Source organism: Dermacentor albipictus, chromosome 9, assembly GCF_038994185.2.
Source record: "Dermacentor albipictus isolate Rhodes 1998 colony chromosome 9, USDA_Dalb.pri_finalv2, whole genome shotgun sequence".
NCBI lineage: Eukaryota > Metazoa > Arthropoda > Arachnida > Ixodida > Ixodidae > Dermacentor > Dermacentor albipictus.
In genome coordinates this window covers 67,695,928-67,768,016 of record NC_091829.1, presented here as the reverse complement: position 1 = coordinate 67,768,016, position 72,089 = coordinate 67,695,928, and the positions used below count along the sequence as shown (strand labels likewise).

The 72,089-nt window shown below is 45.6% G+C and overlaps 1 protein-coding gene across 2 annotated transcripts; it reads right to left on the bottom strand.

Moving 5' to 3' along the window:
• Nucleotides 1-23,677: 23,677 nt before the first annotated feature.
• Nucleotides 23,678-70,880, bottom strand: LOC139050113 (solute carrier family 4 member 11-like). 2 transcript variants are annotated; one of them, XM_070526327.1, is made up of 14 exons: nt 70,507-70,880; nt 64,003-64,043; nt 58,990-59,124; nt 57,795-57,864; nt 55,186-55,270; nt 51,102-51,426; nt 46,700-46,784; nt 44,034-44,156; nt 41,995-42,108; nt 36,246-36,378; nt 33,510-33,910; nt 31,928-32,419; nt 26,020-26,233; nt 23,678-24,669 (listed from the first exon to the last, which is right to left on the bottom strand). In XM_070526327.1, the coding sequence occupies exons 1-14, from the start codon at nt 70,682-70,684 to the stop codon at nt 24,603-24,605; spliced, it is 2,463 nt and encodes an 820-aa protein (XP_070382428.1). In that variant the 5' UTR covers nt 70,685-70,880; the 3' UTR covers nt 23,678-24,602. The 2 variants fall into 2 exon arrangements, with proteins under 2 accessions (XP_070382428.1, XP_070382429.1); XM_070526328.1 differs by lacking the exons at nt 64,003-64,043; nt 70,507-70,880 and having other exon boundaries at nt 58,974-58,991.
• Nucleotides 70,881-72,089: the final 1,209 nt, after the last annotated feature.

Here is a 72,089-nt window from a genome sequence, read left to right as displayed (position 1 = left end):
TTCTGGCGATAGTCCCGCTTTCCGTGTATTTTCGCAGTGAGCTGACATCTATGTTAACGTTGACACGTCCTCCCTATCGTATAGACACTTTGGAGAAACTCGAGGATGCCCTTGACAGAAACGAAGTCGCCCCTTGCGTTGTTGAGAACACGACGCAACACGCCGATCTGAACGAAGAATTTGACAACGGGACGGAACGGTCACTGATGAACAAACTTCAGTTTGCTTTTGCCAGACATGGCGATGAAGCGCTTGCAAAGCAAGGCGTCTTTGATTGTTTGCAGTGTGCGTTGAGACGTGACCGTGTCTGTCTCATCATTGCGGGAGCTGTCATTCCTTTCTTCAACCAATGTCCAAATTTTCGAGCATTTGTCGAACACATCAAAGTGCAGCTGCGGGGATATCCTGTGCTGAAGTTCCACGAACTTTATGAGCCACTGAAAAGATTATTTCTTGCTGCTCAGGAGCACAGGCTAATCGATCGGGATGCCGCAGAATATGATTACGGAAAGGCAGATAATGAATTCAGTGTTAGCGGCCTCTTCGTGCTGCTGGTGATCTTATACGCAGCAAGTTGCCTTGTTCTGCTGCTTGAAATACTAGTCGCTCGGTGTCTGCGGCATACGTGAGTGTATTTAGAGCAATGCGGGGCAACATGTCTCATAGATGTGGCCGCAGAATAATTATGCTAGAATTTTACTTTGGGCACATCTCGCCTAGTCGTTACTGGCTCTGTCTCCAAATGAGGCTCGTTTCAGCAAGGTAGATACATTGCTCTTGGCAGTCTCAATAACATACTTGATCTCTTTAATTGCCGGAGTTCAATTACGGAAAATATTATCACGCAGAGTTTTATTAGTCTTGAAGTGTCCAGCAATGTCATTGGTTCGTCTATAAGTGAACAAAAGAACTGGTATTCTGCTCGCTTCGCCAGTCTTTAACGAAACCTTTATACGATATATATTTTATATATGCATGTATTGACTTTCTGGCGTTCCACCTACATTTACGTGTCAGTCGCCTACTAACATTAAGCGCTAGTGAGCTCTGTCACATTTAACTCAAATGCACAGCCAGATGCTAAACACAGTTTGACTTTTGCACTAGCACATTGTATGTGTGTGAGTATGCGTGCGCGTTTTCTTTCTTTTTTTTAATATTATGTATCTACGTGTCAGCTGTCATCCAACATTGAGCAGTATGCCGAAGAACTATTTTTCTTACCTAACCTGACCCCAAGTACAGATTGAGCGCTGCACCACTACCTTTGATGGGAATTGGGCTGGTCATTCCTACATCCTTTGTTGCAGGGATAATGCAGATATTTACATTTTTTCGTAATGTTTATGCGGTACAGCTACACCGCTGCAGTCACAGCTTGTGAAAACTACAACGGCTACAGTTACAGCTAGAAAACCTAGCATCATCTCAAAGTCTCTGGTGTCGTTACGCAATGAAAACATTGCTTCGTGAATACTGAATTGATAAGTATTCTCGTTCTTCCTAGTAAACTACATGCGTAAAATAGTACCAGGTGCTGAAGCATTCCCTGCAAAACCACCTAACTGCATTAGCACTAAATATCACCTTAAGCTTTGCAGTTGTCGCAGCAAAATATCAGAATCATCACGAATAGCCTGACCGTTGTAGTGTACATCAGTCAGTAAACAGATATTTAATATGGTAATGTGACTCTTGGCCCGAATGGGGACTTGTAATTATGGATTGCGAGATATGAAACATCGCCATAAAGGTTTCCTGACAGTGTTCCCGTAGGCGCGCTTGAGGTTTAAGTACGGCAATCTATGTCCACGTCAACCTGTGTCCATCAACCTACGTCCAATGACGGAAGGAGGCCTCTGTCACTGATTGCATGTACAGTCGCGAGCAAAGGTTACGGACACCTGCTAGTGCGTGTCGAAAAGCATGCCAGCGCCACGCCGCTCAAGCTTTGTGACGTCATTGCACGGACAATATGAAAGGGTGAATGTCATTTCTACGGATAATATAAGAACGCCCACACACCTGAGCGCCTGTGACGTCAACTTACTTTGTTAAATGAGCCAATTAAGAGAGTGTGTCCCAATTGCGACGGCGAGCGCTTTCCTTTCCTTATCACTTTTTTAGGCCGGAACTAAAGATCACTGTTGAATACAAAGCTTCTCATACCATGGCCACACAGGTGGCGAGTTCAAAAACTGACACGTGCTGCTTCAGTACATGACGTCGACAGACCCATGTGACCGATTGAATTCTCTATGTACAGCTCCGGATCAAGCATCCTCCGTCTTCACGTTCATATCTTTCTTTCCACCTCTTAACCTTTTTTTCCTGGCAAAGAGTATCGAAGTGCGCATGCATAAGTTGACATCCCTAGCTTTCCTTTTCCTTCCTCTCTTCTCTGTTCCGCTCATTCCTACATAATGCATTGTGCGTTCTTTCTGTCTCATAATATTGTACCCACCAATATGAACGCCATTACTCTGTACGGCTTTGCAGGTATGCGAACCTTGTTTGTTATTCTCCATTTTTTCCTCCTGGTATTTTGGTACTGAATGTATTCACTGGTTATGTACCACCATCTTCAAGAATATCTGTAAACTGAACATCGTGTGTTCCGCCGTAGGTGAGCTCCAATCCAGTTTAATACGGCGGTATACTCGCTGTTCAAGAACACGCAATGCTTCTCACTTTCATAAACGCCAATATAACTGAGGGTGTCAATGCGTACCGTGAACCTTACGAAAGCATGTATGACACGTATAGACGCACTTTCTTGCCTGCGAGAAAATTTGGTTTGTCATGATGTCAATAAAGACTAGTGAGCTCGAATTGTGTGATATGGTTATGTCACTGTGTTTTCATTTGTTGTCCTTTTTGCTTATGCCTGTGTGACTGTTTTCTATGACCACAATAAACTTGCTAAAAATTATGAGGTATTACGTGCCAAAGCAATTTCTGAATATCGGGCACGCTATAGTGAGGACTCCGGAAATTCGGACCACCTGGGGTACCTTTACGTGCACCTAAATCTAACTACCACGCATGTTTTTGCATTTCGCCCCCATCTGAATCCAGCCGCCGTGGCGGCGATTCAATCCCGCGACTTCGCGCTTAGCAGCCTAACACCATAGCCACTAAGCAACCACGGCGGGTACAGTGGTCTTGTGTTTCTCTCCTGAAATGCTTCGCACTCGGATAAGCATTCTACAGATTATAGTGAGCCCACAATACAATCTGTTTGCAACCTAAAACAATAATTACATCATTTATTTCATTGTTTAGAGGTAGTACATTCCTGAGATGTTTCACAAATAACACACGATAAAAGCCATTTTTGCTTAAGAATGTTACTGAAAGAACTAGCGATGAGAAGTTCAGATTTCGCTTGCATGCGTTTGCGACGATGTACGGCTGACTTTTGCCCATCGACGGCTCTTTCACTAGGAAAATGTTGGCGAGGTTGCCTTAGATACTACATGCTTCGATGAAGACGCCGCGTTTTTACCGGAAACCTTTGGTGGCGCCATCTGATTTGCACTCGGTGAAATGCAGTAGTTTCGTCTAAGATTTAAGTATCTGTCTTTCCGTCTTTTCGAGCATTTCTTGTTTTGTTTTTGTTTGTTTTTTATGAAAGATTGTCACGCAAGAGGCTGTACACAAAGCAACAGATACCTGTGAAAAAACTATGCACGTCTTATTGGCGTAATTGAAACGCTTGCAGACTGCTCCTCTCGGAGGCCCTTATGGCACGCAACAGGCTTCAGAACAGAGATTTTGTGAACTAGTGCGAACAAAACTGCTTGCTATCACAAGCGAAAATTATTTCCTTAGTCATCAGGTATGATTATTCCCTGTACCGAAAAAGGAATTCGGGGTTTCTGTTGACCTTATAGTGTCACTATCATTCAACGACTGTGTGTAGCAGTATATCAATGGCGCGGCTTTTCTTGTTTTCTTGTGATCATCGGTATATAAAGCAGGTCTAGAGGCAAAAGAAATGGTTGTATGCACAGTGCTGTGTGTGCATACTTCATCCTCATTTCGTCTTCCTCGTATATCAAGCGCTGTTCCCCTTTGACTCTGCATATCGCTACGATCGAGATGCATGACACACATGTATGTGATAACGCATTCAAGTTTAGTCACAACGGAGCAACAAGTCCTGGATGGAGCGCTTTCCAGATCCAGCTGGTGGCGCTAACTTGAGTCTCATTCGAGAATAAGCTGGAAGTTTTCCTTGTCCAGCTATGGACATCAACTCATCTGCTTTACCTCATCCGTTTCCTTCGGATGCAATGTGCCTGCATCCCTTTTCGAAGAGTTGCGTGTTTGAAAACAGAAACCAGCACGTTGCTAACGTGCAGATACATGGGCAACAAAAAACAAAAAAAATCGAGGACACCTAAGCACTTCTTATGAGTTCTGAATACAAAAGCATTATTGTCCAATTTAGCGCCATTTAGCTGTCCTTCGAGCTTTGCAATGCGACTAATGTTTTCGTGTTTTGCTTAGGGGTTTGTTGAGTTTTGCGATTAAATTGCTGCGGGTTGTTGGTGCGGGTGAAAGCCTGCGGCGTCGCCGCGTCAGACTACGTGCTGCATACCCGAGCCAGTAAGCAGCGGCAGCCTGTGGTGCCAACGCCGCATGCCACCGACATCCTGCGCCACGAGAGGGCGAGGGAGCAGCAGTGACCACCAAGGGTGACAGGCGCGCGCAGCAGCTAAGCCTGGCGGGGGTGTGAGAGATTTAAGCCCAGACCACACGTACGCTCGCGAACGCGCGCAAGCTCGCGTCCGCGCGCCTAGCGCCTTGAGCGCCTCGCGAGTAATGGCGGTTTGCATCCACAAAGACGCGCGACAGCGCGCGCTCACTGGGCTCACTCACAGACGCCTTGGTAGGCACCGCTTCGTACTTTGTTATCGATAGTGTTTCAAAATGCTTCGATATCTATAAACTTAATTGTTATATTTTATAGCTGCTAGATCAGCGCACAAAGGAAAGAAGAACCACTTTCTTGCATGATATAAATCTGCTTCACGGAGAGTTGGACGTTCCGCGCCGTAGGTGCGTAGCCAGGCGCGCGGACGCGAGGCAACCCAAGCGCGCGATAACAGGGAGGAGCTGTTCCCCGCGCTCACGCCGCGTTTCGACGCGTACGAGCCATGTCGCACCATCTGCGCATGCGTGGGCGCGTGAACGCGAGCTTGCGCGCGTCCGCAAGCGTACGTGTGGTCCGGGCTTTAGAAATACAGAACGCGACTCGGCTTCCGAGAGAGAGAGAGTGTGTTAGAGAGAGAGAGAGACTGTGGAGTGGTATCGCCGCGATGTCCTCTCCCCTCACGCAACACCTGACCCGTTACCGAGGCAGCAGGTGTTCCGTTTCGCCCACTCTGCTTCTTCGAGGCGCGCTCGTGACATGACGTCACAGCCAATCGGAATTTAAGAGCCGTTTCGCTGCTGCAGACGCCAGTTTCTGTCGCTAAATTGGTCATTTGATGCTTTCGCATTAAAAAGAGCTGAATGCTCCCGAGCTACTTCAATCGTGCCGCATTCTTCTGCGGCATACGCAGTTTTCTTTCACGAAGGTGAAGGGCTCGGTACTGACAGAATCTCGCGATCCTGCCCGCCAGGAGTGCGATAGGTAACGGCAGGCATATATATGTACGACATTCAAAATTTTAAGCGTCTGTACGAGGCACTTTTATACACACCTAACTGCCGATCTTGTCGGAGACCGGAAGAAGCTATCGTTCCCCAGATCGATCCGATACAGATTTTTCTCGCGTTAAAAAAAAAAAAAACATCGTTTGCCGCGAAGCAATCAGGACACGGAATTTTCGCCTCGCTACTTCATGAATGCCGAGCTTCCCGATTTCAAGCGTGATATCTGCACTATTTTTGGGGGGTACGCGCACAGACAAAATGCTCTTGCACTTTGTCGATATGCCAAAGGAAAGTGCTTTTTCATCTGGCCTTGTGTTTCCCGGCACTCCACAAGGGCGTGGATTACCGTCAGTCTTTCACCACATCTACCCCGTGTAGGAGGTTCATCACCAGTCAGCAAGAAGTTGGGCGTACGGCATGTGTGCCCTATTCTTAGTCGACAGAACAGGACATCGGTTTCTCTTGATTTTATTATTGATGGGGAGGTGCTTAAGTGTGGCTTACTTAGAGGAACTTTATTCGAGGTTTGGACATCCTACAGGCGTTGCCTATAGACTCTTAATTTTTTCCAGATTGAGAGATTTCTCATCTATCGCGGGGACAGCTATGGAACAGTTGAAATCTTTCTTTGCAATGGATGTGGCGATTTCGTCAGCGAGCACGTTACCCTCGATACCTCCGAGCTCGGGCATCCAGCATATTATGAGATGTTGATTTCATGCATAAACAGCGCACAAGAGTGTGTAAAAGTCAATAATTACAGAATTTTTGCGCTTTTTTGCGATACTAAAGCTTTGAAACGTTTAGAAAGTCGGTAAACACAATTTACTTTCCTAGCTTTAATTGTTTTATGTGCGTCACAGCCGATAATATTGCATAGGCTTCAGCCGTAAAGATACTTGTTTCCGCATGCACAATGCGAGAGTCCGGGAAGGACGGACCAACAGCTGATAATACACGCGGGCTTGTGACTTTGATGCATCGGCGCAAAACTCCTGGCAGCAGTACTTCGACCAAAGTTCAAGGAAGTGCATTCGAATGTGCATCTCAGGAGCATGAGTACTGACTTCAACAAACGACAGATCACATTTCACGAGCTGCCACTGCCACTGCGCTGGCAGCTTTGCTGGAAACATTAGGAAGTGTTCTAGAAGTGCGACACATTTCTTCACTGATATTTCTAACACGCAGCGAGAAGCGCTACCTTACTGGGGGCCGACTGCTAAAAAGTAGGACACCGGACACATCGTTTACAGTTGTGTAACAAGGATGTACAGGATTCAAGTTTACTTTCAAATAATATGTGAAGCTGCAATATGACCTCTGTAGACGGAGTGACCACTTGTTTGATTCAATGTAGAGACTTTCTACAGGGCTTGTCCTGAAAGCACCAGTCGTTAGGTGGATGTCTAGGTGGTGCACACGGTCTAGGATTTCTAGGGCGCCTGACGTTGCAGAATGATAGATTATAGCGCCACAGTCATGCCAAGAGCGAACAAGGCTCCTGTACAAGTTCAGGAGGCGTTTTCGATCAATGTCTCATTCGTCCATGACAGAATCTTTAAAATCTTCATCGTCTTGAGACGTTTTGCCTTCAGATATGTCAGTTGGGGGATGAAGGTAAGCTTAGAGTCTAGAATTATTCCCCGGAATTTATGTTCACTGCTCACAGATAGTTCCTCTCGATTGAGGTGAGTTTTGGCGCTTGTGTCCTGACTCTTTGTTTGAAAAGAGTATGCACGTACTTTTCTAGACACTTACTTTAGGCACACTTGCATCCGTCTATCAAGATAATTTGTTTATTGCAAGCTGCATCTGTCATTCCCAGATCGCAAGTTACATGATTTGAAACCTTTCTGCACATCATCGACATACATAGAATAAAACATTGTGCGTGGAATGAATGTACAGAGGGAGTTCATTTTTACAACAGACATTGTGCAACTAAGGACACTTGCTCGCGGCACGCCAGTCCCCTGGGTGAATGTTCTAGATTAAGCATTGCCCACTCTTAGACGAATCGTGTGGTTGGACAAGTAGCTTTCTAATGTGTTTAACATATTTCCACGGATCCCCTTCGGGCAAAGATCCCGCAAAATTCATAAGCGCCATGTCGTATCGTATGCTTTCTCTAAATCTAGGAATACCGAAAGTAAAAACTCCTCATGTATAAACCCATGTCTTATGTTTGTCTCGATGCGAACAGGGTGGTCTCTCGTCAACCTACCTTCTCGAAACCCACACTGGAAAGGGTCAGGTATTTTGCTATTCTTCAGGAGAGAGATTAAGCACCGGTTTATCCTTTTTCATACAATTTGCACATACAGCTTGTTAGTGTTATTGGCCTGCAGCTGTTGGCTAAAGCCGAGTCTTTGCCTCGTTTAGGTATCGGGTTGAGCATGACTTCTATCTACGAGGACGGCATATACCCAGCCGCCCACATGGCATTGAAAAGAGATATGAGCTTTTTCAGTGCTTCAGGATGTAGGTAGCAATATAATTTCATACACAATGCGATAGCCACCTGGCGCCGAGTTGTTGCAACGAGTGAGAGATCCCTTAAGTTCAGCTAAGTTAAATGGGCTGGTTGAGTCGTCTGGTTAAGCAGGCGAAGGCAGCAGGCGGCCAGCACTGGAGCGCTGTACTAAGGACCCTACCCAAATTTTGTGATTTTGCCCTATTTCAATGAAAGTTTCTATCTTCATCATTGACAACAGCGATGAAATTCACCTCTTCCAGCCACATCCCACTGCTACGTCCTGACATTCTGGGACAGCCGTGGCTTACGTCCTTTGTCACGCTAGGACCATGGTAGCTTAAGGAACATGTATTGTGTCGATACCGAACAGCTAGTTCAATTGATACTGGCATTTTCTTTCCACACAACGTTTTCCATGACCGCAGACCAAAGCGCAACTTCAGTTGCTAGGGTTGGAGCCTCAAATGCGATGATCGGAAGAAACATGTTGTTAGTAAAATGCGTAAGCGCACAAGTAAGGTGACGTTTATTTGTTGTCCCCCATGTTACAGTAGGATAGGTTAGTACTTACTGAATTCACTGTTCCTTTACTACTATTTTTTAAGAATACCTGCAAGCTATCTGTTACATGTAATGATGGTCTTTGCACTGAAGCTCATATTTACTTGTCCGGATGGTGACATTTAATAAGTACGCAATGTTTATGTCACTCCACGAGTGGATGATTGCAAATTTTACGCATCAAGATGACGTGTACAGCCACTCTTTCTTTGCCGGGCGGAAAACTATTTTTTCTTCTCACGATAGAAAAATAGCAGGAAAAATATATCAGGGAAATACAGCCGGGCCAACGTATATTACCAAACGTACAAACCAGCGGGCTGTCTTGTGCGGGGATAAGGGTACAAATGAAAACAAAGAAGATTGAAGACACGAGAAATAAAGAAAAATAAAGACAAGGCATACACAAAGTGCGACGTAGCGGGCAACACACCTCAAAGTCTGTCATTCAGCCCACTTGTCCTCAAGCCTTCAGTGATGAGAACGATGTCGACTAGTGCCAGAGGATACTCGCTTCCGTAAAAGGGCGAGTGTCCATTCTTTCTCATTTGGTTGAAAGTTCTTTTGGTGCACTGTAGGGATGACATCGACACAGATGTGCAATCGTCTGTAGTCGCATGTAGGGTTGCGCGGCCATCCAGATGCGAAATTAATAGTAAAAGAAAAATCTAATGAAAAAAAATGTAGTGAGCTTGCATAAAGAAACAGAGTCATTTTCGTGTGTTTTTACATGCTTATGAGTGTTTTACCATATTTTACTCCCCCCTCTCCTCTTATTAGACAAGTGATTTTCTTGAAAAGAGCTTCGCACCTGGAGAAATTTTCTTCCTACCACGGTGAGAAAACAGTATATTTTGCTTTGAAGCTAACAGTGTTATTGCGTAATATTTACTTAGATTGTTGGGACTATCTTTGTTGCCAACGTGCTTGGATAAACACAAAAAAAGATGCTCGCTTACGACGTCAACTGAAAGACGCTCTCCCTCGCACCCGCTTGCGCTGACTTTGAGACTTGCTCACTAATCGGCGCTTCAGGTACACATTCACAAACTCGCGCTGGCAATTTGCGCACGCTGTGAAGACACAGTTTCCTGCGGCGCAGCTTTTAGGCGCCATCTAAGATAAGCACTCCATGAATTATAGCTGTTGCCTCCGAGATTCGAGTGCACATTCTTTCGCCTTTTTTCCCTTTTATTGATGTCTGCGTGTGCGTGCGTGTTTTTATTACATTCAACATTCTGAGTGCTTGAACACTCGTATCTTTAAAGCTTTCTAGATGAACCGAATCCTACTGCGCTATATATCTATAAAAAAAAAAGAAAGACCTCCAGCACCACTAACGCTCACGAAAAGCATTGTCGTTTCTATTGGACTACTCAGGTATCGCCATGTCCGTATAATATTGTCCACTAGTCTGTCCCCTGGCTAAAGTTTTAAAATAGTTTGACATGGGCGTGACTTCCAGCTGGCATTTTTTAAATACAAGAATCGTGCATGTCAGGTTATCGAATAACAGCCATTCGGAAGAGGTTTCTCAACAAACTGTTTCGAATCACGTTAAAAAAAATGTCCGTTTATTGTTTATTTTTTATTTTCTGAAACTTATTTCTTACAGTTTCCCGACAGTTATATCACGCCTATTGATTAACCGCTTGAATGCCCGTTTTTATGCCGGAATTGCAGGACGGGTTGGTGGAACTGTTTTTCCTCGAGTAGGTACGGATAGCTTTGCCAAGCATGTCTCTTGTTAACTTAGCTGACTGTAGGAGCTTGCTGTCTGTTTGCCCATCAACGTAGCCGTGGCAGAAATGTCTTCTTCATGTCGTTGCTATCGATTGTATTATCTGAATCGGTCGCCTTGGATACCGGAAGTCAACATAAAGCAGCAGGTGGGCCTAAAGACGTACGTCTTTGCGCCGTCCTTCTCAGTTGATTGTTATTGACCACGTTTTGTGGCATTCATAGCCCCTCCAGCCTGCACTGGTTTGTATATGTAGTTTTGACTGGAATATCCTGAGTATGCCACGTTTTCACGCTTTCACAGGGTGCAACTGCGTACGAATTCCCCAGCGGCTAAACTCTGTAAGGTGCTTGAATTACTCTGAGATGGCAGCGCTTTTACCAAGCCCGTAGAGGAGTTATAGGATTACAGCTGCGATTTGCCGATATAGCAGAGTAGAGCAACCAGATTCACGTTTTCTTTTGTTTTGTCTCCTCGACGAAAGTGCGACAAACAAAGTGAGTTCCTTTTTCCAGGCTGTCATCTCATCTGGGTGCACTATAACTGAAATGTAAAAGTATATCGTGGCAAGTCACACAGGTCCAAGAAGCTACTCGAGAAAGAAAACTGAGGCGGAAAAAGCTTGGGCTGTCGTGCGTCTGTTCAAGTAGACTTGGACAGCCGCGCACGGACGGGGAAATCCTGGCCAGATGTCACGTACTTGCACATGCGAGAGCCAGCAGGAGGGCCATACAAAGCATCACTTGGCCCTCCGTTTCATCAGTTTTCCTAAATAGTATTCCAAACACGTTAAGTTAAAGTAGCGGGAGCCATAACGCTTTTCCATGCAGTGTTTGATAGTTGTGTGCGGTGCGAAAGTAATGCGCTACGGCAAACCCCATAACACTCGCCTGTCAAATTCAATGAAATACTTAGTGACCTTAAATGGAAAGCTTTATCTCTGTGCTTCAATTATATTAAAACGACATCCAGTTTTTTTTTTTTTACCTAAGTATGGTGATGGCAGGAACAGTGGTGGCTGTGAAAGTGGTATCTTCATAACGCGTTTACACGTTACGAGCCTTTATTCACTCTCAAGCCCGTCCCGCTTGCGCTGCCTCGTTGCGAGTTTTTGCGGCTTTATCTAGGTGACTGGTTATGCGTTCTTTTATGCTACTTACCATATATGCATGCGCTCGTAATCAGTACAGTCAGCAGGGAAACGTGACCCTGTCTAGGCAGCATGGTGGACGCGGCGATGCGTACCCTGACTGGTTTTCTCGTATAACATCTGCTGAGCCGTGTGCAATTCCACGCGATCGTCTGCCTTCTGGAACATTGCACGACTCGTACAATGTACACGGGGAAAGCTGAAGATGTAAATTCGAGGCGATAAGCAAACCGAGAACAAGACGAAAGCCGGAGCCAACGTTTCGATAGCTGGACTTGTCCACTTGTCGAAACGCCTTGAAGGAGGCAAGTTCACTTGTCGAAACGCCTTGAAAGAAACTTGTCCACTTGTAGAAACGCCTTGAAGGAGACTTGTCCACTTGTCGAAACGCCTTGAAAGAGACTTGTCCGCTTGTCGAAATGCCTTGAAAGAGACTTGTCCACTTATCGAAGCGCCTTGACAGAGACTTGTGCACTTGTCGAAACGCCTTGAAAGAGACTTGTCCACTTGTTGAAATGCCTTGAAAGAGACTTGTCCACATATCGAAACGCCTCGACAGAGACTTGTCCACTTGTCGAAACGCCTTGAAAGAGGCTTGTCCACTTATCCAAACGCCTTGACAGAGACTTGTCCACTTGTCGAAACGCCTTGAAAGAGACTTGTTCACTTGTCGAAATGCCTTGAAAGAGACAAGTCCACTTGTGGAAACACCTTGAAAGAGACTTGTCCACTTGTCAAAAACGCATTCAAAGAGACTTGTCCACTTGTCGAAATGCCTTGAAAGGGACAAGTCCACTTGTCGAAACACCTTGAAAGGGAATTGTCCAGTTGTCAAAACATTGGCTCCAGCTTTCAGTTTGTTCTCGGTTTGCTCATCGTCTTATACAGTGTACGACACTTGTACGACGCTTAACAGCCCAGCAGAACGAATCGGCGCTTTGTGCGAGTTTGAAGACGTGTTTCGTAATTGCGAGTTGACAGCCCGTATCACTGCTGACTGCGATCGTATTGACGCCCCACGCAGAATTCAGGCGTCACGGCGAGTGTAAAATTTTGAGGGAGCCTATTGTGAGCTGGCACGCTTACTTTTTTCCTTGTCACGCTTCTGTTCCGTGAATCGGTGAGGTGTGCCATCCATATTCAAACGACATTACTTTTGCGAAACGTTTCAATGTGCTATCAACTACTTTGCAAATGCCAAAAATCTTCAAAATATGAGTACATTTCAGCAAATACCTGCATGCGCTTTGAGAGGCAGACATTGTTCAAGTATTCGGTGTGAAGGCAAGCCGCGAGGTTCAGCTTGACCTAGTTTGTTTTAGATGTATTTTTCTATTGTGAAATCTGGGTATTGTACAAAGTTCAAAACATCTCACTTTTGTTTTGTAGGTTGTCCCTTCATTGGTGCAGGTGTCTCCCGCAGGTTTGTTATCAGTGACATTACATTTTTTATGGCTACATATTTGTGTCAAGTTGATCATTTCGTTGAGGTTAAGATCGCATCACACCAACCACATTTTTTGCTAAGATGGTGATACGCTCAAGTTATGTGTTCGTTTTATTACTGATCAGGTGCTACCATCAAGAGCAAGCCCTGCTGTACAGGAAGAAGTTATATTATTAAGAAACCCGTTGACTGTAGTAAAATGGCCAGTGTGCTAAACATTATTTCATTATTCGTCTTCATTAGGCAGGAAGGATATGTTCTAGGCGTTACTTCAAACGTAGTTTGTTGTAGGTGCTCAGAATCCGGTGTGGTTTGCTCTCTGCAATGAGGGTAAGTCTGCCACTAAATTTTACTACATTGAAATAAGTTTTGTAAAATAAAAGCAAGATATCTCTCGCCATAGACAATGAGCTGGAACTAAGGAATGACTGAGTGTTGCTCACGTTCACCCAATTACCGCGCTCTTGCAAGGGTCGATCGCAGTATGCGCAGCTTTGTATAACCGACAATGCTTCCTTTGGTGATCTTAGTGAGGTGCCATATTCATCAGACATATTTGCAAGAGCTGAGCAGTAAACGCATTCCTATTGAACCATTGAAGCCGAAGTGACTGTAGTCATTGGACCTTCGTTATTTAGTTCCAGCAGGGGCTGGTGGTATAAACGTTATTTTTTATTCAGACTGAGATACTGGCCTCCGGGTCGGGGCTGGTGTTTAGTTCGGACACCGGTGAATCTAAATCAGTCTATGATATAGGAACCCTCCCTCATTGTGGTGTAGCCAACCAGAATCCTCTCTTTTGTATAGCCTCCATGGTCATCTTGAGCGACGACTTCGCCGGAATGTCAAGAAGACCCAGCGCGTCAACCACGCCGGGACCGCACGAATAGCGACATTCATTCAAGACATTACGGACACATATGATCTGCTACTTTTTATGAGCTCTGTTTATTTCCTTGTAAAGGGTCATCTCCGCATAAACGTTGATGTTCAGAACAGACAGAAGAACTGTGCAACCCCTTCAGAACTCATTGCCTGACGATATAAAATGAAAGTGCGAAAGGCGAGCACTCTTGTAGTTTTGAAGCACTTGTCATACCCGGACGATGGAAAGGTAACCGTACCAGTATGGCTTGTAATTAAGCGATGGCAGTGAAGAATGCACATTGTTCGTAATGATCTTTCTCATTGTAAAGCGGAGTGGTCCTTCATATTGCTCTGTGGGGCTTCGGCGACGAGCAGAAACCAATATACGTATCAGTACGGAGAAGTATGCAGCTTTTGTTTTATCTTGTGTCGTGCTGCCTCAGCTTCAACAGGCGGTTAACGTTTGTTTGCAGAAGCGCTTACGACACTTCTGGTCTATAATTACAGTGGTAAAAATAGTGGACTACAAGAGCAGCAGCTGCAGCTAAGTTCAGCGAGTGTCCGCTCTGCTTCAGTCAGATATAGACTAATAAGCGCAGTACTGATGTCGCAGACTACTAGTAGACCAGTAAACTTTTTATTCAAGTTAAGTTTTAGAAAGCTTAGCCTCTTTTTTGTTACACTCTAAAGCATGTGGCGACTTAATTTACTGGCAAGGTGTTTTGAAGTCGCGTAGAACGGCAGTGTATAGGTAGCATTATTGCGAAGCTGAGGAAAGGTGTCGTAACCTAATTTCTTGGCAACGTCTTTCAGGTGCGCATACCGAGGCCTAACTTCTGTTGCAACTGGTTTCAGCCTCAAATGTGATACACCAAGGATCTCTCAGGTTAGCAAAGTGCGTGAACGCTCAGGTAAGTTAATACGTGTTGTGGCATTCCTTGTTCGACTGCTCCTCGTCGTTTCGTTTCCATCTTCCTTTGCACTTCTCTCCTGTTTGAAAGATAGTTAAGGTGACGTGTACGCCGGCAAATATAAGGACACAAGACGGTTCTTTGTTTTTCAGCTTGCACACCACTGATATGACCTGCATGAGCTGGTGCCTCGCAACATCGGTGACGGTGACGCTGGCGTTATTTATTCTCAACGGGGTGACTACCTCTCAGTCCCCGCCCGGAGGAGACGAACCAGCTAGTGTGTCCTCGCTCTCAACAAATATTGCTGACGTCATACTGGTGTCCTTCGAGAAGCCGTGGAACGAAGCGCACGCATCGTTTGCGCGGCTGCTCGGTGGACCGATAACCACGTGGCATGTGATGGACGAAGGACTGCATTCTTATTCGCTAAGAAGCGTCGCGCGCGGCAGAAAACCGGTATTTGTCGCCGCAGATCCTGGAGAGCCTTTCGAAACAATGGAGATGCTACGGCGCGGTGACCGGTTCGCTTGCTTCCCCTGGCTGTTCGTTCGACACCACTCACAACTCCACGTTTACGTAAATACGAGCTCGTGGCCGGCTCTGTCGATGTGTGACGTGGCTGGAGTTCTCGGAATTAACTCCACCGCCGTACAGAGCATTTTCTGGCCTCTCGAATCTTCTGTGGATCTTAACCCTGGATCTTTGCGAATGTTGGGGAAGCTGCGAATTCTACAACGCTCGAGCGCAAAGAGCCTTTCCGGACAGCAGTTGGTGGTGGCGTGCCGGAAAGGCATGTTTAAAAGGAACAATGTCAGTTCCTGTGAAAACGTGAGGGCTAGAAAGATGTTTGCGTTACTAAAAGCGAAAAACGTTACTGTTAAGCGACTGGAGATTTCCGACCGCGCGATCATGGCGCAAGGGATATACGCTAACAGATGGAATATGGTGCTTGATATGGTATGTTTACGCGAGGGTGCGACACTCGAATTTGATTTCCCATTCATCTTTCCCATGCACAGCACATTCTATTCTCGTGTGGATGCGCACCGCGTAGTAACGCTATGGGAAGTCACCGGCGACTCCTGGAAACTCGTGGCAACCACATTTTCTCTCCTCGCGCTAGTTGCGATTGTCTCGGCAGGAATCGGCGTGAAAGGTTGGTCAACTCTTCGCCGAGTGTCCGATGCGGCGATGTTCCTCCTGGCTGCTGTGCTGGGAACCTCGGCCACTCGGCCCAACGTCGTCGGTCGCATGGCCATGCTTCGCAGTGCCATTCTCGGTCTATGGCTTGTCGCCATACTCCCGCTTTCCGTTTACTTCCGCAGCGAGCTGACGTCTATCGTAACGCTTAGGCGTCCCTCCTCTCGCATAGACACGTTGCAGAAACTCGAGGACGCCCTTGACAGACGCGAAGTCGCCCCTTGCGTCGTTGCGAGCACGGTGGGCCACGAAGAGTTAAAAGGGGGACCGGGCTACGCGTCGACACAATCACTGATAAACAAGCTTCAATTAGCGTTCGCGAGGGACGGAAATCGCGGGCTGGTTAAGAAAAACTTATCCGAATGTCTCCAGTGCGCGTTGCAGCGCAATCGAGTCTGTTACGACGGCCTCGAGAAACCTCACGCTTCCCTCAGGAAGTTTCCCAACGTTCGACCGTTCGTCGAACACTTGAGGATGGAGCCGTGCGGATACCAAATGCACAAGTTTCTGGCAGTGCACAAACCCTTGAGAAGGTTATTTCTTGCCACTCAAGAGCATAGGGTGATTCCTTTGGACGCGAGAGAATACGTGTACAAAGTCGCAGAGACTCAGTTCGACGTGAGCAGCCTGTTGGTGCAGAAGGTCATTTTAGACGCGGTAAGCTGTCTTGTTTTGTTGCTTGAAATACTGGTAGCTTGGTGTCTGCGCCGCAGGCATCAATGACCGCAGCATTGAGGGGTAATATCTCTCGCAGATCTTACCGCAATTGATTAACCTACTTGTTAGACGCACCATACCTTGTCCTAACTGGATTTCTCTCTGTAAGTGGGGTTTCATTTGTGATCCTCGGGTGCAGGCTAGGGGGCATGGCTTTCTTTTACCCTTTCAACCATGGCCGCACGCGTCGATGACACAGAAATTTACAAAAGCGTTGTTGAAATACCTCAAGTCTACAGGTCGTGGCAGCCGTGTGCAGAGCCAGTGCGAACATTCAAATGTGCGAGAAACTGCTCTCTCTAGCTCCTCTCTCTCTCTTCGTAGCCATACCCCTTCCCTCAGTGCAGGGTAGAAAAGCAAACGTGTGTCTGATTAACAGCCCAGCTTTTTCTGTCTTCTATTTCTCTCTCTCTTTTTTCGCTCGTTCTGCGCATACATGTCGGCCGTCACGCAATCTTACCCAAGCCTTATGTCACGAAGAAGAGATGTGAATTAGGCTACTTGGTGTCTATTCATTCTTATTGCGCTAAGTACTGTAAGACGCAATGGAGACCAAACGAAACACTGGACATGAAGTACGAATCATACCAGTCTATAAAGCACACAACAGCGCATTGCTACTGCGTGAACTATGCTTAGAGCAGATCCGATCAGATCGCGTTCTCGCGTATTTTTTTGTTATTATTCTATCAATACGTTCTGTGTGCCTATGCATTCCTCGCGAAAGTGATTTCAGCATTGGTAAGCATGATTGAAGGCATGCTCACACAGTTGTAGTTTTCTTGTTCTACTTCTAAGGCTTCGCGAATTTCCCTGCTCATTTTATCTTGTTCATTTTCATTACGTACGCAGCTGCGTACGCAATGTTCTTTTTTTTTTCTGGTTACCGCTGGTAGGTTGGTACGCTGGATGCACTGGGGATACAGGTGATACAACCCACTAAAATTTAGTTACAGGTGATACACCTTGCAAACAGACAAAAATCGGCAAAAACCATCTTACGATGGTTTCATATTGATACTTTTTGTGCGCAAACAAACAGGGACGAAGAATAGGGGCAACACAAGGACGAAGCGCTCGTCCTTGTGTTGCCCCTATTCTTCGTCCCTGTTTGTTTGCGCACAAAAAGTATCAATATGAATATGTTCCAACTAGGCCGACTCGCAGTTATGCTTCAGTTTACGATGGCTGTCAACGTTACTGCGATTAACATAGAAACAATGCGGCGGCACACAGTACCGCCATCGCCGAAACTCGTCATGTAGGAGGCATGTATCATGCATCGCAAGCTTACTAAGTGACGCATACGATGCTGCAGTTTCTTGAAGGGGCCCTGAAGCACTTTTTCAAACCGATCAAAGAAGGGCCTCAATATTAAAGTTAGTAACCTCACGAATCTCCTGCCACAAATGTTCTTTCTTTTTCGAATCGTTCAAGTGGAGTTTAGGTTGTTATGGCACTGATGCGCGGCTTGCTATCTCTTCTTTCGGATCCGCTAGCACACTGGAAAGCGTGGCAGGAGGACAGCAAGGGAACAAAGGGGTCACTGCTCAAAATATTTTTGTTTCAGCGCAGTTCTTAGGCGCCAATTCGTGCAGCGATCGTCGGCGTCGGCGTTCACTCGTAACCGAGCGAACGAGCGCAGCAAGTATGAAAGAGAAAACGCGGAGAGCAGGGGAGGGTGAAAGACTGTTATAGCGAAAAGAGCGCGAAGAGAAAATCGGAGGAGGAGGGTGGAACGGAACCGTGAGGCGGAACGCGGGTGAGGAGGGTATGGCGAAAGCGTGAGAAGAAAATCCTAATGCCGCGCAAGACGGGCTCCGCGGCGTCGATGGCTACGCGATGGCGCTAGAGTAGCGCGCGTCGTCTGTTCACCCATGACGTCACCGATGCCTTATATGAAAACAAAGCGCTGTATGAGCGGAGGTCGGCTCATGCAATGCGTCGACCAATATATCGCGAAATAAAAACACGTATAGAGCTGCACTCAAATTTCGCATTAGAGAGTATCGTAATGGTCGGGGAATTTTTTAGTTCCTTTATTTTTTCGACGCTACTTTCGGTTCAGGCGTGTGTGGTAGGGCACCTGGAGCTGCGTCACTTACAAACACAAATCAGCGCAAGCGGGTATATGATCGTCTGGCGAACGAGAGCGCTCGTCGCGGCACCCCGTGGCGGCTGCGGTATCTACACGTGCTGGTGCGATCTTGGAGGCCACGTTCAGCAGTAGCAGCTACGCGCAACTGGATTACATAAGTAGACCGGAAGCACAAAAACTAAATAGCTTTTTTTTGTCTCCCTGAGAACGCACACTTGTACATTTTTCGTTTAATTCATAATTTGCAATCATAGTATTAGTGAGCATGTTCTCGCATTCACGAAATCAGCCTACAATTGTTGTTGGGCTTGGCTTCTGGTTACACAGCTGCATGGAGACTTTGCAAAGAAGGCAAGCCATTTTTCACTGCTTTTGACAGGAGATTGTGAATCCCCTGCAGCATGTAGTGAAATAATGTTTGGCAGACATGTTCACAGGAACCTCGTCTATAGATGTTGATTTAAAGGGTCCCTTCCAGGGACCCTTTAAATCAACATACCCTTTTTTTATCACAACAGCCACAGCGCCCGCAGACATTACAGCGGGTGGGGAGGAAACAAAAAAAAAACGAACGCGGGAAAACAAGACTCATACCCGGAGCACTTTCACACTAGCACGCGCACACACACGCGCGCGCACACACACACACACAAGCACACACGCACACACACGCACACGCACGCACACGCACGCACGCACACGCACACGCACGCACGCACACGCACGCACACGCACGCACACGCACGCACACGCACGCACACGCACGCACACGCACACACGCACACGTACGCACACACACACACACACACACACACACACACAAAAGCACTATCTTACTTCAGTGGGCGTATGGAGTTCGAAAATACCTCGTTTGAGAGAGTCGTTGCGACATCGTATGGTAACGTGTTCCATTTGCTTATGGCTCTGGGAAAAATGATGTTATAGACACTTCAGTTTTGCAGGCTATTTCTTTTATCCTATTTTCATGGTTCAGCCGGTGTCAAACGTAATGAGGCTTGGAAATATATTTCCGAGGGTCTATATCTGGTTCGATAGTGGAGTATGTTGTGAAAAGTTTAATTCAGATATAATCCCTGCGTCGCTGCAGTACTTCCCAACCGCGGCTTTCTTTTTCTTTTTTGCTCTTAAAACACTGAAATTCCTGCTATAATTTGAACAAACAAAACGAACGCGTGACCGAATACCCCTTACATCTCTTAAACCGCTTTCCCCCGGTTCCCTGTACCCCAGGGTAGGGTAGCAAACTGGACGAGCGTCTGGTTCACTTCTCAAGCTTCGGTGCCATTTCCCTCTCTCGGATATGCCCTTGTTGTATAGGCGCGCTAATTAACCTGTCTTTATTTGTGTGAATATTACCTTTTGAAAAATCACGAAATGTTGCATATTATGGTATTCACGGCATATCACGGCAAATTGTACGTACTGTCACTCCATTGCACAGGTGGATTTTTTTTTTTTTGTATCCTGAAAAACAGAAAATGTGCGAGTTCTAATAAAGTGACGTGGTCAAACCCAGAGTTTTTTCTTGCTCATGCGTGTTTTACAGCAATCTGTTCTCACTCTACACCAATGTTTTTTATCCTGCAAGAGCTTCGCATTTGAAGGAGTCTTGTTTATACCATAGTGAGCAACCTTTATCCATTTAAAACAACCTAGGGCAATAGATGTCGTCCTGCTATGTTGGGAGTTTTCTGGATTATTTCACAAAACAGATAGAGAATGGCTATTCGCATGAGACTGGCGTTGAAACAACTAGCCATTATGCAATAAGCTCTCTTGCACACCCTAACGCTGATTGACGGGCTACGGCCCATCGATCACTGCTTGGCTAGGTGTGCGTTGACGTGCATGTACTAGTAACGCTTCGATACTGGGCACCTTTGCGAAGACGCCTTCTTTGCTACGGAGCAGTTTTGTGGCGTCACCTAACGTCAACTCCGCGAAATGCGGTCGTCGCCTCCAAGATGAGGGTGTACAAATTTGTCTTACTGCGCCTATTCGTTTCTTCCGCATTTAGGCATATGTCATTAAAGAGACAACAGACACAACACCAACCAGTGAAACAACTACGTACAACTTAGTGACGCTGGAAAAAGGCCTGCTGAACGCGCATGTCACACGCAAGAGGTTTTAAACAAGGGAGTTTACAAACAAATGTGAATCATATGTTCCTGTCGAACCTATAAAAAAAAGATTTCTCGGTATAACTATGCATACACTATCCAGGTGCCAAATATTAATATCGAGCTGCTTTTAGAACTTATTACTCGTCGTCCTCCACTGCCTCTCCTGCTACGACATCTCTATTAGTATCAGTGCCCGATCTTCTTGTTTTGTTTGAATCGGTGTAAATAAACCTTTGTTGTAAGCACAGTGCTGGATAGCTCTCCCCTCTGGCCTTCAATTAGTCTAATCGAAATTCACCCGCTGCAGCGCTGTGCTTGCATATGACTGCAGTCGAGACGAAAGGCCCGCGCGTATGCGTTTCGCAATACCTTCCAGTTCCATATGAATACAGTTCGGCATGTTTGTTTGCTTTCTTTTTTTACTTTTGGACACTACAGGTCCAGCAGGAGCGCATAAGTGAAAAAAGAAATATTACAATCAACGGCAAATTAAGCGTGTAAGATAACAGCACAGAAAATCCGGCTTTCATAAATTACAAGTCGCAAACGCAAGGTATGCGTACATGGTGAGGTACTGTGAAGACATTGCATACCAAAGTTGATGTCTGCAATAACGTCAACGAATAAGATCGGTTGAACCGAAGCAGAGGAAACAGGTACTTGCGGCAGTTTCTTCCCAAAGGTTTTGCCGCTAGAAGCAATACTTGTTAGAGTTATTATGACTGTCACTTCTTTTAATCGTTTTACTGCGACCCGTGCACAAAGAATGGCTCGTACGATCCTGTAGATAATAAGATACATTTTTTTTATGTGAATGTGATGGAAAGTATTAGTAGTCTACCGCGTTCAGTACGCGTGAGTAATGGGCCAACCAGTTTCTGGATCGAGCTGGTAAAGGTGACGTGCGCCCCACTCCAGAGAAAAGGTGGACAAGGTGTGGCTGGTCGAGAAACGCGCATCATATCTCCGGTGTTTGCAGAGAGTCGCTTTCTTCGGATGTCGTGCGCCCGCATTATCCTATTGATAAGCCGAGTTTTTGTAAACGAGAACCCTATGACGTCGCTGGCACGCAGGTATGTGAACATAAACGAAATTGTGCACAAATCGTCGACGATCGCCGATGATATCGGCACAATCTTGCACAATTTCTGCACAAGCAGCCAGGCTGCTTCGTACGCAGGTGAGTACTCAGAAAGTCAGGACGGTATGGAAGGAGAGTGTCGATGGTATGCGAAGGCTCGCAATCATACAGGAGGAATAAAGGTGAAAATCACGTAGTAGCTTGTATAGCGGTGTTGTACGCGAACGTTACAAAAATGAAGAACGCAGTCTCAGTTACCAGGATCGGATGCCACGTACATCGCGTGCATATCACCGAGAGTGCGGTTAAACCGTGATGCAATTCCCGTTAGACTGCGGGTTGTATGCCGTGCTCGTTCGATTAATAATCTGGCATTCCGAAAGCAGAGCTTCGACGACTGCGGAGAGGAAGGCGCGACTTCCATCGCTAAGGAGGTCTCGAGGTTGCGCCAATAAAAATAATATTTGGGGTTTTACGTGCCAAAACCACTTTCTGATTATGAGGCACGCCGTAGTGGAGGACTCCGGAAATTTTGACCACCTGGGGTTCTTTAACGTGCGCCTAAATCTAAGCACACGGGTGTTTTCGCATTTCGCCCCCATCGAAATGCGGCCGCCGTGGCCGGGATTCGATCCCGCGACCTCGTGCTCAGCAGCCCAACACCATAGCCACTGAGCAACCACGGCGGGTGGTCTCGAGGTTGCGCTACGTCGAAGGATGAAGCGATGCTGGACGAAACAAGACTGCATCCCGTGAGGTAGCATTTGGTAAAAGCAGCTGTTGCGGCGTAGCGTGTCGAAGGGTCTATGCACAGCCACTATGATCCACCGATTACCATCCGGTGTCATTGGAAGCGCCCTGTCATATCTTATAAACAAAAAAGCATCGGGTTTTATTCTCCGCGCTTTTCTGGCAATCGTTTTTGATGGGGACGCACGAGAGGACCTGACCGACGTTGGTTTATCCCAATTGTACTGCGAATAAACATTAGGAGTGCTCGAAGTGACGCTCCAACGCCATGGCTTTCCGTAACAAGTGAATGGTGCAGTTGTTACGGAAGCACTTGTTTCGAACAAATGTGTCAAAACGAACAATCGTTAAAAAAATTGGGGCCCTCACCGTATTCATATCGGTAATAAATGATGTTAGGGAATCGCCTCGTAATACCGCGTGCTTGAGAAGGATTCATGAGTACATGCTAATTATTCGTCTACATAGTTTTGTATTTTGGTAATAGTTTTGTATTTCCATAATGACTTCGGTGAGTTACGGAATATTTTTTTTTAGGCAAGCAACATAGCTCCCGAGCTTCTACAATGAATTATTATAGTAGTAGTTTACCGACTGTTCTAGTCGGCGGACCAGTGCACTGAAGGACATTTATTTAATCTCAAGACTTTGTCGAAGGAAATCAGGGCTTTCCTTTTCGATGGCTCCAGAATGTGACGGTGTAATCGCTGAGCAAAAACGCGCCGCTCGGGGAAATTCTTCCCCAGAGAGCAGCATCATAATCGAATCCAAAGATTCCTAACCATTTTGTGTGGGCCTCCAACTTTCAACATGAATGATGTCAGAAACAAGCCAAAAGGATGAAGCGTTCCTTAGAAATAAGGTTTGTTGAGACTCGTTTTTATTTCGCGTGTATTTCTTGCAGAAGCAGAAGCGAAAACACAGCTCATCTAACGAAAAGGAACATATATGGTTTACTGTAGGAGGACACCCGAAATACTCTGACGTCTCTTCCTTTGTTTTGAGGCAGCCTTTCAGCTTCTTAAAAATGGGCATAAACCGATTCGTCACATTATGTAACGTTTCCTACTGTGCAGCCATATTACATCGCAACGTTACCCCATCGTTCCACCTCGACATCGTTGTAAAGACTCCAAGACTGAGATGTCCTTAAATAACTAGAATAGACGTGAACTGCGCATAACATCCTTGGCGCACCCATGTTCACCAACACAGCACTCCTGAGCTGTGACACGCTTAACTGTAGTAGTTATATTATGGGAAGTTATCAGACAGTGCTAAGTTTAGTGTTCGCATGCTACCGAGTGTTTTGAGAACAGCAGTAGCGACTTAGTTGCACTGGAACAACAGCAAAAAGAAACATGGCACAACAGGAAACTCAAACAAAAAGAAACATAGAAAATCAGAATCAGCAGTGAACCGTTGCAGGTGCATGAGCCAGAGTACGGGAAGCTCTAGAAAGTTTTTAACTATGCAGTGAGTGCATAATATGTAGGTGCGATTGTTTTCCTGGACGTCTTCCCATGTATATCGGGAATGTCTGTTTTTTTCGGCGTCGGTCTCAGAGCTTCTTGCGTTGGTGTTCTGGTCCACGCCTGAACAATTCTGTTCGGTCTTCAGAGCTGTAACACCGTTAGGAAGCTCCATCGCTTTCGCGACGCGACTAACCACTTGGGGAGCCACACATCCGCGTCAAAAGACCTACAACTGGTGTCTTTTCCGGTTGGAGAGTGCTTCATCTCGTTCACACACACTGGCAGCGGCGGATGCGTCGAATAATGTCCTATAAGTGCTTGCCGTCCAAAGCTGCCAGATATCTTCGATCGAGAAAGAGGGTGATAATTTTCTGCCTGCACAAAAGGTTGAAGTAAAAAAAAAATGCCTGTATGAAAACAGCACACACGTTCTTCAAGCAGAAAACCCCTCATTTCTGTTTTTTTTTCTGTTTTCCCTTGTGCACCTCGCAGGTCAGAACCGCCCATTCAACAGGAATTTTTTTTTCCTCGCAGCTATACATAGCAACAATGAAGGCTTTGACTAAGTGGTTTGCAAATATTTAAAATTTTGAACAAGGATAAGAGAGTCCTTTTTGTCTGATTCCTATTCCAAAGTTGGCTTTATTATTGCAAATTTTGCATATTCGCTTTTTTAATATTCAATACAGCAAGCAGCGCTTCGGAATCTCGAAGGACACAGAACTACTCAAGTGATGACTATTCCCAACAATTTTCCTGAAGAACAGCCGTGATTGTTGCGCAGAGCCATCAGCTCTTGCGCGTACCTACGGCTGCGTACAAATTGTGCTGAATAATTTGCAGTTATTAAATAAATACGTCTCATCAAACCTCACAGTTGACATGTGAACTTGTCGTCTCGAGTTAGACAACGCAACTCATTGCTTGTCCAATCTCACCGCGTTTGCACATACCTTTGAAAGAATGTGCGATTCTGAAATACTACATTCCTCTTTTTCAGTGAGCACAACACATTGCGTGCACCTACTGACCTGTTGTTTCCCCGCCGAAATCGTCATCAGATAACTGAAGGCTGCGGTTTTTTCATTTGCAAGCTTTTTAGATAACCGAGAGCCCAGTTGCGAACGACACCGCATGCATACATAAATAAATAAAGTCGAGGTTTTGACGGAAGCCCGTCTGGCCGGGAGGCATCATGAAGAAGGGTAAAAAGAAGGACACCGACCACTGAATGAATACAAGACGTTTCGGCTCCCCTGACGAGAGCCTTGTTCACAATGAAATCAAGGACGTGCGATACAATGTTTATATTGCTTTAAGATATGATGTAAGCATAACGGAACCCTCCCCCCATCTACACGCGCTGCTTACATCATATTTTAAAGCCATCATTGTGAACAAGGTTCCCGTCAGGGGAGCCGAAACGTCTTTTCTTGTATTCATTCAGTGGTCGGTGTCCTTTTTACCCTTCTTCATAAATAAATAATTACATAAAACTTTTTTACCACAGAAATCCCACGCGAATCTCTTATTTATCCTTGTTTAGAAAGGAGAATTAATCCAATATTCGATTTGTTGCACGCAGGTCGTTTTTTTTTTCAAATTTCGTATTCGATTCCAAAATGTCCCTATTCGGAATACCCTACACTTCTCCAAAGCGGGACTGAAAAGCCTCGCTCATAAAATTATGTAGGCTTGTTAAGCTAGCGAGTGACCAAAGCTCACCTAAGCGGCAAGAGCAAGAGGATGATGATGGGGAACACCATCTGCACGTAGGGCCAGGGGGCGAATCCAAAGAAGCACAGCACGGCGAGCTGCACCAGCTGGCAGAAGGTGAAGAGGTGTATCTTCCGCTGAGGGCAGCGCCGGATGTAGTGATTCGGCGGGTAGGCCGCCTGCTCCGTGAACAGTAGCATGAAACGCTCGAACATCTGGTTGCCTGAAATAGACGAAATCGGCTTAGACGACAGTACTACGGTATTCGCCGTATAGTTTGCGCATCGGCTGTATGTTTAACCTCTTACCATCTCGTCTACGTTTCTTTTTTTCTAATATGGCCTCTCATTTCATGAATAGGCTTGAACAGATGCATCTCTGACGAGGGATACCATGCATTGCTGCGGCAACTAGCAAAACTCGCATCTGCGCTTTTGCTTCTAGTCGGAGAAAATGTGAATACGCTGTACCCGTAATTAACTTCCATGGGTGTGAACATTTCCTTCCCTCAGTGCATGCGAATTTAGTCGGAATAACGGAGTGTCTGGAGCATCTTTATTGTTTGGACCATCTTCCAGCAAAGTCACTGTGACTAATAAGTTGAGGTTTACGCTAGAATGTCGCCCTGCATCAGGGCGACATTCTTAGTTGCCACGCAATAAGTATAATGATTATACTTCAACAGGGCTGTTTTGATTTTTCGACAAGTCCACCCATGTAAATGTGGGGACAGACTATTTAGCTGAGAGCGATACACTCGCCATGTCTTACTTTTCTGTGAGCTCCGCGAGAGAAAGAATGAGGGTCTCAATATTAAGCAGAGGACAAAAAATGCGTAATGCGTGGTCACAATGACTACAACGTTAGGTACAGCTACACAGAGTTCCCAAAGTTAAACCATCGGCGATTTTAGGGCATTCGATTAATGATTGGAAAATGTAGAGAGGTCGGCCGGATAATGGAGAATCTGGCCTGCTACTCTACGTAAGGGAAGGGGAAGAGGGGAAGAAAAAGGGTCACAATGGGGGATGATAATGGGAGGAACGAGGTGAAGGACACATTGAGTGGGCACGGCGGACCATCGACAAGCATGTGGCTTAAACCGTTCTGCTACCTTGTGCAGGTGCTTGCTCATGGCCTGGCCGGACCAACGTTGCCACAATTGCCGCAGCATGACCAGTCTTCAAGAAATGAAATCGACCGTCCCCATCTACCAAACTTCGCCACGTGCACTTGGACCACAACTACAACACCGATGCCACGTCACTGCTTTCATGACGCCAACCCTTCGCTGTTTTGGGATGCGTCACTTGAGGCGCCACCTATTCTTCACGTGACGTCGACGCATCGCTTTATAAAGGAACAGCTCCAGTCCTACACTTTCAGTGGGCACGGCGGACCATTGACAAGCATGTGGCTTAAACCGTTCTGCTACCTTGTGCAGGTGCTTGCTCATGGCCTGGCCGGACCAACGTTGCCACAATTGCCGCAGCATGACCAGTCTTCAAGAAATGAAATCGACCGTCCCCATCTACCAAACTTCGCCACGTGCACTTGGACCACAACTACAACACCGATGCCACGTCACTGCTTTCATGACGCCAACCCTTCGCTGTTTTGGGATGCGTCACTTGAGGCGCCACCTATTCTTCACGTGACGTCGACGCATCGCTTTATAAAGGAACAGCTCCAGTCCTACACTTTCAGTGGGCACGGCGGACCATTGACAAGCATGTGGCTTAAACCGTTCTGCTACCTTGTGCAGGTTAGTAACTGCTATAGCACGATTAGAAGTGATTGTCGTGGTCTTTTGGTCTTGCCGTGCCCCCTACGGTGTGCTTCTATTGTCCATGATGTGTACTGCGTATGCTTGCTGCTGATGTGCGGCGATATTGAGTTAAATCCCGGCCCCACTCACGGTAGTGGGGCCTCTATCGAATCCATGCTGAAAGAGTTGCTGTCTGGTCAGAGCAAGTTGGCAGCTGACGTGACTGCACTCAGGGAGCAACAGAATAAGGTGGAAAACGTTATAGCTGACTGGGGAGCCAGATTCGTTGAATTAGAGAAACGAGCCTCGCGTGTAGATGACCTTGAACGTACAGTAAGGTCACTGGAGGCGAAGTTGACTGATCTAGAGGATAGGAGCAGGAGATCCAATCTCGTAGTCTTTGGCATTCCGGAGGATGCCGGCGAAACTGAACCTATTCTTAAAAATAAAGTTCTTGACGAGGTGTTTTCTGCAAAGCTTGCTGTTCCTTGCAAATCTGTCGGCCGAATTCATCGTCTTGGTAACAAAGGTAACAAGAGACCAGTCATCATTTATTTCCAGGATTTTACCGAAAAACAGCTTGTCTTAAAAAGTGCGTACAAACTAAAGGGTAGTCGAATATCTATTCAAAACGATTACTCGCACAGCACACTAAGGAAACGTAAACTCTTGTGGGATAGTGCTAAAAGTGAAAGAGAACAAGGCAAGAAAGTTCGCTTAATTAATGATAAGATGCGTATTAACAATGAGCTTTTCACTTGGGATGACAGTAAGAACTTGAGGATGAAAACTGACGGCCATGTAAATACTTCGAAAAATGATTGACTTGCCTCCGCTGATACTTCCCCTGGTGTTAAAGAACTGAGAATTTTAAACATCAACGCCCGCAGTGTCGTTAATAAATCGGAAAGCCTTGAGGCAACTATCATGGGTTACAATGCACATGTAGTTGTGATAACAGAAACATGGTTGCATGACAATATTGAGGATGCTGTTGTGTTTCCTCCATCTTATCAAGCTTATCGCCGTGACAGGTGTACTAGAGGGGGCGGGGTTGCAGTTTTGATAAAAGAAACTATATCCGGTACTCTGTTATGTCAGGCTGATAACCTGGAATCTGTTACAATGAAGCTTACTTGCTGGGATAAATCATTTTTGCTATTTGCAGTTTATCGAGCACCTGACTCGCGCCCAGAATTTTTTCGTAATCTTTTTGAACACATGGTTTCATTCACAAGCGATAAAGTGCTACTTATAGGCGACTTTAACCTACCAGATATTGATTGGGAGAATGGGTTTCTCTGCACCGGGATTAATTCACACTTAGATTACTTACATGACATCATTCTGTCTCACAATCTTCACCAGGTTGTGAGACAGCCAACGCGCACCTATGGTACGTCAGGAACCATACTTGACCTCGTTTTTGTAAGTCGTTCATTAGAAAACTTTTTTGTTTCGGTGGAGCCTGGAATTTCTGACCATAATCTGGTATATTTTTCTTGTTCTTTGGGAGTGCTTAACACTAAAAAATGTAAAACAACCACTGTTAAAGATTTTTCTCGTGCCAGAGACGAAAGTGTCTTGGATTATCTTGAGCAATGCTTTGATAACTTTCACAGTAACAATACTACTGTGCTTTGGGATAAATTTAAAGAAATTATCGCCCACTGCCTTAGCAACTTTATTCCTAATAGAACTAAAAAAACTTCCAAGACTACTCCCTGGATAACGAGAAAGATCTTGCACCTTAAAAGAAAAGTTAAGCGCTTAAGACGACGATTTGCCTCACGTGCTTCAATTCATGAAATCCAAAATAAGCTAAACCAAGAAGTGCGGCTAGCTAAGCGCTGGTATTTTCACCATACATTGCCAAATTTCATTCAAACGGCACCCCAAAAATTTTGGGCTTTTCTAAGCTCAAAAACCAAGCCAATTAATCAAATTGTTCACGAGGGCCATGTCGTTGTCGAAAAACAACGCATCGCGGAGCACTTCAATAATTATTTTCAGAGTGTTTTTTCCAATTTTGATGGTGGTATAAACGTTAACCGCATGTCATGCAACTCGACCTCTGATATTGTATCGCAACCGGGTGTAGTGTCGATGCTGCTGAACCTCAAAGCTAAATCATCTCCAGGACCAGACAACATACCGAACGCTTTTCTGCGCAGATATGCTGAAGCGTTAGCCCCTTTTCTTGTTGTTATCTTCCGTTCCTCGTTATCTACGGCTAATCTTCCTACAGACTGGCTTACTGCACGTGTCGTTCCCATACCGAAAAAAGGTGACAGAACCCTAGTAACTAGTTATCGTCCTATCTCATTAACTTCATCATGTTGCAAGTTAATCGAGCATATTATAGCTAATGAAATAACCAAATTCCTAAATGACAACAACGTACTGTCTCCTCATCAGCATGGTTTCCGGAAGGGTTTTTCTACTGTGACACAATTAACCACAATTATTCACAACTTCGCAAGTGCTCTTGACAAGTCAAGCCAAATTGACGTAATATTTTTAGACTTTAAGAAAGCGTTTGACCTTGTACCTCACAATAAACTTATAGAAAAATTACAGTCAATAGATCTTCCAGCCTATATTATTAACTGGGTGGCGGCTTATCTATCTAATCGCAAGCAGTTCGTTTCAATTGATAATTACTCTTCTAACGAACTTTCAGTAACTTCTGGAGTACCTCAAGGTAGCGTGCTAGGACCTTTACTATTTCTAATTTACATAAACGACATCACTAACGAAATTTCTCATCCCGTTCAAGTTAGACTGTTTGCTGACGATTGTGTGTTGTTTAACGAGGTTACTTGCCACGATGATCAATTAATGCTTAACTCTGACCTTCAAAACATTCTTTCCTGGTGCAGTCGGTGGGGTATGGAATTGAACAGAGAAAAAACTGTTTATATGTCCATAACAAAAAAAATTAATAAAATGTCGTTTGTCTATAACCTCGGCACGGAACCACTAACCAAGGTCAGCGAATATAACTATCTTGGAATCACAATAACCAGTGACCTCAGCTGGAATAGGCACATTTCTAACGTATGTAGCTCGTCTTTCAGGAAACTTTGTCTTCTCAGGCACAAACTAAAGCACGCTCCCTCTAGTACTAGATTACTGGCTTACACTTCACTCATCCGACCGAAACTGGAATATGCATGCATTGTGTGGGATCCCTATAAGAAAATTAACATTAACACTTTAGAGATGGTCCAACGTAAAGCTGTCAGGTTTATTTTTTCTAAATATAGACTGAGTGACTCTCCTACTAGCCTAATGATTCAACATAATATCCAAACGCTACAACTACGCAGGAAAATACAACGACTGAAATTTCTTTTCTTGCTTAAAAACAACTGTTTGTCCCTCCAGCCGCAGGCTTATGTTCAACCACTTACAGCGCGCCGAACACGGCATCGTCACGCTGATTCTTTGACGCCTTATAACACCCGAACTAACCTTTTCAAGTTTTCATTCTTCCCTCGCACTGTAACAGATTGGAACAGCCTGCCATTATCACAATTGATAAACACAGATTCTATTGACCGCTTGTGTCTTTGATACTGGGGGTATTGCCATATGGGCAAACCTTGTTACTGTTTTCTTCTTTTTTTTTAAACGTGAATATTGTATAATACTTTCCACATTATCCTTATTCTATACAGTATTTTGCAATGAGCGCTCGTTCAACTTCTGGTACTTTTTTTTTTCCCCTGTCTCGATAGTGGTTGCCAGTGCTCACATATGCGTGTGATACAGTTCTAATGTTTGTCAAGTTGCCTTCCTTCAGTGTACCTTCTCTTAATATTATAAGTCGTCGCTTTCATTTTTTGTTTTCTTATAATATTTACATATGTTGCATTGCTTTTGTATTTTATTTTCATGTCTGTATGTATATATAAGCACGTGCATATGCAAATATTTATGTATTCTGCCCCTCCTGCTTGGGCCCTCATTTGGGCCTGCAGTATTGTATAAATAAATAAATAAATAAATAAATTACACAACTGGTATCACAGGCGTGAGTCCAGGCCCGTGTCACCTAGGAAACGTGAAAGTGCACGCATTGTCTCTGTCGTCTGCCAACTCTGTGGCCATGCGCCTAGCAAGACGTCCTCAGACAGTGCAAACCTATGAGGGACGTGACGGCCATGTAAAGGAAGAGCCCGTCCAGCACCGCGGTCGGGATGTAGGACAGCGGGTACGGGAGCAGGAGCAGCGACAGCCCGATGAGCAGGTGCGACAGGATGCCGGTGAGTCGCGTCTCGCGGGACCGCACCACGACCTCGCACACGTGACCCTGGTCCACGCGCTCCTCCAGGTCGGCCAGGCAGCGGGCGTGCAACGGGGAGTGCGGCAGCACGCCGTGCATCCAGGGCAGCCCGAAGACGGACAGGCCCGCGTTGAGCAGACCCACGACCAGCAGGTCCAGGTGGTAGGCGCTGCCCTTGCGCAGCCTGTTGCTCGGGTTGTTCACCATGGCGGCGGAGATGTTCTGGTCCATGAAGAACAGCAGGGACAGGGCGAAGCCGAGACCCATGGCGCCGAAGACCCCGGACACCGGAAGGGACTCGACTCTGGCCCGTTCGAAGTGATAGCCCTCGGTGATCCGGAACTGCTCGGCTGGGTTGCGGGAAAAGAAAGGGAAATGGAGATACAACAACGACGACGTGCCTGCAAACAAATTGAAAGACTTTTTTTTTTTTCGCAGCATTCATAGCATTCGAAACTCTCACTGCAGAAGCCTCTTATCGCTGCCTATACTCGTCTCTGCCGGATGAGCACCGTATGCCTTTGTCAACTCTATTTCGCCTTTGTCATCACTGATAATAGAAATCGAAAAGTGTGGCGCAATCAAATATTATAATCATACTTTTCTGACCGATTCGGAACTAATAAAATCGATGCGATGGCTGTAAGATTCTCTTCCGAAATGAACCCTCAAAAACTACCATTTCCAGCCAGCACTTGCACTGTACACAGGCAATATTTATAATAAAAACTCGCGCTAAGCATTACATAAGTGTAATGCAGTATTGCTGAGAAGAAAAGTGTAAAAATTAAAAATTAAGTTTTGGGGTTTTAGGAGACAAAACCACTTTCTCATTATGGGGTACGCTGTAGTGGGGGACTCTGGAAATTTGGACCACATGGCGTTCTTTAACGTGCACCTAAATCTAAGTACACGGGTGTTTTCGCATTTCGCCCCCATCGAATTGCAGCCGCCATGGCCGGGATTCGATCCCGCGACCTCGTACTTAGCAGCCAAACACCACCGCTATTAAGCAACCACGGCGGGTAAGAAAAATATAGAACGGCCACGGCATTCGGCCACTGCTACTCCATGCGCCCGGAACTTTGTAGATAACATGAACGTGGAGATAATATGAACATGTAGATAACAAACATGAAAGCAAACCAGCGCACCACGTATCTTGTCTATTGTGCGGCACCTACTCGCCCCTTCTCCCGACACCGACCCTGTAACTCCAATTGATCCCTTGTTATCTGCCGTACACCGTACATAGCCCATGCAACTCGATTTCTTTTTCCCTCTTATCGTTGCGCCTAACATTCTTCTATCGCTCGTTGCGCATTCCATATTCTTATCAAGCTCAATCTGTAGGGAGGAATGCGTTTAGCATTACGCGGCTCTGGACAGCCGCGAGTGTCTGCGAGCATCGGTCGGGCGGCATCACTGCCCGAGACTCACTCTCAACGTCCTTGAACACGAAGGAGCCGACGAAGCTGAACGCGACCACAGCCAGCGGCAGCGCGTAGTCGGACAGCAGGTTTCGCAGGTAGGCCTGCAGGTAGGGGGTCTTGTTGAAGTTGTACAGCGTCACGCCCAGCATGCAAGTGCCCAGCGCGAGCATCAAGAAGAGGAGGCTCGTGTCTCGCTGGCAGTGCGAGGTCACCAACAGCGCGTCAGTAACGCCGATGGTGGTGGTGTTGTTGACTGCCGCGATGGACGGAAGGCGGCCACCGGTCACCAAGTCGGTGTCGGCACAGCCGGGCGCGAGGTAGTGGCGCAGAAAGTCCTTGGTGACGTCACGACCGGCGTCCACGCAGAAGGCGATCGTGATGAAGAGCGAGAAGATTTCTTCGGTGGACCTGCAAGTGATTGGACGCGTTTTCCCTTCTATTCGTGGAACTTGCTGCGCTGCATATTTGTGTGGTTCAGTGAAGACAGGGAGGCCTTCCTCGTGTATGAACAGAAGTATTGTCCTGCAGAGCTTATTGCTCACGGGCCAAGGCGTACAGCCGTGTTTGGTCAGTCCATAGCTTGGCAACTGTTATAGTTTCTTTTTTTGTGTGTGGGTGTGTAGGCGCCTGGCGGAAACAACAAAAAGCTAAGTTAAATTCTGGCATTTTACGCGCCACAACCCCGATAGTATTGTGAATCGCGGCGTAGTAGAAGACGCCGGATTAATTTTGACGACGTCGCGCTCTTTAACCTGAGCCTAAATTTAAGCAGACGAGTGTTGTTTTTTTTTTTGTTTGTTCTTTTTTATTTCTTCTACATCGCAAACCCACCCATCTAAGGTACCCAGACGGGTCAGGCAGCGACAATGCATGGTGAACTTCCGCTGCAGGTCCCGCAGAACAATAGACATTGGACAGCTCACGGGACCCTCAGGTATCAAACACCAGGACTTCACGGATGGTATACGGAATAATCTAATTCTGGCTTGCTTCGTGACGGTTTCTATGACCTTTCGATTTGACAGTCGCTTGCAATGAATTTGGGGGGAAAACAAATTTCTTCTTGTCAATGTATGCACATTTTAGGCTTGGCTCTGCCCTACCGCAAGCGTTAGGCGGAAGCTACGAGCTCGACCCCTTATGAGTGACAATGTGCCTTTCTTCCCGTTTCAATTCCTTTTCGTTCAATTTATTACAAACTCCAATGCGGATGCAAATACAGTTTGGCCTCGATATAATGAGGCTGATCGGACACGAGAAATATCTAGTCAGGTCGAGAACTTAGACGCTTAAAAAACACATGGTGATAACTTATTTTCTCAAATCTAAGACAAGATACAATTTTTTGGCTCAAGCAACTTTTGTAGGACTAAGAAACGGCCGACTAAGGCTCCACTTAGAAGAGAACAGACGTTTCAGCTTCAATGGAACAGTACAGCTGGCGGTGCTGGTAATGCCAATGCTGAACTTCCATAGCTGAGCTCCAGCTACGAGCAGTTTTCTAAAAGGGGAAACTGCCTACTTCAGGCGGGCATGGTAAAACATGTGAACATGTGAACACATATATGAACATTTGAACGTACAAAACACATGAACGCACCACAACGCATTTTGAATACGACAGAATTTACCGGTGACGTGTTACTTTACCCGTATTTATCAGAAATTATGGGGTTTTACCTGCCAAAACCACCTTATGATTATGAGGCACGCCACAGTGGAGGACTCTGGAAATTTCGACCACCTGGAATTCTTTAACCTGCGCCTAAATCTAAGTACACCGGTGTTTTCGCATTTCGGCCCCATCGAAATGCGGCAGCCGTGGCCGGGATTCGAGCCCGCGAACTCGCGCTCAGCAGCCCAACAGCATAGCCACTGTGCAACCACAGCGGGTACCCGTATTTACTCCCAATAACTTCGTTAAATTGCTCGAGACGTTGCGCTCTCTCCATTGCTTCGTGCTTTTCAACGCCTTTTACCCTTCTATAGATACGTGTCGGGGAACCGAAAGCATGTCGCTTTGAGTTTCGTTGAAGTTGACTCTTGACTGCACGTGCTACCGTGCAATGTACACACACTTCAATTATAACGATACATGTTTATTTTTCATGTGCTTCCCACGTCATCGACCTCTGTTGGCTTCATGTAATCTGTTATGACCTTTGGGAAACCACTGCCTGAAAAACTTTAGCAAGAAGCCACTGGCACGCTTTGCAGCCCTTTATCTCACATTGTGTCAGAGAAACGCCGTAAAGACGTGAAAGCGAAGGAAGCCGAGACGACATACGGAGTTATATACGAAGATGGGGAAGTCTTTATGTCTTCCTTAGAGGTTCTGAGAATGTCGTAGAGTCTTTGCGGTAAAGAAGCTCGTTAGACAGACTTGAGCGATGACCTGTGTGCAGGACAAAGACGACGCACGTAATTTTGTTTCTTGTTTTGCTCGGGGAAGGACTTACAATTTAAGATACGCGAAGGCCATACTATGAAAGCCAGCTTTACCGTCTAGTCAGAGGCATTTGGGGAATGACCGCTGGAATCGTTCGCGATAACAATTTTATGGACAAGTAAAACGGCGCAGCGCCGTTGCAAGTGCTTGCGTAAGGCCTAGCGACTCCCATGCTACAGCCTTTGTGAGCTCATATCGTGTAGCAGGCAACCCCTCGGCAGCAGCACCTTAAAAAGAGAATTACGACTCGGCATGGCCCCCTCACGTACGTGCTCATTTCTGGCGGATGCTCACCTTGTGCACCATTTCATGACCTTGCTTACGTCAAAGATGACGTAAAGGAAGAGAAAGAAGCTGTTCCAGAGCCCGACGCAGGCGTACATGGCGGTAAAGTCGAAGCCAAAGTCCTGGCTAATGTCGTAGATGACTGCAACAGGAAACGTGAAGTCAGCAGGAGAGCTTGAATAACCTCTAAAGGAACACGTTGCAAAAACACGCACAAAAAGAAGCAAAAACAAAACGGAAAGCAATAGTTGCATCTGAAAAGATGCAGCGCCAAGTGAAAGCACTTCTTGACTCTTGACACGCATTCTAGTGTCCACTGAATGGCCGTCTATATACGTGAGCTTGCTGTTGTACCTAGTGAGGGGCACGAGAACAGCGCATGTAATCCAGGCACACCGGCAGAATCCACCGAGGACTTACATTTCTTTGTCTTATTCAGTTATTTTCTATAGATATTTTTGACTCTCTTGCACTGGTGCTTATATATACTGGGTACCTGGGGACCATGCTTTCCGTCTATAAAAGTACGAAGCTTGCTAACTTCCCCCTATCTAAGCATTGCAGGGCACATCAACTTCACTCAGGCTCTTGGTTTTTCTCTCTTGAGACTGGTGAATAATGAGCTACCACCGATGACAGTTTCAACATCTGTACCTTAAGATATGTGCCTTAGGACAACCTGACTCTGTTCGAACAATAATATTTTGTCAGGAGTCCACACTGAACATGGTAAACAAACTGAAATTAAATTCCGCATCAAAGTAGAACACACTATTTCCTTTAACGACCAACAAACTCTGATTTTTACAACTTAAAAAGCTAAAACATGCACCTATTACGGACTGGTTATGAAGGTATATTATACCTTTATTTCTAACATTCAGCGAGTGCTATTGGTATGACGTTAATAATTTTTTTCCTAGCAACGTACCTCTTTTTTATAAGGCCGCAATATAATGCCATGCTACCACGAAATATGACATGCCAGAACCTTCATACTCTTTGTATTTTCTTTTGTAAATGCACCACATGATTTCGCTACTCCTGCGGCTATCACTTGTTAACTTCCATAATTGTTTTCCAGCTGTACAGGTGGTCCCGCATGGGATTGGCCGTAGACCTCTATGCATATTTGATGCCGCAACTTCACTAAAGCTATTATTAAGACGAATTTTGATTCGTGGCCCTCTTCTGCTACTGCTATGAGCTTGCTCATAGCACCTCTAAATATAAGCCGTGCTCGCAACGAAAATACTGTCTCAGTGATCGTCTTGGAAGTGACACAAAAAACAAAGGCAAAACATCAGTAGTGGCCAGACTTTTAGGCACTAGAAATGTTTTCGGCGCCTGAAAGAGACACTTAAAGCATCATTTGAGCAATACAAGGGACCAAAACAGGCATATTATAGTGTTCGGAAACCACTACGTCCTTTGTGTATCGACCGAGTGCGTTCATATTATGGCAACATTAGTGGTGTGCGAATATTGAAAACTTTCTAATAACGAACAAAATGCTCTCGCATTCGATTGTGTCTTCGAATTAGACACTCGCTCCGCAATTAGGTCCTCGAATCGAATGGACACTATACGAAAGTCCGGGTATGTTTTCAAATACTATTTTGAATGCTTTACGTCTTTCACTGTACACAATCGAGCAAGAAATTGAAGCAGAAACGCGAAAACTTTCATCCCCTCCACAGCAGACATAACGAACTAGAGGAGCCTGCGCCGCTCAGGCAGTCAGGCTTATGACATTCAGCAGCAGGAATTGTTTGGCACTATTTATGAATGAATCACCTGCGCCCTTCTTATCGGTTTAAATCAGAATACCTTTCACTGCAAGATAATGAATGCAACTGTGGTACACCTACCGCGATCGTTCTTAATAAAGAAAAAAGAAATTGTTTTCTTTCCCTACGCCATCCCCTCGGACAATACACAAGTTTGGTAGCGAAAGCATACACAGGTGTTAACTGGCCCACAACGTTACCTTCATAATGTTTATATTAAAAGGCATGACCATGTATGCTCAGCAAAAGGAAGATTTTTCCGGATAATCTGCTTAGTCGTTCCTAATACTCACTTTGTGCTTCCAGCAAACCGTGCTTTATAATCTGCAGTTTAATGACGGAAACTATCCATTGCTTCGAACACCAGGATTCGAAAATCACTCGGAAAGCAGTAAAATATTCGCACACTATTCGGAAAAAATATCCTACATTCGAGTTGATTTGATTCGCTTCAGGCACTATTCGATCGGTGTTGCTTCGTATTCACCTTCTGCCTTTAGAACTTATTTTCACATCTCTAATGGTAATGGAACCGATGTAGCGTCTTCTCGCCAGGTCTCCAAGGCAGCAATCATAGGCCATCGTTTCGCGAGGCTTTGCTTGGTCGCGAGAGGCCGCATTTATGTGAATCCGCGTATCGCAGCCAACACAGTTAATAGATTTGTTTCGGCCCTACGAGCAAATAGTGTTTATCTAATAGGCAAACCTTCCCGCTCACCATGGAGCACTAAATGCAGCAAGCACAAAGGACACAAAGAATACACTAGGAAAGTCGCTGAACAAGTAATGACAGCATCTGAAATTCTTCCCTAGCGGACTAAAGCCAACAACTGTTCCAATAAGAAAAGAATCGTTGCAGAGTTTACGGCTACACATCCTTGAAAGAGTTATCAAAAAAACAGTAACAAATAATTATTACCATCTCAAGAGTGGGCGGATCAAAATTTTGCCTCTGCTCACTCAGAAGATACTTGTAAGCTGAAAAATGAGCGCTCAACAATGAAAGAGGTGAATGGAACGTTTTTTTGTGTTTCCGCATGTAGGACGGGTTCAAGCACTCTGGGGATCTAGACTGTTCGCCTGTAGGTGGCTCTCAAATTTCTTTCAGCAGAAAAAAACATTCATGTTTCTTTTATACCGACCAACTGCACAATCAAAAAAAAAACCTTTCTCTTTTTTGGCACATAATGCTGCACACATGGGATGCAATATAGTTATCTATACATGGTGCGGTAGTTGCGTCGCGACTCGTAAACTGCTCGCAAAAATCCGTTTCGCAAGCGTTCTTTTTTTTATTTTATGCATGTCGCCACGACTTCATAATTTGGAAATTTCTTTGTCACAATTGCAAGCACAGGTGTATGTATTTCATTACGTATATTTATTTATATAAAAAGAGCAAGGGAAGGCGGGGCGAGAGGCGGAGTTTATTCTATTTCAGAGATTAGATGAGCCGCCATCGGAGGTGTATCCGTAGAACGAAAGAAGGAGATGCTGTCGCGGAGCTTTGGAGTAATACGGTGCCAGCGGAAACTTATTCATGACATATTCAGGGGGTCGTTGCGGAGCGCTGCGGCACCGCTACAGAGGCCACCTAAAAGAACAGTAAGCGTTACTGATAGCATGAATGGGCTCCACAGATGATAAACAAGCAGGATCATCGCTTCTATACCCGCGATATTCTCGTAATACTGCTTTACCGCTGTTTTACGCCACCTTCATATCTCGGTCAGAGCGCTCTTAAACGACCACCCGTGTACGACATTAGTGTTATTCTTTAGTGTCCCTTTAAGGCGGCAATATGTTTACAGATAGCAAAATAAATTTATTCAACCCAACAAAAGCTACCTAATTGTGAAGTTTCAGGTGCCAAAACTGCAATACATAATTATGAAGAACGCCGTAATATGCGACTCCGAATAACTTTTGATTGCCTTAGGGTTCCTTATTGTAGAAATCGAAGTACACGAGCGTTCTAGCATTTAGCCCCCCATGTAAATGCGGCCACCGTGTCTGGGATTCGAACGTCTGACCTCGAAGCTCTGCAACGCAACGCGGTAGCTCCTAAGCTACCACGGCGAATGTTGGAAGTATGCAGTGTTCGGGAGACTTGTGGCAATGGCCATTAACAAGACGTCTTCGTGTGAGCTAACCCCCGGGTCACTTACGTCGGTCGCTCAAACAACCGACGATATCTTCCGAAATTCCAGATTGCGAGTGTTTCCCCGTTCCCGCCTTCATGCGTTTTGCTTGAAAGCAACATGTCGTGGTCAAAACGGGAGAAAGTGCTATCTGCTACGAATCTGCCACCCGTGCTCCCAAAGTAATTTTCGGGCAAAAAAGCTGCTCACGTGGCCAAAGAAACTCCGCACGTTTCGTGGGACAGCAAGTGTGTGGCACTGGAGTGGACGGCGTGGCTCCAACAGCGATAAGATGACGCGACACGATGGTGAACGATCGATTAGCAGCATAAATGAGATGTAGAACCACTTGGCCGGAGCCTACCTATACCACGAACGCATATTACTCGCCCTGGTCAGCCGTGGTCTTTGATGTCCTGCATAAACAGCAGGAAGTGTATAGTGAACTACGTCTTTAGTGCGGGAGTATCCGCACCGCACGCAAGCTTTATGCAGCTTCTATTACAGCCGTGGGACGGTGCGCCCGTTCGGCTTCGTCGCTTTTGGAGCCAAACGCATGGCGCGTCCCTGGAGACCTTCCAGGCGAACTACTCGTGTGTGTGAGGCTATTGCGACAGCACCACGGTGGTTTTTTTTTTTTTTTTTCTTGTTCCGCTCTACTCTCGGACGTACACCCCTGCAGTATTTCAGTAACATCGAGAAAGCCCCGACCACATGGCGTGTCAGCGGCCTTGTAACAACGAGGGGACGGTGGGATAAGCGAATTTATATGCAGTCACACAGCGCGATTTCCAGTTCGAATGCATTCTGCTGTGCTCTTTGCTTCAGGAGGGCACCTCGCTGCTATAGGCCCCTCACTAGCCGTGTGGGGGAGACTCGCGCGATATTGTTCAAAAATTGAATGGTTTGCTTGTGGCCTCTTAATTCTCAGCAGTTGGCGTGACGCCGAGGATATGTGCTCGCTTACCATGCTGCAGGCGCGGGTTCGACTTTGCATATAGGTGCTAGATTTTCCTCATTCTTTTTTACACGGTCATCGTATCGATGAAATGTAGGCAGACTAGGCGGAGCAGAATAGCCAAAGAAAGGCTCTTGCATTTAAATCTTCAATGTCAATGTTCAATCTTCAACAGCATATTACAAGCTACAGGCGGTACACCTTTCAAAATTGTGCGCCTGTCTCTCTCAAATCTTCGCCTGTAGAATATTGTGCAGTGGCGAGTCCACTGCGGAAGAAACACTTTTGGACATTTTTCCCCCTCTTGGTTTGCTAACCAGTGCCAGGCAGATGGTAGGGGGCCCGCAATAGTTCAGCATTGTCAGGTGCGTTGGCAATCAGCAACAACGTCGGCAAATGCTGCCAGATTTTGCAGACATAAATAGCCAAATATGCTTTAGGAACGACGAGACCACGGCAAGAAAGTATTTTTAACTGATAAAAGTGAAAATAGGCAAATACAGGCACGAAGGACAGAAATAGACATATATATACACAATTTATTCGCTAAACTACTTCTTAAGTTATAATTCCCGCTCATACACTAAAAGGATGAAGCCCTGGTGCGCGAAAACAAATAGGCACTTGCCTATTATATGGCCCCTACACTTCAGACTAGGCGGCAGGGCAAGGGCCTCCTGTCGTCTGTTAGTGCCTAGCCTTACCTCGGTGATTATTTTTTTACGCTTAGATGTCGATTCACTATGCAGGCTTTACTGCAGCTGCTTTCTTTTCTCGTGGCGGAATTCTGTCGTTCTCTACGTCACGTCTGTCTGATAAGTGCGAGAAAGTTATGCACTAATAGATTAAGACATCATGGTACTGCTCACCTTTAATGTACAGGCTGAGAGGCGCAGTCGTCATCAGTATGACGAGCGGTTGGCCACTGAAGAGTGCGAAGCCCAGTCCGCCAATGGTCTGGCTGACCATGCATTTTTTGACGTCTGCAATACCAAACGCGTCTCGAAAACTGTTATGAACAATGAGTCCCTACGAATGCCAGCATGAAGGAGTCGCTTAGGAACGTTTTAAGCGTTACTAGATTATTTCTGAGGAACGTCGTTGCTTGCCTCGTTTGACACATACTTATAGACAATCGAACATGTCGTCTATCGAGTAAACCTCACGTGAAAGAATGCACCTTGCATGCCACTCCAGTGCACTTGACTTTCGGAATTATTCGTCACCAATAGACACAATAAATGAAAATAAGTCTGAGAACGCAGGACAGAAGGGAATGCAGTAGTACTGGGAAGGCCGAACATCTCGGGGTGATTTATCGTGGCATGGGTGGATACCAGGCTTGTCAACACTAACCGTGCACGACGGCGAACAGCTGGTAGGGGTGAAAAGTTATTCAGGTCGGCATTCGTTAGAAGAAATCGGCTGGAGCAAGTGATGGTGCGCATTTTTTTAACTTGATACTAATTCTGGAGGTGTCAATGCCGTTATCCGACACTTATACGAACGTAGAGTTCGAGAATCTAAATTCTTTCAAATCTAAAATGGTGCCAAAAGAATTACTCAGAGTGGTAGTTAGTTAAGACCACATTTCTAGACGAGGTAATGTGCTCTCTAATCTGACTTCCAACATTTCTGACATTCACGTCTGCGTTCCTCTCTCATGAAGTTGGGGCTACGAGTTTTTCACTGCTCCATTTTTTTTTTTTTTTGTACGGTAGGCATTGGTGGCCTTTTGCGGTAGCAGCTGTCAAAATTTGTTTTCCGTTTTTATGCGAAGCATATTACGAGAGCTCAACCCAGCTCCTCAGGCGCGGCGGTGTCGCCTTCAATGACCTTTGACCTCATGCCATACCACGTGACACCGTGACGTCACGACAGAGGAGAAACGGGGCTCCAACTCGCGCCGTCGCTCGCGGCGTCGCGGCGGTATATAAGCAGCTGCGCTTGTTTCTAGGTGGCTTTGGCTCAACTCTTGCAAGATGGGCTGGGTGGGAATCGAAGCAGGGTCTCCGGAGTGTGAGACGGAGACGCTACCACTGAGCCACGAGTACGATGCTTCAAAGCGGTACAAAAGCGCCTCTAGTGAATGCGGTGTTGCCTTAGAAATGAGCTGTTTCTAAGGCTCAGGCGTGCGTCGCTTGCTCAGGCGCACATTTCGTTGCCGCGCCGAACGCTGCGTTGCTCGACGCTCACCGCGTCCAATGCGGGGCGCGTAGTCGCTGCGCCGTAGCCCATTGTCTTACACCCCTTGGCGGGTCGACAGGAACGCTGTCGCGTTCCACTCTTGAAGGCGAAGCAGAGTAACGCATGAGTTGTTTCTTCGTCTAGCCGAACCAAATATAGCCAAGCAACAGTAGTTCACCAGGCTAAACAGTGGTTCAACAACTAAAATAAAGGCTAGTATGCTACGAATCCTGAGCTTAACCTTAGCTAAGCTACAGCCATTTTTTTTTCTGCTATCAATTCGTATATGAATTTGATAAAAATATCTATACATAATATTATTAAAGTTTGCGCGTCCATAATGGAAGCTGTGTGCAGAATGACGGTTACAGAAAAGAACGGACTCAAAGCTAGATAGAACAATCATGAATGAATACAAAGCACAAGGTAAAAAATAAAAACAAACGACAATAGTTTAGTTTCTTTTTTTATGTATAGAATATTCATTCAGCTAGAGGCATGAACAAACGTCAAGTGAACTGTACGTTGCGGTTTTATCTTCATCAACTTCAGACAGTTTTTCACTTAGGTTATTTATTTTATATTTCTTTATTGCTGTATAGCATATCTAAATGAAGTAGCCCGTGTACTTTCTCACTCAATCTCTCTGCAGCAACCAATCTAAAACAGTACTGTATCGAATACACGAAGCTTTTATTCAGAGGTATCAACGTTTGCTTACCAATTTTGCCGTGTGTGTTAGTGTCATTTAACGCTCCAAATGCTATGGTAGGAAGGAGGCATCCGAAGTACAGGAAAAACGTGGTGCATATCGTCTTGTACAGCGTTCGCGGGCCCACGATGCCTGTGGAGGAAAAAAAGACAGCGAGGCGAGACCAACGTAAGCTTGTATCGCTGAAGCCAGAAAAATGTCTAAGCAATGCCGGACGTCGTGGATTCAACTGAAACCCATGATGTCAGTTAAGAGTATAATATTACAAAGTACTGCGACCGCAGTGACACCGCATGCCAATACTGGACATTGATGCATCGTATTTACTCGCATACAGCTACCGTACGTTGTTTCGCGTGCGATAATTATGCTCGGGAAAAAAGTTTCCGATCAAACCTTCTTTGTACTAAGTACAAAACTTAAAAATAAAGCGACCGCAAATGGGTGTTTTCAGACCAGCCATTGTAATCTCAAACGAAATATTACTTCCAAGCAGCACTTACGTTTGTAATAGCAGCTTCGATCCTACATAAAAAGAAACGGCAAAGGCCCTTTTTTTGTTCATTCATTCATTCTTTTTTCGCAGCATACTCAGCTGAACGTAACAGTCCGCAAACAAGTAATGTGACTCTGGCCCGACCTAGTCGGTGTCGTCAACGCTGACATCGGAACAAGTGGATGACTGTCGCTGCAGTGATTTTTGAAGTAGCCAGCGAAACAGCGGAGGGGGGGGGGGGGAGAACGCGCGAGTGCGAGCATTATGTGAGTAAATAAGGTACACGTCAACTTGGCCGTCTGGGAAGTACCCGATGTCCTGTCCTAATGACCGTTTCAGTCCTTAAAAACTATGGAAAAACTACTTGCATGTGCCAGAGAAACCTAAAGATGTAATGTAATCTTGACTTATCTTTCCAAGCCTTTGCTTCAAGCGAGCAACGCAAGCCCCAGGTCCATTGGACGGCCGCACTGGCCGCCATGGGCACGGCCATTTGAATGCCAATACGAGCAACAAAAGTGCACCAACCGACATATCCACATCAGACTCATGGGGCCACACTGAGACCATCCATATCTATCTATCTATCTATATACATCTATCTATATACATCTATCTATATACATCTATCTATATACATCTATCTATATACATCTATCTATCTATCCATCTATATACATCTATCCATCTATATCTATCTATCCATCTATATCTATCTATCCATCTATATCTATCCATCTATATCTATCTATCCATCTATATCTATCTATCCATCTATATCTATCTATCCATCTATATCTATCCATCTATCTATCTATCCATCTATCCATCTATCCATCTATCCATCTATCCATCTATCCATCTATCCATCCATCTATCATCATCATCATCATCATCAGCCTGGTTACGCCCACTGCAGGGCAAAGGCCTCTCCCATATTTCTCCAACAACCCCGGTCATGTACTAATTGTGGCCATGCCGTCCCTGCAAACTTCTTAATCTCATCCGCCCACCTAACTTTCTGCCGCCCCCTGCTACGCTTCCCTTCCCTTGGAATCCAGTCCGTAACCCTTAATGACCATCGGTTATCTTCCCTCCTCATTACATGTCCTGCCCATGCCCATTTATTTTTCTTGATTTCAACTAAGATGTCATTAACTCGCGTTTGTTCCCTCACCCAATCTGCTCTTTTCTTATCCCTTAACGTTACACCTATCATTCTTCTTTCCATAGCTCGTTGCGTCGTCCTCAATTTGAGTAGAACCCTTTTCGTAAGCCTCCAGGTTTCTGCCCCGTAGGTGAGTACTGGTAAGACACAGCTATTATACACTTTTCTCTTGAGGGATAATGGCAACCTGCTGTTCATGATCTGAGAATGCCTGCCAAACGCGCCCCAGCCCATTCTTATTCTTTTGGTTATTTCCGTCTCATGATCCGGATCCGCAGTCACTACCTGCCCTAAGTAGATGTATTCCCTTACGACTTCCAGTGCCTCGCTGCCTATTGTAAATTGCTGTTCTCTTCCGAGGCTGTTAAACATTACTTTAGTTTTCTGCAGATTAATTTTTAGACCCACTCTTCTGCTTTGTCACTCGAGGTCAGTGAGCATGCATTGCAGTTGGTCCCCTGAATTACTAAGCAAGGCAATATCATCAGCGAATCGCAAGTTACTAAGGTATTCTCCATTAACTTTTATCCCCATTTCTTCCCAATCCAGGTCTCTGAATACCTCCTGTAAACACGCTGTGAATAGCATTGGAGAGATCGTATCTCCCTGCCTGACGCCTTTCTTTATTGGGATTTTGTTGCTTTCTTTATGGAGGACTACAGTGGCTGTGGAGCCGCTATAGATATCTCAGTATTTTTACATACGGCTCGTCTACACCCTGATTCCGTAATGCCTGCATGACTGCTGAGGTTTCGACAGAATCAAATGCTTTCTCGTAATCAATGAAAGCTATATATAAGGGTTGGTTATATTCTATAAGGGTTGGTTATCTATCTATCTATCTATCTATCTATCTATCTATCTATCTATCTATCTATCTATCTATCTATCTATCTATCTATCTATCTATCTATCTATCTATCTATCTATCTATCTATCTATCTATCTATCTATCTATATCACACGAGCGCAAACACACACACACGTTGACATAGGGTTATGAGGGTTTACCATCGACGTAGTCGCTGATGTAGTAGGGCAGCCGACGCCGGACATCGTCACGCAAGCCTCGGGCAATGGTGCACTTGCGCTCCTTCTGAAATGCGTTAGGCGCAATACGTCAGAGCGCAAAATTTACTGCAACGTATTCTCAACCGTATTTTGTTTTTCGTCGTTGGCGTTGGCAAGGCTAGGGAGAGACACCGGGAGCTACGGCGAGGCACTACGTACAACAATTCCTATCCGCAGGTCTGTAGCGGAGGAAACGGCGCCATAGTGCTCCCCAGCACATTTCAATTTGCATTAGGCACTGTTCTCGCATACGCAAAGCGCTTCATTTGCAAGTTGAAGCCCCAGCAAGAAACGCATCACCGGTTGAGCAACACCTACGATGCGATCCCGAGCGAAGCAACAGCGACATGCGTTGCTTGAACTTGCATCCACATTTCATATACCAATAATGCAAGCACCTTTCTCACCGAAATAATTACGCTATAGTGAAATAAATGTTATTGCTGTGCCACAGTGAGGTTACAAAACTTTTTGTATGCGACTCACGAGATCTGCGATCTTTCGAAGCGCATGCGCCACTCCTGGATGCGGCCATTTTGGCTCCGTACTTTGACGATCGCGAAACTTCGGAGCGCGTTCAAAAAATCCCCACCTCTTGGGAAAAAAAATTAACTGTTTAGAAAACAAAAATATAGTTCTCCTCCTGGACGTCCGATTGCGAAGTGTGTCCATGAGCGGTGCGGAAGGTCTTGAAAGCGGCGTTTCGCGTATTCAAAAGCGGGCAGCCAGCCATTCTTGCTTCCCGCTTTGACGATCGCGAAACTTCGGAGCGCGTTCAAAAATCAACGTGCTTGGCGGGAAAAAAATCACACTGCTTAGGAAATAAAACTATAGTTCTCCTTCTCGTCCGATAGCGCAGTGTGTCCGTGAGCGGCACGGAAAGTCTCGAAAGCGGCGTCTCGGACCATTGTTAGTGGCCTAACGATGTACAATGGACGCGATACGGAAAAAGTTAAAGTGATAAAGTACCGAGAAAACGGATTAAAGCAACCTCCTTGTGTCAGAAAGTTGGCACTGGAATGAGGATTTTTACCTTTTGTTTCCTTTTGGCATTACATTAGATGTGTCCCGAAATTGCAGTGGTTTAAGAGAGACGTGGTATCGGAGGACTCCGGACTAATTTTGACCACCTGGAGATTGTTAAAGTGAAAGTAAATCTAAGTAAACAGGCCGCAAATGTGGTCGTACCCGTGACCTTGAGCTCAGCAGCTCAATGCCACAGCCAGTGGGGCACCATTATGGGTAACAGATTAGTCTCGTTGCTAACAGTTTTACGAGGTGAGGGTTTTGAGAAGCCTCGGTAGTGAGGACTTAGCATTTTTTTTTCAGCCAAGCAGACTAAATGCAACCGTTATGGTCGAGACTCTCAACACTCTGCTGTCAACGCGTTTCAAGTTTTATGCGGTTGGTAGTAGATAACAACGCACAAATAAATCTGCAGAAAAGGAGCCCGAGGGCACAAGGCCTTTGAAAGGTTATAAATGGAATAAATAAAAACGATGTAAACGCGGCATGATGGCGAATAACATTTAGCGGCGAAAAATTGGATATAAATTTTTTTAGGAGTGATCATCGTTTCTGAATAAATAGCACTAACTATACCTATCGGCAAGCAGCAACACTACAACCCAGAATTCACTGGTCACTCGACCAACAAGATAACTTTTATAACCTCTTTCGAGATTTAAAGGCATGCAGTAAACGCACATTGAAGAAAAAAAAATCTGGTTAAGTTTACAACCAACTTGCAGGTTCTTGGATTTGTTTATTTTCCTGCATTTTTCAGCAAAACTGTAGCGGAGAGAAAGTGTCGCGCATGCGCGGTTGAACTTTGCTCCTCTATGACATGGGTGGTAATATCCTGACACCCCTCGTGCAGGTTAGTGAAATATGAACAACACCGGATTTTCGCTTAAAAGTGGTATTTGTGTGAGTTAGAGAGAGAAAGAAAGAGTGAGTAAGAGAGTGTGTGAGAGAGAGATAAAGAGAGTGAGAGAGAGAGAAAGAGAGTGAGAGAGAAAGTGAGAAAGAGAGTGAGAGAGAAAGTGAGAAAGAAAGAAAGTGAAAGAGAGAAAGTGAAAGAGAGAGAAAGTGAAAGAGAGAGAAAGTGAAAGAGAGAGAAAGTGAGAAAGAAAGAAAGTGAAAAAGAAAGAAAGTGAAAAAGAAAGAAAGTGAAAGAGAAAGTGAGAAAGAAAGAAAGTGAAAGAGAAAGTGAGAAAGAAAGAAAGAGAGAAAGAAAGAAAGTGAGAAAGAGAGAAAGAGAGAAAGAGAGAAAGAGAGAAAGAGAGAAAGTGAGAAAGAGAGTGAGTGAGTGAGTGAGTGAGTGAGTGAGTGAGTGAGTGAGTGAGTGAGTGAGTGAGTGAGTGAGTGAGTGAGTGAGTGAGTGAGTGAGTGAGTGAGTGAGTGAGTGAGTGAGTGAGTGAGTGAGTGAGTGAGTGAGTGAGTGAGTGAGTGAGTGAGTGAGTGAGTGAGTGAGTGAGTGAGTGAGAAAGAAAGAAAGAAAGAAAAAAAGAAGAAAAGAAAAAAAGAAAAAAGAAAAAAAGAAAAAAAGGAAAAAAGAAAAAAAGAAGAAAAGAAAAAGAGAGAGAGAGAGAGAGAGCGAGCGAGCGAGCGAGCGAGTGAGTGAGTGAGTGAGTGAGTGAGTGAGTGAGTGAGCGCTTGTAATGGGGAAAAGATTTATATGAACGATTCTTCAGCAGCAAAACAATATACCAGTGGTAGTGAGTGAGTTTCTGATTTACACCTTTGCAGGAATCACGGTTGGACAAGGTTGCACATTACACCGCATCGCTCATTGCATTCTATCATTTTCAAAATTATACCCTGCTGTGATTACGTAAAGTATGCGTTCCACATACGAAGTGAGATTCATACGAGACTGTCTGGAAGTGCTTTAGTCACACTGCGTTATTTGACGATAGTTTGATACACAGTGTCGCATTGTCCCTGACGACAGAATACACCTGTAAAGCATGTTTAGAATATCGCGAAGACGGGGAAATCGAGGATACAGCCACAACATAAAAACTCACCACACGATGTCACATCTTGATCTCTGAGTATGAGCAAAGATAAGCAGTTTTTACCGTAACAGATATGAAAATCAACTTGAAAAGCGATGGTGCCCTTGAGCTGGGTTTGGCTCTCAGGAGAACAAAGATTAACGCAGTGACGGCCACACCGAAATGCTGATATAGCTCCGAAGGAACTCACCGGTTCTGATATACTCCTGATCAACTGTACGGCGATAACATTATCCGGATCAGACCAATAATGGCTTTGATTACACTGCTTGAGCATCGTGTCGATTTCTACCCAAACTTTAAAAAAAACATCACCGCGCAAGCACTCTGTACAGACGGCTAACCAGCGAAGCGGAAACGTGCGGCCCCGGTGTTTATCACTGGGTTAATCCCTGCGGTTCATTAAACGACGGCTTAGTAGGCTGCCGGATCCTCGGTACACAGTCACTGCTTGCGCTCAGCTGCACAAGCCTGTTCTTGTACGGCGTATACGAGCTCATTCCCGGTTCTGCTCGCGGCGTTGCTGATCGAACGCTGCCTGCTCCTCAGGAGTACGTATGACGCTTGGCCTACCCATTTCTAGCCGGAAAGAAGCTGCTTCGCTCGCGCTCGGCTGCGACGGAAAGCAGGTGATCACGCGCCTCTCTTTCTTTTTTTTCCCGCATGCGCATGGGGTTGCAGGGGTTTTCGGCGTACAGGCGACAGACTGACGAATTTTCTATCTACATACAGCAACAGACAGCTTGGCTGTAAAACTTCATGAAGAAGCAGCTCAGGTATGCACTGGTATAAGACTCGTTCTGCCGACCCGTTTAATTATTCAGCCTCGAGGATAGGACTGCACTACAAAGTGCAATAAAACCCATGCGAGGACGCGCATTGTGCCAAGGTATCAGAATCAGTCGAAGCACGCCTTTGGTTACGGAGCTTTCAGTGATCATTTCGCCTTATTCTGTGTCGACGACAACACGAAAAAAGGCTGGGGAGAGTCCTGTATAATGCCCTCACTATAAATCCTACACAGATTAAGTACACGTTTCAATTTAGTTGAGGCGAACCTTTCGTGAAGTTTATCAGGTAAATATATTACAAATGACGCAAGGCCAACAAATTTCGTCGCTTTCATCGCATGCAGAACGCGTAACCTCCTGCATCTCTCATGCATAGCAGTGGTCACAACGTTAATCTCACGCAATGTTCACGCTTGTGCACTGCACGGTTTACAAGATACGCTGCAGCGTGTATAGAAGCGCACTGCGGAAAGAGCGAGATAAGACACAGCGATGTGACCGCAAAACGAAATTTATAAACACACGCACACTTTCTCGCGCAGCGTCCGGCGAGCCGCTACCGGGCGCCAGGGCGTCCCTCTGGTCAGCAGCGAGGCGGCCAGCATGCTCGGACAGCTCGTCGGCGAACTGCGCGGCCGAGCACGCTTCCCAGAGCCGCCGACGAAACGCCGAGTCGGCGAACAGCGTGGCGAAGGTGCGGCCGGTCTCCAGCGCGTTCTTGGTGCCTTTCTCCTTGCTCGGCGTCAGCACCGCGACCAGGAACCGCACGTCCCCGCAGGTTCGACCCATGTTGGCCGGGTGCTTCAGGCGGGCCACGGCCACGCGCTTCCTCTGCAGCGAGGGCACCGAGCACCTGCAATCGCCGGCGGAAAGACTCCCTGTCCACGTTCGTGGACGTCCATTCGATTACGCGCAGCTGACCTGCAAAGTCTACCGCACGTGGACGAGGCCCCTGCAGCGCCTGCGATCGTAGCCTCCTGGGACTTCGCGCATGCGGCCGGCTCATAGGTGTCTTACCATAGGCTTTCTCCAGGCCTGCAGACTTCCACAGCACTCCTATAGAGTTTCTTATGAAAATTACTAAAGACGCGCCATGAATTGTTTTAATGGAAGGTCTTTGCCTCCTTTTCTCTGTTTTGGGAAACAAAATGTCCTCTTGGTCGTCTGTTAAAGTGTTCCGGGTGCAGCCATGGGGCCTATACGCGAAATTGTACCCCCTGGTGTTCCCTCTATCCCGCTTTCCTCTTTCTGCTCCCCCTTTCCCTTCCCCCGGTGTAGGGTAGCAAACCGGACGCTCGTCTGGTTGACATCCCTGCCTTTCCTCTCTTTGCTATCTCTCTCTCTCTCTCCTGGTGTACGAACCACCTACGAAACGTGAACGCCAGTCAATGTCGCTCTGAGAGAGGGGAAAATATGCAACCATTGCTATTTCTTGTCGCGATCGAACTGCTTCGTCAGAAGTTCGAGCGCCGCTCCGCTAGCACCGAGACCGGCCTCTCGTGAACGACGAATAATAAGAAAGGAATCAAACCGAGGGAAAGGACTTCTTATTCGTGATATTAGCGTCCAGGATTCGCTCCTGCCTGGATCCATAGAACGCCTTCATGGGTCCTGCCTTGGCCATGCGTTCAGATCAATATGCCCGGGATCACGAAGAAACTACGTGCTCCATACCCGGCCTGAGATTCTTAAAGCCGCTTACAAGTATGTACGACATACGACAGCACTATGCTCACCCAAATACTGATGTCCCAGACGTGTCACCTGTCACAACAACTTTGCTTCGTCCCGTACTTGTAATGTTGACCACAGGTCTACATCAACTGTTCCCAAACTAGTTGCTACCTGATAGATTATTTATGACCTACTGCCTAGTGTCTGGGCCATGCTTTGCGCTTATTGACTTGCGATACAAGTAATCGAGTCCCAGCTCAGACAAGATCCGCATTATGTTTCGGCCCTCGATAGTGCAGACCTTACAGGCATCAGTAGTGAAGGGACCCCGAATAGATTGGTTACACAAACGCTGCGGTGGGAAAGCTAACGTGTGAACTCGGAAGCATGAGCTGCCTTGTATGTATAAGCACTGTTGCGCGCGCTGATCTTTAGAGACCGTAGCTACCATTTGCTTTCTTGCTTATTTTGTACCAAGTTTAACACGCGATGCCTTGGCTCAACAAGACAGTCACCACAGGCGCTTCCATAAGCTCGGCAGCGAAATTAGGTTTCGCATGCCCGCAAACACACACGCTTCGACTTAAGAGGAAGTTTTAGCTCGGGTGCTCCTATCTAAATACATGTAAAAGCAGAATTCGTTTTTCTCGGCAACCACTTCACCAAATTTGGCGAGGTTTGTTGCATTTCAAAGAAAAACTTAAGATCTAGTGACTGTTTGTTTAGGATTTTTGATTTAGGTTGTCAATTTTTTATTAAAAATTGGCAAAAATTAAAAATTTTCAGGAATTGAAACTATCAAGTTTACAACTCTGTAACTCAGCAACGAAAATTGGTAATACATTTCCGTGAACTGCATCTAATAGTACGTCTAAAGCGGACAAAATTGATAGGTTACAATGAATGTCAAAAAATATTGTAGAATGGAAATATAGGTTTTGCAGAACCCTTGTAAACAACGTAACAAATTCACGTAAGATATAAAATGACGTATCGAATTTGTCCGCTTTCAATGATCTGATGGGTCTCGTTTACAGAACCGCGATATCTGCTCTTGATGCAAAGTTATGAATTTGTAAACTTCATGCTTCTATATTTTTCAGACTTTCGAAGTTTTGAAAACCTTTTTACCAAAATTAAGGACCTAAATAGAAATTCCGCGACCAACAGTCACTAGAATTCCACTTTCCTTCTCAAATGCAACAAATTTCATTAAAATCGGTGCAGGGGTTATCTCAGAAAAACGTTTTTGCGTTTTTACATGTATTTGAATAGGCCGCGTCGGAGATGGTCCCGAGCTAAAGCTTCCTCTGAAGTTCGGCGCGCAGCAGACGGCTTGAGTCGGCCCATTGAACTGGTGCTGTGCTCTCTTCATCTACCGTGAAAGAAGCCCAGAATGCGATCGCTGACATGTATGCGAGAACCTAGGGCCTATGTTTTGTGTCTGCTGGGCATAGAGCAACAGATTTAAGCGTTTTCCTTGGGAAGCATCTACGCCACATCATTCTCGGAGGACACCATGTTAGGTTCTGACCCCCCACCTCTACACACACGGTGCATACTACAGTAACAATGCGGGACATACTACAATACGAGACTTAGTACCCCGGTTATCATCATCTCTTTCTCCTTCCCATTTTTCTCTTGCCATAAATATAGAGGCCGTATTTTGAGACGATCACTTTTGGCGATACGATTGCTTTCGCCTAACGTAGTACATGGAACGTTGTATGATGCGGGCAGTTTTGCTCAACCAGCCAATCAGTTCATCCAACTTTACTCAACCAGCAAATCAGCTCTTCCTGAAAGTGATATCGCCGAAAGTGACCGTGCGAGATTGAGTGCCTAGGTAGCAGGCTAGGGTGCAGAAGCTGGGGTAGACCATCGTTGCGTTTTTTTTTAATTTCTACTCTTGCACAAGACAGCCATCTTTCGGCGATCGCAATCTCTAGGGCGCAATTCAGTCTCCCGTCTTAACGTTGGATTGTTTCTTCTTGAGCGTCTGAGAACCCTCACAAACTCGTACATTTTTGTTTTTATTTTGGTAGAAACCGCTTATAATGACTCTCGACGACAGCGTTAGCTTCCTTGAAACTATGACTCATTCTTCATTTATTTATGAATGACGATTATGGTAACGTTCTCGCCGGCGTTTCGACTGTTCTTTCAATGCGCCTTAGCACTTGCTCACAATCGTATATTGTAATGCACATTGTACAAGTCATGGCTGTCACTCGGCCGAGTTCACTCGAAGCGAGTTTCATGATACACATCGACTTAAGCGCTGGTGAGTGAAGTTGGTGTCGCAGATGATCACCGAGCTCGCGCCTCATATTTTCCCTTCACGCACTTTCCCAATGACGCCTGTACTAGCATTGCCTTCTGCACTCCGTCGCACCACATCCTCTCCAGCTACACGATTAGGGTGTTGATGCACGCCTCCATGGAAAAAGGAAGCAAACTAAGAGCGAGCATTAAGTAGCGCAGCCAGCCTTGGCAAGCCATCTCTCCTTGTGAAGCCGTTGCCTTTGATTTTCCCCTAAAAAGAGTTGGCCCAATACGAAACCTCTGAGACTCAAAGTATTGGCCGAGAATCGTGGGTTTCCGGTAGCGTTTAATCGATGCGGACTTGTTCGGCTGCTGTGCTTTGGCTCTGTCTGCAGAGCGGAAGTACTAAAAGCTACCGCGCGCTCTGACGTGACGCTTCAGTGTTAGGTCGACTCGTTTGCCTTCAAGCTTGTTTGCACACTGCTTCTATGGTCGTTTTGCCCTTTCTACATGCATTCGTCGATGCGTTGAGGGATCAGAATGCAGCAAAGAAGCTGGTTATTAAAGGTACATATGCTCGGAACAAACTAGACATCTAGCTCACCATCATGCACTCGGCTGGTCCAAATATAGCAAGTTTGAAAGCTTGGGCACGTCTGCATAAACTCACATGACACACAGCCAGCTCTGGTCGTAGTCGAAGTCCCCGTTCCCGTAGCTGCAAACTCCCTGGATAGTCCTGGTTGGCATGGCAACTGTAAAGCATGTTTATTACCGTCAGCCGGGCAAAGGCTCGGGCCGTATTTCAGATGGAGAGCACGCCCCTGCCTACCGGTAACTTCTGCACTATCGCTAGGACCGCCAAAATGCCAGCGACCAGAGTGTTATGCAAACGGCCATGTTATGTTTAGCAGCCATTGTTCCACAACGCGCCATGCATTGACTTCTTAAAAACTGATAAACACGAAATCGAGGTTCCTACATTAAAAAAAGGTCGCCTCTCCGAAGCGCATACATATAGAATTCGTCATTTGTAATAGCAGTAATGCCACAGCTGTTCTCATATGTGAGTAGCGCAACGCGCGAACATACGTCGATTCAGCGTTTTGTAAGCTTCATGGCCATGCATTACTGAAGGACCACCGAATGCTTGCCTCTCCAACAAAGCCTTCACTCTATTGAGCTAGGCTTAACGCCACGTGTTCTCCCAGTGGGGACAAAGCACCCTACGAGAGGAGGCTGTGCACTTTCAATTCAACTGACATCTACGGATATATATATATGTATATATATATATATATATATATATATATATATATATATATATATATATATACACACACACACACACACACACACACACACACACACACACGCACAAGATGAATGTTTTCGCGCCCCACCCGAAGGTAAGACGAACGTTCTGGTATGTGTTTTTACTGACGTTTTACGGTTTTCACCGCAGAAGTTTAGCGAACAAGGAAGATATTGGCGAAACTGCAGTGTTGTGGTGAAACAGAGCCCTGCAGCAATGCCATTTGTTGGGCGTGTCGGTAAACTGAAAGCATATTTGGCGCCAGCATATAGCGCACTGTGTTGTCGTCTCCCTTCCGTCCTTGTTTGCTGGCGCTAAATATGCTCGCCGCAGCAATTTTCAGCAATTTCCATCCGCAGGGAAGCACAAATATATAAAACAATTTTGCCGTGTATTAAATATTCAAAAATTGTATTTACATGTGCATCAAGCATAGTAAGCATTCTTTTTTTTTGAGAACTGATAAAGGGGCGTCTTATACATGTAACTTGAAAGCAGTTTTCTTCGCATAATACACTGAAGTGTTGAGGTGTACTGTGCTTAAAAAACGCAGAACCGGAGTTTTTTTAACAAGAAACCTCCTTGCATGGGTGCTGCAAACTCAGTGCTGCCAATATGCGTTAAAATCATACTCGAGCGTTTGTGGCTCCTGCCTGCGATATAAAAGCCACGCGCTCTCCCACAATCAAGTTGCAGGGCGCATTCGTCGCCGACCGGCAACTTAGGGTGTAAAATAATTTACACCCTTAAAGGCGAATAAGAGGTGTAAATGTGTTTGTAATTCCCACCCTTACTTCCTCTCACACATCCAAGTTGTGGGGCACGTTCGTCGCCGAACGCCCAATAAACACTGAAAAATAATCTCTACCCTTAAAACGACACCCTGACACTCAAAAAGGTTGTGACCGCGTGGTTCGTAAACACATTTAGACCATTCTCCAGCAAGTCCAGCGGCCGGCGAAGGCCAGTGGAGCCTTGGACTAAGGGAGCCACCCATCGCTCTTTGTCCCCTTTTCCCCCACTCCCTTTCTTAATAAAGCTTTTACTACTACTACCACTACCACTACTACCGCATTATTAATTTTCAAGGGTGTAAATTATTTTAGTCTATTATTACTCCTAGAAACGTACTTGCTGTCGCGCGAGAGCTTTGGGGCGTCTGAAGGCTTAGATGCTGTAGTGGAGTGCTCTCATCCATCGCATTCGCCTTCCAACCATCACAATCATCGTTGATGGTTGTTTCTGCACAGTTCTATAAGCTCAGAACAGTTTAGCTCCAGCGAACGGGGTATTTACGCGGGCATTACGTATTGTGTTCGCTGCCTCTTAGCAAATACGTTAGCAAACATTCATCACACAATGACACCGTGAGCAACCTGGAGATGTGCATGTTTTATGCGAAGCATATTACGAGAGCTCAACCCAGCTCCTCAGGCGTGGCGGTGTCGCCTTGAATACCACGTGACACCGTGACGTCACGACAGAGGAGAGGTGGCTTTGGCTCAACTCTTGCAAGATGGGCTGGGTGGGAATCGAACCAGGGTCTCCGGAGTGTGAGATGGAGACGCTACCACTGAGCCACGAGTACGATGCTTCAAAGCGGTACAAAATCGCCTCTAGTGAATGCGGTGTTTCCTTAGAAACGAGCTCAGGCGTGCGTCGCTTGCTCAGGCGCACATTTCGTTGCCGCGCCGAACGCTGCGTTGCTCGACGCTCACCGCGTCCAATGCGGGGCGTCCAAGGCGAAGCAGAGTAACGCATGAGTTGTTTCTTCGTCTAGCCGAACCAAATATAGCCAAGCAACAGCAGTTCACCAAGCTAAACAGTGGTTCAACAACTAAAATAAAGGCTAGTATGCTTCGCATCTTGGGCTTAACCTTACCTAAGCCACAGCCATTTTTTGAATTCAAGATCGGTAAATATTTAACCGCTCGACGAGCAATGCTTCTAACAATTACGCTCACCTTGTTCGGATACGAATATCGCTTGTTTGGCTTCGCTAACAGTCGTTGCTTGCTCGCCGTTTCCCAAAACCTGAAACGTCATTGAAGGTTACGGGTGAGATAAATGGCTGTGTAGTGAACTACAGGCACATTTTAAAAAGTAATAATAGTCTGTCCCTTTTTGCAGACTAATCATAAGAAGAAAATAATGCTCCCATCTAAAAATCAGCCCGCCCCTTTAAGCCAAATCGTAGAAAAAGTAACACTTGACCACTCTAAGGTAAGCATTATTTTTTAGAGTTATTTTAGAGTCCTAAAGCGGCACTTTGGCTGTGAGAGATGCCGTTATGGAGTATTAGAGAGCAAGTCAACTGAAAACCTTAAATTTGTCATAAAATCTTAAAATTTCTCGCCATTATTATGTAAGCTGAAAAATTCAGTGGTACTAATGTAAAAAAGTATTCGGCAAAACTCCGAAACAAAGTTCACAGGAAGTATTTGGCAGGTGACGGAAGCGTGAAGTCGAATAAACATCCTAGAAGTCTTGTCTTGAGGTGTGCCGCCCCACTCAAGACAAGCATCTAATAATAAAAGCATTCTGTTATCGTATTTGCGAGAAGCAAGGGAATAAAACGTAATAAGAATTCGTCGGAGAATAAATCGGAAAGTCGGAAAGTGCAGTAATGTTCAGTCATCGCAGCAGCAAGGCGTGCAAATGAAGTAGAAAATTACAATCGGTTGTACATCCATATCGCCGGCGCCACTACGCATGGAAACCGCGGCAAGCTCCAGCGGACAAGCAGGATGGCAATGTTATGCGCCTACGGGTTCTCATTGAATTGAGTATCGAACACTTATAAGGAGGACCAGGTGAGGATGTGTAAGCTGAACAAACAAGATGCAGGTGGCAAAAGTTCACACCTTAGTGATTGTTGGAAAGTGTTATACCTCTGCAGTTCCGGAAGCGGATTTCTGATCACGCCTGCGGGATATTAAACTGCATATGTGATTTTTTGCGCGCTTCAGCTGACTCGTTACTTCCAGAATTAAGATAGCAAACGTGGCACCAACTGAATGCGCCTGACATAGCATTCTTTCTTATCATTTTACAGCGTCCGCTACAGCGTAAGCACGGAGACGGCAGGCGAACACGTCGATTGTTTCGCTCGCTTCGCGGTTGTGTAAACTAACGTGTAAAACCTGTTGGCTGCCGTACGTTCTTCAACACAGTATTGACGACATCTTCCAGCGTCGTCTCCTGGACGTCTAGAATCACCGTGGCATCCTGGAGAAAACGGTGGACGTCCATGGAAGCTCGCACTTCGTTGCTGAAGTCTTTCATGGGGACCACCTGCAAAAAAAAAAATATTCATGAAGTGCCTGCTGGGATTTATCGCTCATGGCCAACGCCGCCGACGCCGACACCGACACCAACGACACCGGCTTTTCTGCGACACGAGCTCCTTAACGCTGTCGCGTTAAAAACAAACAGCGTCTCAGCTAATAAAATATATTTCGCCCGGAGATGACGTTTTCCTTTTCAGGTACACAAGGGCCACATAAATCGGCAGAGTGGGAATCGAAGTTAGTTTAAGCTTCAATTGTGGGTTTTTAACGTCCAGAAACTGCGCATTAGGTGACGAGGGACGGCGTTTTGAAGAGCTGAGAAGAAATCGTGACCGCCTGGGGCTCTTCGTGCACTCGACGTACGTACGTCGTTTTTGTTTTTTGTTTTCATTCCGCCACCATCATTTTAATACGGCTGCCTCAGACAGGAACCGAACCGGCGACCCCGGCGCTCAGCAGCAGATCTCTATAGCCACGAACGATTGCATTCCCTCGACCCCTCTATGCAACTGCGGCTGTTACCAGGGCTTCTACGAAATGAGGAAACAATGCTGTGCCGCTTACGCTTGGCCGTCGCATTCACCAATGCATATACGTTTTTGATTGGAATGACTGATAGCGCTGACTGTAATGCCTGCGGTGCCGAGGAAACTATAGAACATCTACTGTGCTACAGCCCTACTTTTGAAAACGAAAGACATGACCTCTGCACAGCTCTCAATCAGCTAGATAGAACACCGTTCACCTTGAAGAATATCTTGGGACCATGGCCTCGCATATCGCAGCTACAAAAGGCCACAAAAGCTCTGCTGCGATATTTGAAGGCAACTGGATTGAGTCAGCGTCTGTGATACGGACTGAGTGACCGAAGGATGTACCCACTAGACTTTCTCTTTTAATCTTTCCGTCCCCTTTTCCCTTTCCCCAGTGTAGGGTAGCCAACCGGGCTCAGTCCTGGTTAACCACCCTACCTTTCCTTTATCATTTGCTCTCTGTCTCTCTATAGCCACGGATTCACCACGGCATCTTTGAGGTCGAGTAGTGTCGCTAACTTATGGTGTCGACATACCTAGAAGGACGCGTGCTCGGAAGGGGCTACGCGTGGCTGTAACGGTCGCGTACTAACGTGTTATGGACTTTCGCTGCCTTACAATCAGAAAAGTCGCGTGCTCTTCCACAAGCGGCCCTTCACTGCAGTGCCCCATCAAGCTGCGGTATCTGTGGTACATACAGAATATCAGTTAGCGCGGAACGTTCCTCGAATTTATGTTTACTCAACACAGGGATTGTAATTAACATGCATAGAACGTTATCGCACACGGCAAGCCTCCGTCTAAATAAAATGCTCTGCCGGAAGGTTTGCTGATGCCTTAAAATTTTGCGTATAACGACACGCATGAATAAGCGTGAATTGATAAGAAGTACGGGGCAAGAACGTGAGCGCATCTCACTCTACCCGTATTTTTAATTCAGAATGAAATCTTTGTAATATTGACCATTTGTCAGGTACGTGTGTCAACGCACGCTTGCATCTTTGGTGAAAGAAGCGCATGCACAATTATGTACTTTAAAACTGGTGAACCTCTCTATGACCGCACTTATGTGGTCGGTCCCACGATAGTTTATTACGTCATCTCGAGGCTACTGAAAAGAGTGATGTCGCCGACATTCACTGGAATTTAACTGTCAATGTTATGTGGCTGTATATTCTGGCAGAAGCACGGTCTTGCCGAACAAATACAATTTTTTGCAAGGCCACAGCTGTCCTGAGTGTAATGCGGAACCTAATGGGTGAGGTTGCCCCACAGAACTCCGTCTCGAGTGGTCTCACCATTGAAACAATATAAACGGAGTCAATTTTTTTTGAAATTGTCATATGGAAGCAAAAGCACATGATTCCGCTTTTGAAGAGCGTACTTCGTCCCACAGAGTCTTCGGTTTTGTGTTGATGGTCGAATGATATCTCGACGTAGTGGTGTCACTGTTGCGTGGGAAGGCACTTTCCAGTCAGAACAGTATCGTTCAGAGATGACGTGAAAGATCGCTTTCGGGAGTGAGTGGTTGCACCAACTTTGACGCAGGCGAGACCTGTGCGAGTCCACACAGCAGCAGTACATAGTGACTTTAATCGACCTTTACCATTCACTCATAGGCGTTTACGGCATTGGGTTCAGTATTCGTTGTTTCAAATCGCATTGCTTTGCCCTAAAATAGTATTTGTTCGAGCGTTACATACACGAGTGTCTAAGCACTGTTTATCTCGTTTCACTTAAGTTCTGCTAAATAGTACACATTTGCAGAAACACTGCACTTAGTGAAACATATTTGGAGCTAATGTGCTAGTTTCAGTAAGTGGAACATATTAATCTTGTTCTCTCTGAGGTTTCCCCGTTTTGACGTTGGTTAGGGTCGCTTCAAGCCACTTCTGTGGCTTTTACAGCGAAGCTCTTAGCCTCTAGCTGGTAGGGATTTCACGCCGGCTCATTTTGATCGAAAAACAGTACCGCCACCTAGCGGCTACGGCCACTCGAACCAAGCTAAAACGGCAGCTGAAAAAAAAAGGGGGCTTTGTCATCGAGTTTTCGCGTAATAGACATGTTTACTCGCATGTACGAATTAGAATACGAAGCAATCATGTCTGAAGCTTGTGTGCAAGTCCTGCTTTGCAAATATCCTGAAGCGTTTTAATTTGAAAATTAAATTAGTTTAATAGGGCACTTGCTCATTGCGGAGGGTTTTGAAGAATGAAGATGCATGCTGCACTGCCTCGCATGTGCGCGCGCTCGTGACATACGTGTGCACACAATGTATTTGTCCTTGATGCGTGGGTGTTCTGTCATATACAGCTTAGTCTTAAAGGATGATACGAAAGGAGGTCGCAAATATTTATGGCGAACAATTTGCATCTCACAGTTACTGCTTTGCACTTTACCCCAATTTTTCCTTCCTAACCAAGAATCTGTATCTCTCTCTTGTAGATCGAAAGCCACTGTGAAAAGCCTCGACTTCTGCTGAGAACGGCAGAAAGCTGAGCTAGTTGCTAAAGATTCATAATGCAAATAAGGGCAAGGCCTGCAGACACGGACACAAGAGAAGAGATGAGACTTCTCCCTATAGCAGAATCGCAAACAAATTTTACGGCTCATTCGAAAAAGTGCGCAGAGATTTCTCTTTTTGTCCCTGGAAATAGCACTGTAAAACTTTCAGAGCAAACAGGAACTTCTACAGCTGGCACACGGCGCCAACTGGTCTCGACACGCATTTCGCAACCACACCGCGTGCGCGGTTAGGTGACGTTTGGCGGAAAACACCGCGTTAAATTGTGGCGACTTGTTGACTGCTATTCGGGCAGGAAGCATGGCCCAGGTGTTCTTGCTGCCAATCGACTCTTCAACCCTGAATTGCTACAGCCTCCACACAGCGAACTGAATTGAATTATGCGGGTTTTACGTGCCAAGAAAAAAAACACGATTTGGTTACGAGGCACGCCGTAGTGGGGGGTTTCCGGATTAATTTTGACCACCAAGGTATCACCAGCCTCTGCAGAACCAAGCCATCCGGTTAAACACCTTCAGTCCTTTCCGCGCCAACGCCTTGCACTCCTCTTTGGGAATATAAAATCATTCCGTTAGCACTTACGGTTAAATATCACCTAAGCATAACATGGTTCAGGACTATAAAAAAACCTCATTCCTATTAATGTATTTGACAAGGTTTGCCTTTACAATTCGAATCACACCAGGTTTGCTCTGAACTACTTTTTGGTACTAAAAGTACGCAATAACTATGGGAAACACACGACCCAATTTGCAGCTGTAGCATTTTAGAATAACTTGCTTACGGATTTCAAACGATGTGTAGCCTTTGCTACACTTAAGAAAAAAAGTAATGTTTCTAACAGAAGGTTGAGTTCATGATTCGCATCTTTACTAGTACTGTTCTGTCGTATGTGAATTATGAGTTCAAAATATGGCACTCGGTAGAACACCCTATGTATGAAAAGAAAATATACATTCCAAGAGCACATGAATAACAAAGTTTCGTAAATTAGCTCAGTACACATACGCATATATAAAGTCAAATATTTTGAACGGCAAAAGAAACACAGAATACAAGTTATTACACATAGCGTAAAGAAACACGATCACCTCATAAATCAATTTTAAACACAGAACAACATTTATATCACTCATTTAGCGTATTAGGATAAATTGAAATTTATTACTTCCCAAAATGCTTTTGTAAAGCAAGTGCTCTTTTCTGAAAACCCGTTTTTGTTACCTTGTTTGTTCGCTTGTTACCTCATAAACTTACATCGCGAACAAACGTTCAAAAATTTCCACTATTAAATTCCTGAATCGGTTATGACTCGAGTAACAACGGCTACTGGCATTCGTATTCGAAACTCTTGTTTCTTTTGTTACTAATATTATTACTAGTAGTAGTAGTACTATTATTGTTATTATCAATGTTATTATTCGCGCTCCCGACCGTAACAGCCGACACTGTGGAACAAAAATCACCCGATTGATTCGACTTCGATGCGCATTCACCCCGATCAATGCCTGCAACAGTGACGCCTACATTTATCCCCCTCGCTGCGGCCGAATAATGTTTGCTCACCTTCCGACTGCCGATAACTTATCAGCTCATCTTCTGCGCTAAAAAAAGAAACGCTGGCGTTAACCGAGCGATTAGGAATGCTTCGCCAGGAGTACATACGCGTGCACCAAACAGACAGCTCCGTAATGCAGTCGTGTACACACGTGACCCTGCACAATCGCCCTCCTCAGAACGCGAGTCCGCTTTTTTTTACTGCTGCCGAGCAGTTCCCACACCTTGCAGCCTCAAGCGATTGCAGGTATTATGGACGTGCACCCACCTCCAAGTTTGATGACAGCAGGGACACCTCGCCGCCCTCACCTGAAAGGAATAACTCACGGTCAAGTTCGAGTTCTTTATCTCTGCCTTGTAACGATACAGACAGCGGAGGCGCAGAAAAAGCTGTCAGATACAACCTGACAACGCCGCAGCCCCCTTTAGCTTGGCAGTGGCTTCACGGCAAGGCTTTTAATACAGAGGATATCGCGCAGTGTAGTAAAAGCTGTACAATAACTAACAAGTAAAACAATTAACTATACAACGATTACACAATATTTAAAAAAAGGAAAGCAGAACCTACATGGTCACAAACACAGCGCGCAAAGCTCTGTTTGACGCACGGAAGAGGCCAAAATTATCATAAACATAAGCATTTAGGAGTGACGGAAGAGCGAATTGTAGGCGTTCTCTACTTGAACTTATTCTAGTGGTCGGCAGTACCCAATTATTCGCATACCTTGTCTTGTAGGTTGCTTCTGGGGCACGCGAATCAGCAAGATAACGTATGCGATTTACGTTTCTCCGTGTTTCAAGTTTAAACCAGACACTCATGCTGTATTTGCACAAGTTATGGATCTTGAGCACGCTACTTTTCAGAAAGGAACCCCCGCTCGGTGAGTCCCAGGAGACATTGTGAGCATGACGCAGTGACTTCTTCGGCAAAGTGCACATACGCTGAAGCCTGCTGAATGTGGCTGTGTCCCACATTAATTCACGGTAGTTTAAATAGGAGTAGAAAAGGTGAAATATAGAGAAGTAAATTTATTGGGCTCGGAATAACGTATCTGAGCCAACTTACGACCCCAGTTATTTGAGCAAATTTCATTTTGATATGGCCAACACGGTGTTCTCATGATATAGAGGAAAGAAACTACTCCGAGGCATAGAAATTGTTCGAGCGCATATATACGTCGTGAGTTTAGCTTAATCTCGAGGGAGGAATGAACTGGCTTATTTTTAGGGCGGAATATGACAGCTTACGTTATATTGTCATTCATAAGCATGCACTTGGATTCGGACCATTTTTGTAACAGCTCATGGGGTTATTGCATTCCGGAACAAGGAGATCAAGATCATTTCCAGAAAAGAAGATACTAGTATCCTCAGCGTACATAATACGTTTAGCGGGTAAGTTCATGTTGGAAATATCATTAAGGTCCATATTAAACAGTAGTGGCCCCAATATACTTTCCTGTGGAACGCCAAAAGTATCAGGTTTTAGCTCAGATGTCGTTTTGTCTGTGCAGACAGCCCGTTTTATATGCGATAGGTATGATTTAACAAGTCCGCGAAAACCATAACATTCTAAATTTGAAGGAGTATAGTGTGGTTCACTAAGTCGGATGCCTTCGAGAGATCCACGAAAACCCCAGTAATGAAAGCTTTCTTTTCAAATAGTGCTATTATGTATTCCTTTTATTCGAGTAATGCTAACTCGGCAGATTTATTTTTACAAAACTCAAGTTGATTTCGGGATAAAAGATCAAGCTTATTAATAAAATCAGAAAACCTAGTATGTAGAACTTTCTGAATGGTTTTCTAGAAGATCGGAAGTATAGATACTGATTTATAATTTCCTAAATTATTTCGGTCTCATTTCTTATGCACAACCTTAACCTTGGCTATTTGCATTCTAGGGGTAATTCCACACTGACTCAGACGGCTACACGCGTTACGATGCAGACAGCCACACTTATTAATGTATTTATCCCTAACGTAAATACTAGCAGCTTACTTTTAAGGTGTATTACACAGTTCAATCGACAATCATTATGCCATTTATGTGCTCCTGAAATGTGGCACAAATAAACGCAACTTATCAGCGCAGAATACTCCGCAAAAAGCAAAATATTACTCCGGACACCCTCGCGTCCTTTTTTTTCTGCTCTTTCAAATCAAAACTGAGATGACGTCTTTGCTTCTGAGACTGCAGATGCAGCTTATCAGACCTTCATCACCTGCTTTAAACACATACACCATGATCATTTCCCTGAGAAAACTAAGAATGTCTACTAAAAGTCGTAAGCCATGGATAAATAGAGATCGCCTTAGAATGATTAAACACAAAAACCAGCTATACTGGAAATTTATGAGAACTAAGTCCCTTGCTGATCTAGCAAATTTCAACAATACCACAATAAAGTAACGTCTTTTCACAAAAACGAAAAGAGGAACTTTCTCCCCAATGAGTTTGTCAAGGAGTTCTGTGATGGTAGCGCGCAAGTTTTAAAAAAAGTTAATCATTAAACCGAGCACAGTCTACGTCAGGAGTTACAGAGCATTGGTTTGGAGGTGAACGTAGTGAGGATGTCCGCTTGCAGAGAAATTTAATACGTTTTTCAAAGATGCATAAGCTCGGTGGAATAGAATTTAGATGAATATGAGTCAGAGCAAGCTCGGTTGAGCAGAATTTTCATGAATACGAACCAGAGCAAGCTCGGTGGAATATAATTTAGGTGAATATGAGTCAGCAAGGTCGGTGGAATAGAATTTAGGTGAATATGAGCCAGATCAAGCTCGATTGAGCAGTATTTTCGTGACTGCGAATCACAGCAAGCTCGGTGGAATAGAATTTTCATGAATACAAGTCAGAGCAAGCCTGGTGGCGTATAATTTTGGTGAATATCAACATATCCCCGACCAATGGCGGAATATTTGGTAGTCATCGCCTCACCCCACACTACATCAATTGGTTCCCGGCACACCTGGCACATGGGACCACTGAAGGGGCTGCTTCCTAGCCTCAACGAGATGGCACACGAGGCCACACGAGACCTAACTCACCGAGCGAGCCCGGACCCCCTCTCAGCAGGATGGCAGAGCAAGCGTGACCCCCTCATCACTTACAACGATCTCACCCAGCATTATAAGTTAGTCAAGGGAACCGAACCGCTATCGCACAAAGCACTCAAAGCAATAGAAGTCCCGTACATGCGGCTTCAGACGGGCGCGTACCCATGCCTAGCCCTCCTGCACAATATCTTTCCGGACGCGCACCCTCACAATGCGCATCGCTATATAAGGATAAAGCTAGCCTTGCTCACATGCTGTGGGGTTGCCCCCTGGCGCCGGAGGCCAGGACCACCAAGGAAAAGTGGGACCGAGCTCTACGCAGCTCGGTCTTTGACGCACAGCTCTGGGCTGTCCATCGGGCGCGCGACGCGGCGGAGGGGCATGGCCTCTCTGTCCCCACGTGGGAGCGGCCCGCTGCGCACTAATCGCGCGCACCGACGGGCCTCAAGAAAGTTATTCATCCATCCATCCATCCAGTTCGAGCAAACTCGACTGAGTAGAATTTTCGTGAACACGAGTCAGAGCAAGCTCGGTGGAGTAGAATTTTGGTGAATATCAGTCAAAGCAAGCTCGGCTGAGTAGAATTTTTGCGCATATATGAGTCGGAGCAAGCCCGGCTGAGTATAATTGTGGGGAATATGAGTCAGAGCAAGGTCGGCTGAGTAGAATTTTGGGGAATATGAGTCACAGCAAGATCCGCTGAGTAGAATTTTGGGGATATGAGTCACAGCAAGATCCGCTGAGTAGAATTTTGGCGAATACGAGTCCGAGAAAACTTGGCTGAGTAGGATTTCGGTGCATATGAGTCGGAGCAAGCTTGGCGAAGTATAATTTTGGTGATTATGAGTCAGAGCGGGCTAAACTGAGGAGAATTTTGGGGAATATGAGTCCGAGCAAGCCCGGCTGAGTAGAATTGTGGGAAATATGAGTCAGCGCAAGCTCGGCTGAGTAGAATTTTGGGGAATATGAGTCACAGCAAGATCGGCTGAGTAGAATTTGTGAGAATATGAGTCAGAGAAAACTCAACTGAGGAGAATTTTGGAGAATATGAGCCAGAGCAAGCTCGGCTGAGTAGACTTTTCGTGAATACGAGTCAGAGCAAGCTCCGCTGTGTGGAATTTTGGTACAGATGAGTTGGAACGAGCTTGTCAGAGTATAATGTTGGTGAATATGAGTCTGAGAAAACTCAACTGAGCAGAATTTGGGGGAATATGAGTCAGAGCAAGCTCGGCTGAGTAGAATTTTGGTGTATATGAGTCGGAGCAAGCTTGGCGGAGTATTATACTAGTGAATATGAGTCAGAGCAAATTCGGCTGAGTCTGAGTGAGCTAGGCTGAGTAGATTCTTGAGCAATTTGCACACGCGCCATAAACCACACCGTGGAATAAAACAGTAAGCAACTGCGTCTCACAACCTAACAAAAAGAAGATTCAGATACACGAATGTCATGCTGTCTTTGTATATCTCGCAAGTTGCATGTTACTTATTTTATAGACGCAGTAATGACGGGATATGGTTATACGAGTTAATGAATTAATACATTTCATTGCAAACTCATTGGCAACATTGCCTGTGCCTTGTTGGGCACGCCCTATGCCTCGTGATGCGTCTGTACACTTTATTAGCCGTGGATGTGCAAGAACCATCAGAACTTGAAAAAGATACTATCATTTGCAGGAAGGGATGCAATTGAATGACTTCACTGCACAATTTTGATCTGCTTTTGTTTAATAATAATAAAAATAATAATAATATAATGATTTATTACCATCACCATTACATTGATGGAGAGGATGGGAATAAAAGCGATTGACGCTTCACTAAGTTCCCACCCCCCCGTACAGCAGGTGAGCAGTGGCAATGTGTTATCTACTGCTAATGAAAACAAGGTGTTTGCCTGCTTTTTTGTATTATTCCACGTGTTCCACAGAAGGTAGAGAGAAGAAAGGAAAGACAAGGATGTTTATAGCGAAGTAGTTCCTTTGAAAACTGCGATATGTTACGACCAGAATACAGAAAAGAATGCCACGGTGGCAGCATTTCGATGTGGGCGAAGTGCAAGAACACCCGTGTTCTTGCACTTCGCCCACGTGCCCAGATTTAGGTGCACGTTAAAGAACCCCAGGTGGTAGAAATTTCCAGAGTCCTCCACTACGGCGTGCCTCATAATCAGAAAGTGGTTTTGGCACACAAAACCCCATAATTTCATTTCAATAAACAAAAGGAATTCACTGTAGTGAAGGAAGTGCAATTTGCAATTACTTTTTAATGTGAGGGTCAATACAGGTGTCGTAAGGATACAAACTGTGCAACACATTGAAGGTTTATTGGCTTCTGTGCAGTAAAAAAGTAAGGTTCACCGACTATTACGATACTCCTTAATGCGAATGTTGAGCGCAGCTGTTTAAGTGTATTGAATTCGCGGCATTCTGCAGCAAATAATTCTATTCTGGACGGCAAGGTCCTCTCGGCGGCGGCGCTGAGCCTCTGCTCGGACAGCTCGTTTAGCGGCAGCGAAAGACAAATCATTTCCACCGGTTGCACCACTCGTTGTTCAGAAAGAAGGCGTGAACACGGGAACGTGCGACTCGCGCGGAGGAGGCTGCGGCGCAGGAGAAATAGCGCATGCGCAGTCGGCTCGAAGCGCACACCAGCTCTGATTCCGTATATATTATCGGCGGTCGAGCGCGCCGCATGCCTGGTTACCGCCATGGAGCACGTCTTGTGCTGCACTCCGCTTTTCTCCTCACCCTTTTGCCATACCCTCCTCCGTTTCCCTCTTCCCCTATTTTCGCTCTCATCGCTCTTTAATCTTCTGCTGTGCTCATTCGCTCGGTTACGCCGAGGGACGCCGACGCTCAACGCAGGAAAGCGCGCCTATGAGCTGTGTTCTAAAATTATACATCAGAAAAAAAAGAAAACTGTTTAAATGATACTTATCGCGTTTATAATACCTGCGACTGCAATGTGCGCCGCATGCGACCGAAATCACACTTCCGTTGCGATGAAAACCAGACCATGAGAAACAGGCTTGTGTCTACAAACAAGCTTACATTCAGTGGCGTCAGGAATAGCAACACGCGTACATTCACTCAAGTAAACAAAAAAAATAAAGGCTTAGGTAACCTATGAATACCAATAAGCATGCATTGAGTGGCGTACATAAGGGAAGGGCGTGAGAAATATAAGATGGGAAGAGGCAGCCGGTGGAATGCAGGGGTCACACGTTAACATAGAGCATGTGAGGGGTCACAGTTGCCAGAAGGGTGTTTCGCTTGTCCTTTGTTCTAGGTTACCGAACAAGCGAAACAGTCTTCTTTAAGTTGCGACCCCTCACATAAATTAATTAACAGAAATTTATTCTTGATGATCGAAACCAAAGCACCGCAGTGGCCGCCGCATTCCACAGAAATCGCCATGACTTAGATGGATTGTGCTCCATCCCTTTCACGTTTCCGTGAACGGTCGCTACATGCATGCCCATCTGGGGACAACGGTTTGGATTTGCCACCACTGAACACAGACCGCGACGCACCACTTTTGTTTACTCAATCCAAGTCCGTTTCGACCACGTTACACCAAACAAAAAAAAAACAGAGACGTTGGCTCACCGAAGAGCAGGAAAAGTATTTGCGACACTTGCTCGAACACTGCGGCTCTCAGAAAGACGCGCCGAAGAACGAAGTCGGTGACGTCGAGGTTATAAACTCACCATTTTCCAGATGCCATCGGTCGCCTCGGTAACACCAGCGGCACTCGCTGTTCCCGCGCTCCATCTCCGAAAGCGGAGAGACCGCGCCTGGGCGTCCCCCACTTGCCCCATCGCCCCGAGACGAACCCGACGGGGATGTCGGCTCTCCGAAGGACCAGCGAAGACCGCGGACACTCATCACGCCTAAGTCGGCGACGCTGTACTATGCGGTACTGTATACACGTCGCGAGTACTGTGGACACGGCCGCGAACGCTGACTGCAGCCGTTGAACGGTCGAGCAGCTCCGGGTGCGGCGCTGAAGCCGACAGGGAATGCGCATGTGTCAGTCGCCGCTACGCGGAACACGTGTAAGCCTGTGTAGCACGCTGGGATTTGGACCGAAGCGACTTGCCGCCTGCTTTTTCTCTCTCTCTCTTCCTTTTTTTATCGCGCGAGTGGCGAAGCAGTACCGTCGGTATACCGTGGCCCCGTAACTTGCTTCGGCTGCTTGTCGTCGCTTGCCCTTGTGTCGGAGAAGCGTGTGTCGCGAGGCACGCAAAATTAATGCGAGTGTGAAAACGGCGAGATTGAATGAACTTGTTCGGGCTCAACGACCAGCGCTTTAACCGGTTTAACGTACACCGAAATTGCGCGGTGGGTTACACGGGACGTTGTGTAATCAGAGGCGACGGCCTAATTGAGGCCAGAATGAGGCTCTTTTTTTTTTTATTTATATGATGTAAGGAGATGTTGGCGCGCAATTTAAGGCGCCGGCTACTCCTTATCTCTTGGGTGGTTCCGTCATACATCATTCAGGGTTCACGGTTACACATCAAATAATCTTTTCACAAAAGCACCAGGACATATAAAGCAACGCTTCCACAGGAAGACTATGGCAAATGTCTCCACACTTATGTAGTCGAAAGTCTCAAAAGTACAAACGATACTGTCGCCTAATAACACATTGTCTAGTCAGCGGGTGGTATATACATCGTGTAAATATATTAGCACCTACAGTCACAACAGAGCAGTCAACATAACATAATTCCCAAACAGATGGATATATAGAGTGACATTGAAATGAACAGAACAATGAAAGCACTAATAACGTCCAACGATGCCGCTGTTTTCAAAAAAAGTCTTTAGTGCTTTTAAAGCGCTCTTCTGCAAGGCCGTTGTTGTCCAAGGGCCCAAAAGTGTACTTAAACTGAAAGGTCTGCGGTCTAATTTACTTAGCGCTGATTTAAGTCGGCATCTTGGTGTGTCGTGATGTGGGCAATCTAGAAGGAGGTGATATACATCTTCATCTACAAATGCACAATCACATTCGGGGGTTTCCGCTCGGCCAATTCTGTGTAAGAAATGCTTTGTGTATCCAGTGCCTAGCCTTAATCGATGAATAAGCGTTTCCATAGTTCTATCTATGACAATGAAAATTTGAATTCAATAAATGGATCAATATGATATAAGTCAGAGCTCTTAGAATTCTGGTCAAACGAAGTGTTTCTAGACATGTTGAAAGACGTTGTCCTTATAATGCAGCGTAATTCATTCTTTGATATTGGGAGCGGAGCCGTATCATCTTTCAGGTGCGCTTGTCGTG

What these genes read in the sequence shown, in the direction of transcription:
- LOC139050113 (XM_070526327.1), bottom strand. Translation starts at nt 70,684, where the DNA reads ATGAGTGTCCGCGGTCTTCGCTGGTCCTTCGGAGAGCCGACATCCCCG. An exon ending in TCAATACTGTGTTGAAGAAC is followed by an intron (nt 57,865 to 58,989) that starts GTACGGCAGCCA and finishes ATGACGTTTCAG; the next exon opens with GTTTTGGGAAACGGCGAGCA. An exon ending in CGGACGCTGCGCGAGAAAGT is followed by an intron (nt 46,785 to 51,101) that starts GTGCGTGTGTTT and finishes AACGCATTTCAG; the next exon opens with AAGGAGCGCAAGTGCACCAT.